This window comes from Borostomias antarcticus, assembly GCF_949987555.1.
Source record: "Borostomias antarcticus genome assembly, chromosome: 16".
NCBI classification, from domain to species: Eukaryota; Metazoa; Chordata; class Actinopteri; order Stomiiformes; family Stomiidae; genus Borostomias; species Borostomias antarcticus.
In genome coordinates, this window is record NC_140249.1 from 21,013,755 (window position 1) to 21,084,816 (window position 71,062).

The 71,062-nt window shown below is 44.6% G+C and overlaps 7 protein-coding genes across 9 annotated transcripts in view; 5 read left to right on the forward strand and 2 right to left on the reverse strand.

The window, feature by feature from the left end:
- Positions 1–4,676: 4,676 nt before the first annotated feature.
- On the forward strand, positions 4,677–12,393 carry LOC311319303 (creatine kinase U-type, mitochondrial-like; the record flags this gene model as incomplete). The annotated part of the gene is made up of 9 exons (XM_084450821.1): positions 4,677–4,825; positions 7,986–8,184; positions 8,851–8,946; positions 9,089–9,310; positions 9,449–9,534; positions 10,335–10,458; positions 10,653–10,787; positions 11,237–11,362; positions 12,280–12,393. The coding sequence occupies 9 exons, from the start codon at positions 4,677–4,679 to the stop codon at positions 12,391–12,393; spliced, it is 1,251 nt and encodes a 416-aa protein (XP_084306947.1).
- Positions 12,394–15,884: 3,491 nt separating this feature from the next.
- Positions 15,885–20,053, reverse strand: LOC311319770 (cation channel sperm-associated protein 2-like; the record flags this gene model as incomplete). Its single annotated transcript, XM_084451374.1, has 13 exons — positions 15,885–15,916; positions 16,237–16,395; positions 16,968–17,038; positions 17,171–17,197; positions 17,321–17,420; positions 17,567–17,745; positions 18,011–18,135; positions 18,503–18,664; positions 18,780–18,952; positions 19,233–19,301; positions 19,467–19,646; positions 19,768–19,927; positions 20,042–20,053. 13 exons carry the CDS (start codon positions 20,051–20,053, stop codon positions 15,885–15,887), a joined length of 1,449 nt encoding a protein of 482 aa, XP_084307500.1.
- Positions 20,054–20,637: 584 nt separating this feature from the next.
- On the forward strand, positions 20,638–27,191 carry pdia3 (protein disulfide isomerase family A, member 3). Its single transcript, XM_084451163.1, has 13 exons — positions 20,638–20,941; positions 21,929–22,007; positions 22,156–22,273; positions 22,427–22,534; positions 22,715–22,844; positions 23,057–23,173; positions 23,280–23,405; positions 24,244–24,429; positions 24,759–24,867; positions 25,088–25,216; positions 25,312–25,391; positions 26,526–26,583; positions 26,690–27,191. Exons 1-13 carry the CDS (start codon positions 20,808–20,810, stop codon positions 26,798–26,800), a joined length of 1,485 nt encoding a protein of 494 aa, XP_084307289.1. The 5' UTR covers positions 20,638–20,807; the 3' UTR covers positions 26,801–27,191.
- A 5,039-nt stretch (positions 27,192–32,230) lies between these two features.
- On the forward strand, positions 32,231–37,684 carry isg20 (interferon stimulated exonuclease gene). The gene is made up of 4 exons (XM_084450977.1): positions 32,231–32,286; positions 32,904–33,677; positions 34,788–34,988; positions 36,294–37,684. Exons 2-4 carry the CDS (start codon positions 32,934–32,936, stop codon positions 36,492–36,494), a joined length of 1,146 nt encoding a protein of 381 aa, XP_084307103.1. The 5' UTR covers positions 32,231–32,286; positions 32,904–32,933; the 3' UTR covers positions 36,495–37,684.
- Positions 37,685–41,860: 4,176 nt separating this feature from the next.
- Positions 41,861–44,201, forward strand: rlbp1b (retinaldehyde binding protein 1b; the record flags this gene model as incomplete). Its single annotated transcript, XM_084450746.1, has 6 exons — positions 41,861–41,989; positions 42,278–42,482; positions 42,999–43,177; positions 43,429–43,587; positions 43,845–43,955; positions 44,073–44,201. The coding sequence occupies exons 1-6, from the start codon at positions 41,876–41,878 to the stop codon at positions 44,199–44,201; spliced, it is 897 nt and encodes a 298-aa protein (XP_084306872.1). The 5' UTR covers positions 41,861–41,875.
- A 1,138-nt stretch (positions 44,202–45,339) lies between these two features.
- LOC311319216 (monoacylglycerol lipase ABHD2-like) lies at positions 45,340–58,013 on the reverse strand. Of its 2 annotated transcripts, XM_084450704.1 has the most exons (11): positions 57,879–58,013; positions 57,164–57,245; positions 56,749–56,978; positions 54,898–55,073; positions 53,822–53,989; positions 53,296–53,479; positions 51,769–51,861; positions 51,248–51,349; positions 51,090–51,159; positions 50,803–50,887; positions 45,340–47,557 (listed from the first exon to the last, which is right to left on the reverse strand). In XM_084450704.1, the coding sequence occupies exons 3-11, from the start codon at positions 56,967–56,969 to the stop codon at positions 47,322–47,324; spliced, it is 1,335 nt and encodes a 444-aa protein (XP_084306830.1). In that variant the 5' UTR covers positions 56,970–56,978; positions 57,164–57,245; positions 57,879–58,013; the 3' UTR covers positions 45,340–47,321. The 2 variants fall into 2 exon arrangements, with proteins under 2 accessions (XP_084306830.1, XP_084306831.1); XM_084450705.1 differs by lacking the exon at positions 51,248–51,349.
- Positions 58,014–63,419: 5,406 nt separating this feature from the next.
- The window catches only part of mfge8b (milk fat globule EGF and factor V/VIII domain containing b), a 22,805-nt gene continuing 15,162 nt past the window's right edge, over positions 63,420–71,062 (forward strand). For both annotated transcript variants that reach the window (XM_084450847.1, XM_084450848.1), the window contains exon 1: positions 63,420–63,598. In XM_084450847.1, the coding sequence (XP_084306973.1) occupies positions 63,517–63,598 (82 nt within the window). In that variant the 5' untranslated portion in view covers positions 63,420–63,516. The remainder of the gene's footprint in view (positions 63,599–71,062) is intronic.

Consider the following 71,062-nt stretch of genomic DNA (forward strand, 5'->3'; position numbering starts at 1 on the left):
ACCTCTGACCACGAATGCATTTCGTAGTATTGCTGCATTCGTTAGGTCGAGAGCTTTATGCCAGTCCAAACCCTGCGTCTCTGTGACCTTCCCATGTCCAGATATGGCCGTTTCTGTATTGATCAGGCTGATGTGGTTAACGGTGGACGGTGAAGATCAAGTGTCTATCCCATGGATGTCTATCCATAAGGAGTCTGATGGCCAGTGATGTTGATGTATAAGGTCATATTTGGAGGACTCTAGCTTGGACTGAAACTATGTAGCCTATAGATACGGGCTACTGCCTATAGAGAGGCACTGAAGGCCGTGTTGTCTGAGCAGGTAACGCTAAATGTCGTAGTGTTTCATTGTGACTGACCCAGATCTGTATGCTTTTTTACGAAATGTTGAATCAGATCTACAATTCAGCTTCCGCCAAACTGCTTTCCTCTCCACAGAAAGAGAAAGTCAGACAGACAACAAAAACAGACCACAACAAAAACAACACTGAGACTAACTGTTCAGGCCCAGCTGTGGGGGGGAGCCAAGAACGTGCTGAGCTAAACCAGTTTTTCAACAGGTCTGACGCTGCCCCCATCCCCACCCCTGTGAGTCTAGAATGCAGCCCAATGCCTCTGTCCCTGCTCCCACCATGGGGGGGGGGGGGCTTCTTTCTCACGGCCATCAGACTCATCAACAAGGCTCGTCCAAATATGGTGAACAAGGCGCTCAAAAACCTTCATTGCTACAGGGGTCAGGATGACAGGTCTGTAGTCGTTGAGGCCAGTGATCCTTGCTTTCTTGTGGACGGGGATGATGGTGGAGGTCTTGGAAGCAGGCTGGAACATGGCACGTCTCTAGTGAGATGTTGGAGATGTCAGTGAACACCGGGGACAGCTGATCAGCTCAGTACTTCAGCATGGAGGGGGAGACAGAGTCCGGTCCGGTCGCTTTCCGAAGTTCTGTCTCTTGAACAGACGGTTCACATCCTTCTCTAGGATGGTGAGAGGCAGTATTGCCGTGGGGGGGGGGGGGGGCTGTGTTGATGCAACTGTTGAGGGCGGGGGGGGGGGGGGTGCCTTTTGTTTTTCAAACCTGCAGTAGAACTCGTTCAGGTCATTGGCTAGGCGTGAGTCGTCAGTTGAATCGGTTCTTATCCCCACTCCTATATACTTCCTCATTCCCTTGACTCCCCGAGTCTGGCTGTGAACCAGGGCTTGCCGTTGTTGTATTTGATCTTGGTGCGGATTGGAACACATTCGCTCTCAATGTAGCTGATGTGTGATGACACAGTGTCTGAGTACTCATCCTGGTTGTCACCAGCTTTCGTTCCTGCCCAGTCAAGATAACCCTAGTCTGGCTCAACGGATGTAGGTTTTGGCAATAAAAACGTCATTCGTTGTCACACTGCCCAATCAGTGGCAATCTGGCGACACAAATTAATCTGATTCGGCCGAGAGATTCTCTCGGCACCAATCAGATTCGATCCAGACTATTTTGTGGACTGTGATTGGTTTAAAGAAATACTGTGTTTTTTCCCCCCTATTGCAGAATGGTAATATGTCCAGCCAGACCTGTCTCCGGCGCTGGCATAAACGATGTGTGGAGATAGGTCTGGCTATGCGAGACTAAGATAGCCCTGATCGATGGCCTGCCCGTTCTAGCCACGCATGTGATTCATTCTTACTTTCATTGGTCCAGCTCTTGTATGTCCTGACGACAGGCTAAGGAGTTTCAGTTTCTGCCTGTATTCAGGGATGAATGGACGATGGCGTGGTCAGAGTGGCCAAGCGCAGCATGGGAGTCGGCGTGGTTAGTGTGGTCTAACAGTGATTCAGTGTTTTCCCTGATTGGGCATTTTGTCTGCTGGCGGTATTTGGGAAGTTCATGACTGAGATTAGCTCTGTTGAAGTCACCTAGGACTATCACAAAGGCGTCCAGGAACTTTTGCTCCGCACCCCTGATCTGGTCAGCGAGCATGCATGTGCCTCTTGCACCACAGCTTGGGGTGGAATATACACGCTACAACACCAGATGGTCTCTGTGAACTTCCAGTGTGGAGGATCCAGTGTGCTGGGCAATTGGGAGAAGATGTAGTCCTTGATCAACCTCTCAAAGCACTTCAATACCACAGAAGAACTCTATCACAATGACTGTTATAATAAAAAAGGTATAATAAAAAAATAAAGGTATAATAAAAAAGAAAGTGAGTGCTACTGGTCGATGGTCATTAAGGCAGGTTGGTCTCGGGTTCTATATGGGGATAATGATGGACTCCTTGAAACGTGGATATGACAGTCTGGGCCAGAGACGGGGAATATCACAGATTTTTTTTTAACAAACAATATAGCTATATGCATGACTTTCATTAACGTCTGCTTTGTATCTCTTTAGGTGTACTTATTAAATATCTTGGAGGGCCCTCCCTGGAGCAGATGAAGACACACCACCGTCCCACCCACCCCCCACACAGGCATACATTTTCTACCTTTTGTGTCCAGTGTCTATTGAATATTTAAAAACTACATTGAGTGCACAATTTGTATTTATACAATATGTATTTGTTGTTTATTTACTTAAGTATGAAGAAAGCCACTGCACTTGCATATGCCAAGCAATTAAAAGTTTTTTTGTTTTTTAAATACTTTTTTGTTTGTTTGTTTGGGAGTTGGGGGGGCAGAAGGGGGTAAAGACTCACCTGGGACACCAAAACTGCTAGGGCTGGCCCTTCCCAGCTGTGTCTAATGGTGCGTTCCAGGCAACCCGTAACTCGTGTTTTTCCGACCTCCTACACGTGAAAATGCCCTGGAATGGCAGTCAAACCCGTAACTTCCCACCCGTGAACTCGTACAGATCGATGTACTCCCAGTTGCCGGGTGGGAAGTTATGGGTTTGACTGCCATTCCAGAGCATTTTCACGTGTAGGAGGTAGGAAAAACACGAGTTACGGGTTGCCTGGAACGCGCCATAAGTCTCCTGCAAAAGTTGGGTAGTGACTCTGCCACCCTGAGAGTAGAGGGGAGCTCATTACATCATTGTGGTGCTAAATCAGAGAGTAGTGTTTCAACTCAGCGTTTAGCTGAATTAGTTGCTAGAACTAATTGCTTTTGTCAGATCCTAGTAGTTGTAAGTCTGCAGCATGGATCAAGCTGTAGAGGTAGCTAGTCATGGTCCCTCATAGTTTCTAAACATTACCTCATCCATCCCCCTTCATGTCATGCAGCCATCACCTGATTGCCTTTCATGGTAGCCTCTCCTGTCCAAAGGTCAGCACCATGAAAGTATAGTTCCCATAGTTATGAAATAGATAGAAATCAAGTTTAATTACCTAAATACTATCCACAATTATGACCCAATTATTATGTTGTTTATGTGTAATCTATATTCATCTGGTTAGATTGTGTGTGTGTGTTTGTTAAATCTCAGTGTGCCATAGTACAGTACTGTATGTGTGCAGGTTGTCAGGTAGGCACAGTCACCTTTACTTTGAACAAAGCCACTCCCCTGCCAGATAAGCAGCCCCGCCCCTGCCAGAGCAGTCTGCCTGAATGGGCAAAGTCTGACACTGGCAGTGCCATCGTGCAACTGGGTACCGCAACAAGGTGAGGCAAAATACATTTATGACCTCATTAGCTTATTATAAGCCTAATTGAGTTAAAGACCTAGCGTATTATTGGCCTAATAAGTCACAAAATCTTACAAACCAGCATGAATTGGCTGGAGTTCTATAGGCTATTTGAAATTCTAAATAAATATGTTTTATGCAATAGCTTAACCTCATTATGCATATGACAGTATGTTTGTAACTTCTCTTCTTTTTTGGGCAAATTACTTTGCAGTTGTGATTTTTTATTTAACTTCATACTGGGGTAACCTAACTGTTATTTCCATGTTCTTTTCCTTGAATTAAACCCAACCTGGGGCCTTGCTCTTCCTTAAATTAAGTATAGGTTATTTTCTTGTCCGCGTGATTGAGTTAGGCCTATTGAAGCCAGCGAGGATTAAGCCTCGTAGGCTATAATATGGAGATGATCTCCCGTTATATAATCTTGCTGTGTCAATGGAAAATTAAGATGATTATAGGCCTAAGTCTAGATGGATTCTATGTTCCTGGTATGGTGTGTGACACGTTTCCTTATTGCACACACTGCAAGAGGAGCCTGGGCCTTAAAGCCTAAGTGCACGTGCTTGATGGGGTTAGGCTTGATAGGGACACTGATGGGAGAAGAAAGTAGGCTACTTGAGCCATTCGCTAGTTTCATTTTACAACAGTGAAACTGCTTGCTTCCCCTTTCTACAAATTCTCCACCCTTAGCCTACCTATATGCGTCAATATCAACGCATCGCTTGTATACATATATGCAATCAATTCATGCAATCACGTTGGTCTCCTCTGTGGGATTTCAAGGAAGGGAGGGGAGAATTATTGTAGGCTATAGCTTACGTGTGTGCTTGTGACCGACCTGATCGCCCGCTGTAGCCTATTCACTCCCTTCTGCATTCACACCGCGAACCTGTCTCCTGCCTATTCACATTCCTTCTGCATTCACGATTCGAACCTGATTCGAACCTGTCTCCTGTAGCCAATTCCAACAGCCTCCCCGTTCTCTTTGCCTTCACAGCAGAGGCGTGACATCACCTAGGCTACGCGTCTATTTCCCAACCATCCCTACCTCTCGGAGCTGTGGAAATAAGAAATGGCAAGCAGCTTCACTAGAATTTTGTCCTCCAAACGAAATGTTGGGATTCTGACATTAGTTGGAGCCGGGTCTTTGACAGCGAGCTTTTTGCTGAACCGGGACTATGTCACCGCAGGAGCGCCAGTCCGGAGAATGTACCCCGCCAGGTAACCAATTTTACGCACCATAATTCCAGCACAAGAAATGTCAATCTGGGCAAACAGCCTGTGGTAATTGTCGTGCAGTCTAACTGTAACTCTTATAGAATAACTCATTTTCTGATGCCAAAGCAGCCAGGTTGATTCCAAAAGCTGCTCCTTTATTTAAACTAGGCTGTGCAAGACTGGAAATGAATGCCTATCCGAGGCGTAAAATCAGGCTATGGTGCATATTTGCCATGCCGGTATCAGCCTAACTGACTGGTGGCTTTTATTTACCGATCAAAGAAAAATAGGTTACTTAATTACGGGCACTGCTTCTGCTTAATAAATGAATATATGTCTTCTGAGCATGATAACCTTGACAATTTGTCGTAGACCAGAACCCTCTAGAATGTCCTTATATGTGCCCCGGCCAGTGCCGATATGAACGCTATTTCAGAAAAAAAATCAATAGACTGCAGCTATTATTTGCTCGTTGAGCAAAGCAACCTGATCGTACGTGTCCCCTTCAGACGGTCCTGGTCTCATATCATGAGATTACCCTAGCTGTACATGAATAGGGCTACAATTCCCTAGTCTAACCTACACTTGTTTAGGCTACAGGGAATGGAAAGCATAGCCTATGTCGTCTGCCTTTAGGCAAGGACACCGAAGACGCCGTGTAAACACTAGTGCGAGCGCCTCATGCAGGACATGCTCCCCACCCATCTGGGTGGAAGAGACTGACCCGTGTTCGTTCGTCCATCACACATGAACCAGAGCCCACCACATGGGGGCGCTAGCCACAGTTCATAATTCCCATTGCCAAGTACATTTGCTTTGTACATAAAAAAACAACTGCACAGTGAACCTGTCGTCCTCCACCCATGATGCATGTCCTAAGCATGAAGTTGTTAAAAGCAAATTCTAAGCTAATGATCGTGGATCTCCAGAGCATCCAGGAGCTACGCAGAGCTGGGCTTCAGAAACGGACTATTCAGAGATCCTCATTGCTTGAAGTACAAGCCTCTAAGCGCTAGACAAATCAGTGATTGCGGAAGTAGAGAGCGCCTATCTGCATTCTACTGGTATGACCAAATCCCACACTCTCCACATGATGGCATGACTAACTTTGTCACGGTTGGACACATATGACCTATCCATACTATCTCTGATCTATCCAACATGACTGAACTGCCTAAATAACAGTCATCTGATCTATGTTGGGAAATATAACTATTATAAATATTCCAATTTGGGAGCGTATCTCACTCTATTTGGCGATCTAACGGTCAGGGAAATTGAGCAAACAACTAGAGGGGGACATTATCCCACAGAATCCAGTAAGCCCAAACAGAAGCTGTTTGGAGTTAGTTTTGTTATAGGCAAAGAGGATAACCGCCCCATTGACTCCCATTCAGTTGGTTATCCCACTTGCAACCTAGGTAGCTGTGTTTAGGCTATAAATGCCCATTGGTCATCTTCTCGTCAATCTAGTGGTCAGTAAAATCAACCAAATGTCAAGAAGTGGACATCATTCCCCTCGACCTACAGAATCTAGTTAGCCTGGTTTTGAGCAGTTTGGAGTCGATTAGTGTCACTATAAGCACGGAGAATAAGTGCCCACTGACCACGATTCAGTTGGGAATTCTAGTACATGTGTTATGGACAATGCACGCGCACACACACACACACACACACACACACACACACACACACACACACACACACACACACACACACACACACGAAGTACAGGGGTCAGTCTAGCAGCCCCCCTTGGATTTCATCGGGTGGGGGACAATGATATGGAACCAAAGTAGAAAGTATCATGTCATTAACAAAGTTTGAGTTAAGTGTCTTTTAAAATTATTCATTTAAGTTAACCAGAAAATCCAGGACCATGAGGGTGTCTTTTTATCGGCCACACGGTGACAATGATTACACACGCACACACATACGAGCAGCGAACACAGCACACACATGCTTTGTTCTGGTGTCGCTGCCGGAAATTGTTCCCTGCATTTCTCCCATCCCAGGCCGTCGTCCTCCAGGGGCAGCCATCGTTCTTGGCGCCCGGGGACCAAGTCCAGGTGCTCAGTCCGGGTCTTGGTCAGGGACCGGATTGAAGAGCAACTGTTCTTCTGCATGTTTTTTGTAGTGGGTTCTTTGGGAAGAAACCCTTACGAAAACGGGGAGAACATGCAAACTCTGCACAGAAAGGCCTGGAGACCTTCTCTCTGTAAGGCGACAGTACTAGGTACTGCGCCACCGTGCTGCACATGAGCGATTTTGGGGTTCGGTGTCTTGCTCAAGGACACATCGGCACAATGCCAGGAGCTGGGATCGAACCGCAGACCTTGAGATCCCCAGCTGCCTGCTCCACCTCCCAAGCTAGATGTCGATGTTAAAAGTGTGTGTTTTGTCAAACTGAAAATGAGACATTTATTATATGATTGTATCTATACTAAGATATTTTGGATTATTTTGCACATGAAGCACTTTGTGACCCTGCTATGCGAACGGTGCTATATAAAGTTTACTTACCTATCTGCCAAGATTAAATTTGAAAACATTGATGTTTTACTTGGTTTTGATAACGATTTGAATCATAACAAAATAGTATCATAATAAATCTATGATTAACTCTTGTTTGGCAAATATTACATACATAAATCCAAGTCAACAAAAGAAAAGCCAAGATTTATTGTGTTCAAATTTGAATTTTAATATTATATTAATATGTTACATAGGATAAAAAATAGTAAAGCAAAGCAAACCCTGAATGTGTGTGAATGTACGTATTTTCGTTTGAGAATGGTATGTGCCCCTGACTCGTGTGTACCACAACACTGAATGTTTTGTATGTTTTGTTAAAATGTTGCAATAAAAAATAAATGACACCGGTGTGCATGGAAGACACGTAGGGCTGTAGCTAAGAAATAGATGTTGAAATAATAGAGGCATCTTATGCCATGTTTGTGTAGACCTTTAAATGTAATATGTTTTATAAATAAAAATATTAATCATACAAATGTAATATTGTAATCAGACCTCTTTTTCATTACTAGCCTACAAAGGCCCACTCAAATGGATATAAGCCAATATCTAGCCAATATTGCAGTCGTTTCCCTGTGACATTGCCAATAACGACTCAGACTATAATAATGTTCTAATGTCCACACAGTGCAGAGTACCCTGACCTCCGCAAACACAACAACTGCATGGCCAGCCACCTGAGTCCGGCCATCTACGCCAAGCTGTGTGACAAAGCCACACCCAATGGCTACACTCTGGACCAGGCAATCCAGACAGGCGTGGACAACCCTGGACACCCCTTCATCAAGACCGTGGGCATGGTGGCTGGGGACGAGGAGACATATGAGGTTAGTTGGCATTGCTGGAAGTATCACAGAGGGCAATCCCTATCAGAGGAACAAAGCTGAAGTTATAGAGTAGGTAGCTACATTCTACTAAATAGCACCCGACTGTGAACCTCTATGGTGCGTTTTGTCACAGAAACAGAATAAGAACTTGAAGATCCTTGATGTTCCACGTTTGTCCAGGAAATATGTTCAATATTGACAGCTTTGACACCGGGTGTCAGATCTGGTTCACGGTCCATGGTTCTATTAAAACCCCAGCATCCACAGAAGGGCTACGGACTGCTGACTCACCCATTCTCCAGTTCGGTTTCATTTTGGACTGAGGCCAGCCATAGCGCCAGAGTTTTAGGTTAGACTCGCACTTTATTTGGGAAAATATTGAGAATATGAATGATAGAGAATGAAGAGATTATCTGTTCTCTTTTGTTACGATGATGAAGTGCCCTAACATAGAACCCTTTGAGCCAACAAGAATCCTCACTGAGATGTAATAATGTTACTTGTAATAATGTTATATCACACACACACACATATTTACAATGCACATATATATAGTATATACACATACATGCATACATTATATACAGTTATAACCTTCCTGCAAGCAGCATATTCAATATGTGCAACGTGCATATCCACCAACATATCTTGTTTGGCTGGTTTCAGGTGTTTGCTGACCTCTTGGATCCTATTATCAGGGAGCGGCACAACGGCTACGACCCCAAAACTATGACCCACCCAACTGACCTGGACGCTAGCAAGGTAGATAGCTAGGTAAACGTGGAGAGTCAACTCTTTTAGACCGCCAAGCATATATATATATATATATATATATGCTTATATATACACTACAACGTATACCACAGGTTAGCATGTACTCAGAAACCAATACCGTCTCCATCAGATCCAGTCAGGCGTCTTCGACGATCGCTATGTGCTGTCGTCACGGGTGAGGACAGGGCGGAGCATCCGGGGTCTGAGCTTGCCCCCCGCCTGTACGAGGGCAGAGCGCCGGGAGGTGGAGAGGGTGGTGGTCGACGCCCTCAGCGGCCTGCAGGGGGACCTGACGGGCAAATACTACGGCCTGGGCCAGATGACCGACCAGGAGCAGCAGCAGCTGATCGATGTGAGTGGCAGCAGGGTCCGATACTGTGCTGTAAATGTTATGTACTGTAGCAGACGCATGCGGAGCCGAGTGATTAGGCCTGAGACCTACTGACTTGTCAGCGGTTGTTCATTTCTTGTCACTGCTGCGTTCATGCAGGACCACTTCCTGTTTGACAAGCCCGTGTCCCCACTCCTGACCTGCGCCGGTATGGCTCGCGATTGGCCAGATGCCCGCGGTATCTGGTAAGCACTGCCCTGACTGGCACTGTGTTGATTGTACTTTTATCTCAGTGCACACAAGTCGTTTTTAGAAAATGTTTCTGCTAAATTAAAAAAGCCTCTAGCTTGTGGCTGTTCCATCCGCGCAGAGCCATAGAGGTGCATTAGTGATGCGGACGATGCCCTCTCAGCATTAAGTTTCAGCTGGAGCCCAGAAATAGCCAGATGCTAACTCCACCCAGTCACGACTCTCACCAGGATCAATTTTCCGACCTGCTGCATTCCCATCACATGCCAACCTCTCCTCAGCACCCTTTCTCTCTCCCTCTGTCTCTCTCTCTCCCTCTCTCTCTCTCTCTCTCTCTCTCTCTCTCTCTCTCTATCTCTCTCTCCCTCTTGCTCTTTATCACTCATCCTGACAGCTCCTTCCATCTCTTGCGCCAGACTCATCCATTACCTCATTAAACCTCTAACAGTTTTTCGGGAAGTCACTGGCCAAATGCCACTACAGTGCTTTATTGGGAAGTGTTGAGTATTTTGCTGCCTAAGTTCACAAGCCATGAAGGGAACTTGGAACATAATGATTTAACTGATGTAATAACATTGGAACTCGAGTGTAACTAAGATTGATACAACACTGTAAGTATACCAGGTAGTCCATATCCTTTTAGAAAACTCAAACCAACAGGATTATTGACATCAGGCACTCGCAGTGACGCGCAGTAAGTGCACACATGCACCAGCTTCTCAGAAGTATTATGTAAATATTGATTGGAGGGGCGGTTGGTGATTTTAACCCGTTCCTCTCTTGTGACGGCATGCAGGCACAACAACGACAAGACCTTCCTGATCTGGGTCAACGAGGAGGACCACACCAGGGTCATCTCCATGGAGAAGGGCGGCAACATGAAGAGAGTGTTTGAGAGGTTCTGCAAGGGTTTGAAAGAGGCATGTGAACACACACACAAACTCACATTTTTTACCGTATTTACCAAAGCATTCCAAGTTCTCCATTAGAGATTTCAAACAAGATTATTGAACAGTAGTGATTCATGGCCAAATAGCAGATATGAAGGCTATGTGCAAACAAGGGATGGTATCACCTAGTCCTAAACGGAAGTGAACCGTGTGTGTGTCCTAAGGTGGAGAGACTGATCCAGGAGAAGGGCTGGGAGTTCATGTGGAACGAGAGACTGGGCTACATCCTCACCTGCCCCTCCAACCTGGGCACTGGGCTGCGCGCCGGAGTACACGTCAAACTGCCCCGCCTCAGCAAGGTATGGCCCTGAGACACACACACACACACACACACACACACACACACACACAGAAACATACACTACTGTACAGCATGTCTACACAGCACACACACACATATAGAAACATACACACACTACGGCATGTCTACACACACACACACACACACACAGAAACATACACTACTGTACAGCAAGTCTACACAGTACACACACACACACACATATAGAAACATACACACACTACAGCATGTCTACACACACACACACACACACACACACACACACACACACACATAGAAACATACACACACTATAGCATGTCTACACACACACACACACACACACACACACACTAAAGTATCTCCACACACCATCAGCAGCAAACACACAACCTTACACGACACGGCCGATAGCTGCACTCCACGGTAGCCAAGTCCCCCAGACCGCATCTGTCCCTCCTTCGCCAGGACTCTCGCTTCCCCAAGATCCTGGACAACCTGCGTCTGCAGAAGAGAGGCACGGGGGGCGTGGACAGCGCCGCCGTGGGCAGCACCTTCGACATCTCCAACCTGGACCGTCTCGGCCAATCAGAGGTAAGGTCATTCGGTCCGCTGTGCCTTATTCACCTCAGCTGCCATATTGGTCAGTGTGACGTAATTAGGGGTGCGGATGCGGAAGTGCCCGTTGACTTCAATGTTAAAAGTTCGCTGTAAAAACACCACTTCAAGAAACAAAATAGTCAAAATAACAGGCTGAATACACTATCGGGGTTACAAACTCATCATTACCAGACTCTGTTTTTCACTGCCGTTGTTTTCGCGTTTGGAAATACATGGGATTGAATGCAACTATGACTCATTCACCTCCATGTATTTCCAAACGCGAAAACAACGGCAGTGAAAAACAATCAGAGTCTGGTAATGATGAGTTTGTAACCCCGATAGTGTATTCAGCCTGTTATTTTGACTATTTCAGTTCTTGAAGTGGTATTTTTATAGCAAACATTTAACATTGAAGTCAACGGGCACTTCCGCATCCGCACCCCAGACTGACCAATATGGCTGCCAGGTGAATAAGGCAAATTGGGACACAGCTGTGGAAATGTACAAATGCACAATGTACATTTACATGGTTAGTGGACTGGCTGGCATGTTGTGCGTTGAGTGTGCTGGCTGGCGTGTTGTGTGTACTCTGTTGTGTGCCTACTTATGGATGAGTGGGTCTGTATGGATGGCAGAGTGACATAGATGGTGACACACAAAGACACTATTCAGTATTGTTGTGCCATCTGTGCAGGGTACCACAATGTTTTTCACTCTGTGTCCTGAGAGAGAGAAACAGATGGAAAACACAGAGACTGAAAGAGAAAGACTACAGGAGAGAAATGACCAGAGGAAATGAGATAAGATGAGAGACAGGTGAAGGAAAAGCTAGCCTATTTTAGCTCATCACCCACTGTGTGTGTGTGTGTGTTTGTGTATGTGTGTTTCTGTGTGTGTGTGTGTGTCAGGTCCAACTGGTGCAGACTGTGGTTGACGGCGTCAACTACCTGATCGAGTGTGAGAAGAAACTGGAGAAGGGCCAGGACATCAGGGTGCCCCCACCCATCAGCCAGTTCAAGTAGTCTGACCCCACCCCTTTCCTCCACTGGCTCCTCCCCTTCTCAAACCCTCCCCACACCCAAACAGTCCTACCTGCACACCCTGCTCTGCCTCATGCCATATTATTCTATCAGAGCCATATATTTAGAACCTTGCAAACTCATTCTGGGGTATAGAACTGGATTTGGCATCATGTTCACAGTGGCGCCATAGATTTCCTATACGGTCTTAAGTAGCTTTGCTGGGATCCAAAGCTCCAAGACAACAATATTCCCCCAGAAATGGAACAATAGAACATTTTTGAGTGTCTTAAGACAAATGGCCGCCAGTTTGCAGAACACTGTACATCTATGTCTCTGAAATGCACTTCTAATATGGCACAACAGCTATTCAATAAAAACCCCAGCTCTGCCATCTCTGCTACAGCATGTTCTATACTCAGTATATCTGACACTATTCCCTGTTCCTCTCCTGTGTATTGGATGTGGTTGAACATGGCTATTATTGTATACTATCTCTAGCATATTTCCATTCATTTGTTTGTAGTCTACATCCCTAGTGGATTGTGCACAATACATGGCATTTAGCTGTCTGAATGTAGCAAGACCTTGTATGTCTCAAAGACTCAGGCTCCTTGTATGCAGTTGTTCTGAAAAACGGGTGAAACAAAGTCATAAAATCACTACAGTATGTTCAGGTGCCTGACTACTGTAAGTACTGTGGGCACGACGCAATATAATTTCAACATACAACTGAATGTTATTCTCTAATATCTTTTAATAAAGAAATCATCCATATAACACAGCCGTCTTCTCTGTTCGTCATTGAATCGTACGTTCCTTTTCTTCGCTGCAACCGCTGTTGTGACTGGATTCCCCCTCGATGTGAAAGTAAAAGCTTTGAGTGACTTACAGTAGGTGGGCACCATGGTAACCAGGCTCTGGGAGCGTGACCAGCTTTGGTGTCACGTGACAATGTATTGAGCATCTGGCATGCATGACAAAGGTGTATCAGGCTAACAAATCCCTCTGCTATTATACCAAGAGCAACGCTGTGTCGATTGTCTGTACTTTTGTATCGAGTTATCGGAAAATACTGATTAGTGTGTGAACCCATTCCATTGCATGGGGTGTAATTGTTCACTTGTCATTTCTGTCAATGAGGGAAACCTCAGAAATCCTCGAGTCAAAATAAAGGTTTAAATAAAATAAAAAAATGTACACACAACGGAGGCTGAATTGTATTACCGCGGCCTACACAAAGCACCATATAGCACAATATTAACCAATTCACACTTCAGTCACTCAGCTGCTGGGCTCATTCAAGCCAACTTAGTTATGAGTCATGAACAACAAATGCTCTGAGCTTCACCACTGACTTCATCTTCCAGACAATCAATGGACAAAGACATTCAAGGAGCATTAAGATTCCAGGGGAGCATGTTGTCCTGTGGCGTCCCAGACAATGCCCCTGTGTTATGAAGACAGATACACAGTCGAGGACAAAAGCCCCTGTGTTAAGACAGATACACAGTTGAGATGCGAAGTGTTGGAGTTACCAGGCTATAGAAGACTGAGGAATCCCTCTCGCTGTCCAAGAACTATGTCTGTTTGAAAGGCCTTGGAGTGGTCTGGAGACACACGCACGCACACACAAATACATACACACACACACTCACTGTAGACCATCTTCATAAAGATTTGCAAGTATTGTGCTGTAGACTTTGGTCTTGGCTCCAAATCTGGAAGGGAACTGGATGGCCTGTTGCCATGGAAACCATTTTAGGGAGGAATGGGGGCTCCTGTGTGTGTGTGTGTGGGGGGGGGGGGGGGGTTTCTGTGCAGCCAACATACCCAGCTGTTGAGCAGAGACACACTAGTGGGAGCAGAATACGATGAGCTGTAGCAAACACACACACACACACACACACACACACATACACACACACACACACACACACATACAGGTACAGAGAGAGAGATACATGTTACCGTTTACATGTTACTGTTTCCTTATAACTGAACAGCAAGCCCATGTTCAGCAATCCTATGTTGTGAGGTGGTGAGACACCTGTATACCTGTTGGATTGAGAAATTACTGTTACCACCTAAAAAAGAGGAGTGTATGTATATGCTTCTTTCATATAAGGAATAAAATACAGTAAGCCATAGATGTACTGTTCTGTACCAAATTCCAGGCTTTGCAGACCTACTGTTCTGAACTAGCCTATTGTATATTGACTGGATAACAACACCACAGAACACTCTGAATATCTCTGAATGCCCCCTCCCTCCAACAGAACAGGGCTGAGTTTCCCAGAGGCATCGTAGCGCTACGTTCATCGTAAGCTACGGCGTTCAACGTAGCGCTACGATGAAAGTAGCGCTACGATGCCTCTGGGAAACTCAGCCCAGATAGATTAGATAGATGGATGGATGGATGGATGGGTGGATCAGTGAGTGGATGGATGATTGATTGATTGATTGATTGATTGATTGATTGATTGATTGATTGATTGATTGATCTGGTAGGAAATTTTGGGATTTAGGGAAATTAATTATCCTCTTCATTAATGAGCTGAGTAGTAGGCAGCCAGTGACTCTGTCAGAATTAAAGAGATTCCGATGGGTCGTCTGCCAGGGGCTGAAAGTAGAGCAGAGATGAGGCTGAACCAAGAGGCCCTGAGTTGGAGGGAGAGAAAGGAATGTGTGAGAGACGGACGAATGACAGAGAGAGACGAATGAGAGAGAGAGAGAGAGAGAGAGAGGGAGAGAGAGAGAGAGAAAACAGGGCTATATTTCAACGGACTCCTCTTTCATTTCCATTGTGTCTCTTGGGTCAGTAAGGAATGACATTGAACATTGTTAGATATGTATTTCAGTCAGTACTTTCATGGTCATAATATGTTACCCTAAAGTTGATAGTTCTCTTTAGCTCATGTAAAGGGTGGTGTAGTCTAGCGGTCCACTGCGGACTTGTCACATTTGCCAAATGATAACAGTAGTGATTTATGGTCTCCTCCAATGACATCATGACAGAGCTATATTTAGGTATGTTTGCTGTCAATTAATAGCATTTCATGTTACCCTGCAGACCTTCCATGTACAGGTTACACAAACATTAATAACTTAGCTATAGCTTAGTTATTTCATCTACAAATGTCTAATTTCTCAAATACCAAAGTCATTCTACTGCAATACACCCTGTGGCCTGTGGGTAAAGCATCCAGGAACAGTGAACTTAACATTGGAGTATGGTACCTCCCAAAGGACAAAGTAATAGTGTTTTAGCGCCCCTTACTGGACAAGTGCTAGAACTACCATTTCTGCAACTACAGAGATGTCTTTCTTGTTTGACCTCACATATCCTAGTTCCCATGGGTGAACTAGGCTATTGAATGAATAGTTGATACAAAAACACTGGCAAGGAAACACCGGGCTTTATTTTCTTTAAAATATGGCGAGTCTTGTGGAGAGATGGTGATGTGGGGACGAAGAGCCGGAGCTGGTAGATTCTATGTGTCGTGCAGGTTTAGCAGAGCCTGAACTGCGATGGAGCAAGAAAAAGTAAGATTTTTGAAGGGAATCACACTGTAACAGCTCTGCTGCATCTACTATGCTGTTAGCACAGGTCACACACAACCTTCACTCTAACACCCTGAGGGTGAAAGTACATTAAGGTGTGCTGAATACTTACGGTAGTACACCCATTCAAACACCTGAGCAGAGCAAGATCAAAAGTATTATCCCATTTCACCCCCTTCTGACACATCTTACCCTCTTTTCTACCACCATGACCGTACATAGGTTTGAATGGTTGTATTTATAGCACAGGCTCCAACACTTTCTGTTTGTGTCCCTCCTCACCTGCCACATTCTGCAGCCTCTGGCGCTCATCCAGGTTGTGCTGCAGCAGCTCCAGCAGCTCAAAGTATCTGAACAGAGAGTCCCTGGGCCAGGTGACCTTCTCGTCCTCCTCCTGCTCCTGCATCACCATCATGTTCTCCTCCACATACGCGTCCCAGTCTGGAGGAGGGAGGACACACACACATCCATCAATATACATATAACGCACACGCACACCATATACATATGCACACACACACACGCACGAGCACACACACACACGGGTTATGTTTTTTCTTTTTTCACTCGTTTTTATTTTTATTTTTTATTAATCGTTTTAACTTTTTGTTTTCAATTTCAGTTTAGTTTTAATTAGTTTATAAAGCAGGTTTGCTAGTTTCGTTTTTATTTTTTGAAAATGCTTATTTTTAGTTTAGTTTTCACTCTATGTGAAACAAACCATCTGGCGTATGTCAGGTTACTTCTACGCAGGGGCACAGCTAAAAAAATTGGAGGATGGATTTCAGTTTAGTTTCAGTTACAGTTGGATTTCAGTTTCAGTTACTGCAGTTATTGTTTTTTTTTGTAAAGCCTAGTTTGTATTTTTATTTCAGTTAACTAAAATGTTTTTTCACACCTAGTTTTATTTTTTTTTGTTAGTTTTCGTTGACTATAATAACGTTGACACGCACATGTAGAGGTAAAGGTAAGGTAGAAAGGAACCCCAGGGTAAGTTGTCAACAAGAACCCACCTTTTTCATGAAGGTCAGATCTCACAAACTCCTGAATGGTGGCAGGGACCTCAGCATCCTCTGTGTTATGCCTACATTTCAGATGACGTGTTTATCTTCCTCTGATGATAGTGTGGGACTATATTTCATTTACATTAAAGGAACAAGCTACACAAGCCTAACGGACAACACTCCAAATACATAATATTGACAGGTAATCTCACCCAACTAGTTTGGAATGACTTATCCTCCTACAAGAAAAAGAGAAAACAGTTTCATATTTGTTTCATAAACTCCATCAAAATGCAACGAGGATGAAGGCAGATAAATAGGAGACTTGAAACCTCTTCCATCTTTCACACAATTGCCCTCACCTGTTGATAATCTCAGCTTTGAACATATCTGCCTTGGCCTGCATCTCAATCTGCTGGACCTCTTTAGACAGATCACTCCGTATGGCCTGGAAGTTGTTTACTAGAAGGGGAGAAAAAAGGAAATAGGGTTGTTTGGTCAGAGAGATATGTCTCAAACAATGTTGTTTTGCCGTCACACATTCACACAGACACACACACATACACACACAAATATTGAAACAAAGCATGACAAGTTTAACGGCATACCCATAATTCCCACAAAGATGTTACGGAATATGAAGGAGCCGATGAGCAGCCAGAGGATGATGTAGAGGCCGGAGACGGCTTGATTCAGTTCCGGAACTTTCCGTGTGTCAGCGAGCAGAGCGTACCAGTGGTCCATGGTGAAGAGGATGAAGAGGGTGATGAAGGAGTTGGTGGAAAGACTCTAAGAGAAATGGAAAGACAGACTGCCAAGTTTTTCCCCGGACAAAACGTTCCTTCAATAAAACATTCTAGAAGATACATGCTAGAGCAGCTACCCTACTAGTGAAATCGAATTTCAAGAATTTCTGATGTATTCAAATATATTAGATGAATTACAACAGATTTTTCTCACATTCCTTCGACATTGTCATTAGAATGTGACAGCCTCTCCCAAATCTTCTTCATTTATATTGCACAGTACTACAAGCCCTAAATCACACTCACTTGAAGTTCTCCTTGTAGACCAGGCCTTCGACGTCTGAGCGGGTGTAACTCTGGAACAGAATGACTCCAGCCACCGCGAAGATGTAGGCAAACACCAGCAGGAGTAGGAAAATGAATGTCATGGCCTGTGAACACACACACACACAAATTCATTCAAACTCTTTATCGCAATGTTTACAAAAACGCTTAGCAGAAACATTAATATGATGGGAGTTCATCTGGTAGTAATATTGGGGGGAAGGTTTACACACACTGTGCATCTCAGTATCTCAATGCAGGTCTGATTGAGTTGAGCCTTGGGGCTGTCCATCTATTTATCCTGTAGCACGATTCATGGGTACTGATGGAATTGTATTCCTTGTAGGAGTAGTGATCCCATAGCACTACTCAGAAGCACAGTATTCTGTATATTGCTAGACTATATAATTATGGATCTGGTACTGTACAACTCACTCAGTAGACAGCAGGCCTATATGTTGGCCTGTTCCCTACCTTGAAAGCCTTGGAGATGGCCAACACAATTAGGCGGATCTGACGGAACTTGGAGACCATTTTAAGAGAGCGGAGGATACGGAATGTCCTCAGGAGTTCCACAAACTCCATTTCAGCAGCGTTCACCCCTCTGAAGGCCTTCCAGATCTCCGGTAGAACTGACTAGGAGGAGAAAAGAAACACAAATGAAACATTTCCAGGTACTTTCTGGTTTTGTGAATATCAATTTTAAGTAGAATGGATGCCATATCAAAGGTCTTGTTTGATTGACTCTTACAATTATGGTGACTGCAAAATCAAAGATATTCCACGTGCTTCCCCAAAACTGCCAGAAGTTGTCCACCCACTTAAGGAGGATCTCCAGGAAGAAGATGGCCAGAATGCTCCAGTCCAACATGTCCAGAACCAGCTTCAGGATCTCCAGATTGGGGTCCATGTTGTCAAAAACCTCTGAGCAGAAAGACTTGGTTGTCAATTCGTCCCTATTGTTGTCAACAACACTAAAGGAATTGGGTAGACAAATATTATATTGAAACATGGGAATGTCGTCTCCTAGTGACAAATGTACTGAAATGCACTGAAGTGTTTTGTGGCAGTCTGAGTCAGCATTTCTGTCAACACTGCTCTGTCATGGCCTTGCCATGGAAATATGAGGGCTAAAAGTATTCTGCACAATTATTTGATATTAAAATTATATGAGGTCAAAGTAACTGAATACTGTTTTTCTAACCTGCTTGGATCTCCAGTATAATGGTGTTCAGAATGATGAGAAAGACAATGATATTCGAAAACAAACGACCTGGAAACATTATGTCAAGCATAAACATTTCTGAATGGAAAAAGGCAATATTCATCACATGCGATAAAAATCAACCCAATTTGCAAATGACCCTGGTAGGGATGTGAGGATTAAGTGTTCTAAATGGCCAAAGACTGAATTTCCCATTCAAGGCTGAAAGGATACTCTCTATAATCCAGTGGGCGAACATGTTCAAGGGTGGATAGTTTGCGTGACGGTTCTTCAGTCGCCCCTGGCGACGGTGTTCCATGGTGATAGTGCCACCGCCGCCTCTCTGGGGACAGATCTCAAAGCGGACGAGCTGGTGTGTGTCCTTCCCCATCAGGCTGTTGTAATTATCCTGATCTGTCACACACACGCACGTACACACACACACACGCATGCACGCACGCACACACGCACACACAGATATTGTTTAATCATCTGAAATGGCCAGGTCAGACAAGGGACTGCACTAGTGACCTACCAAGCACATCCTTTGTACAGTACTTAGGACTCCCTCTCTGTTCCTCCTGAAGCTGGTCCAGTAGGTAGAAGCTCTGGATGAGTTTGGACCTGACAACCTCTGCCCTGGGAAGGGTGGCCTTGCTGTTCTCATTGTGGCTGTTGTAGGAGGTCTGGGGCTCCTGTGGAAAAACAATTCAACTATTAAACCACAATCGTCTAATTACTACAAAATTGTGACAACCAACCTATAGGAAGCTCAATTCAAGGTATTTGGAAATCATGACAAATCTAACCTGTGTCCCCATTTTATGTGAGTTTATGCCAGGGGCCGCAGGGCCAAGTTTAGCCTACTTCAAACAATAACTTTCGCAAAAGTCCCGCGTCCTTAGTTACTGGTGCTATGTCCGTCAAGCTGCTTCTTGACTTTGTCGGACGTCCGACTCGGGCTGTCAACAGCCATGGCGGGGAGTAGCCTAGCCTACAAATATTCTTTTGTAATAATACCTCCGCAATATCTTCCAGATCAAGGCAAAAAAGGATTGAAATATATAGTGGAGGGATAGTCTACTTCAAACACTTTCAATTGATAAGGCAAACCCGTCACTGATGACTGAAGACAAGTTTTTTTTTTTTTTTTTTTTTTTTTTTTTAAATAGTAGGCAGTTTGGCTGGAATAAAGTTTGGTCGCTGCATCTTTCTCATTTCATCATTGCAATTATGTTTCCGATCAAAATGACAAGGGAGGGGGTTTTAATGTGGATTGGCGGTGAAACAAGGAAACCATGTGTTTCCAACTCTCATTGGCTGATCGCCTCAGAATGACGCTGTTCCAAACCCAATGGTGAGATGCCACACTTTGGTTAGTTAGAGCCCCGGTAAGGCTCACAATATAACACCACCGCTGCTAACGCTGTCTCTCTTTCTCTATCTCATAGTGATACCAGCCCATCTCGGGGAAGTCAGCCTTCAATGTTGGTCATTTGAAAGGGGTCTTCCAAAATCGTATTTCGTAAATAGCGGTTTTGTTTGACTGCATTGAAGACATTGGCGCGATTTAAGATGTGTAAATTGCTATTCCTTGCCTTTCTCTGCGGGGCTGCCTGGGCCAGCGATGTGCTCGAACTCACGGATGACGATTTTGACAGCCGTATTGGAGACCACCCGCTTGTTCTCGTAGAATTCTTCGCACCATGGTAAGTTAAATTTATATATATATATTGCACAAAAAGTGAAGCTAATTAGCATACTGACTGGTAAGGCAGTGTATGGCAAACCTGTAACATTATGCGCCATGCTAACTTCCAATTTCAGTTTCAGTTCTGCAGCTAGAGAATTGTAAGTTGTTGCTTGGTCTGGTTGGGGCTCATTTGACTTCATGTAACGGAACAATAGCAAGTAGTGAATGATCAATTGTAACAGTAAATACGAGCTTCAGAGTTGAACCATTTCACAGTTAAGTGACCAGATAGAAAGCTACTAGATAAACGATGTAGCTAGCTAATTTGCTAGCTGACGATGGTGAAACGCCCACAATTAGCTTGATAGTGAACTGCAAAATGCAGCATTTGTTTAATTTCCTTTCTGTTCGTGTTCCTCTCTGTTGGCCTTTTTAAATTGTTTGGGCTAACTTGGCATGACCATGTCATTGATTTCCTTGGGAGGTCGAGGGCCGTGTAACCATCTAACGTAACCGAATCCATTAGCTGCCTGGGCGTGACCCTGACTGAGGCTGCTGTTGAATCTATGATCCCGGATTCTGGGAGTTGATGATTAAACTGTTCAGCAGATAGTTTACTTAGCAAACCTTTTTAGTTTGACTAAAACTAACCTGGGATTCTACGTGAGATGCTATCCAGGAAGTTGGGGGTTGGTCTGTCGCTGTTGTAATGTTTTGATTCGTCGGTGAAGTTTGGGTGGCCACTTCTGATTGGTCACTAGGACTGTGTAATAGTTCCAACAATGCTCTAACTAGTAAGTTAGCAGTGACTCACTGCTTCATCTCACTTCATTCTGATTCAGAAACAAAACCATTTGATACGTCACGGTGGTATCAAATTCCACACTTACTGCCAGCACTTCTCTAGAGTTCCTGAAACCTGAATAGTCACTGACAGAGAACACTAAGCTTTTGTGTCGTGACAGATAATCCATATCCTCTCTCCTCTCTCTGAATGTCATAGGTGTGGCCATTGTAAACGATTGGCTCCCGAATATGAGGTGGCCGCCACTCGTCTGAAAGGCACTGCTTCATTGGCCAAGGTATTTCTGCCACTCCGTTCACCTTAGTTGGTATAATGTTTCAACATTCTAAAAATGTTCGTAAGAAAACGTGCACGTTGCTGCTGCTGTCACTAATATGACCCACCTATGGCTTTAACCCTAATGTTAACAACCACCTATGTTTCAGGTTGACTGCACAGTCCAGACCAACGTATGCGGCAAGTACAAGGTCAGCGGCTACCCAACACTGAAGATCTTCAGAGGTGGAGAGGACACTGGTGGCTATGAGGGCCCTAGAAACGCAAGTATGGACCCAAAGATAGCTAAATAAACAGTAGCCTACCTCTGAGTCTGCACTGTAAAGAAACACCTCAGAAGAATTCCATGATATAGTGTATTGGATTGTCTCTCACTTTTCTCTCATTTTTCTATCTTTCACTCTTTTCTCTCTCTCTCAGATGGGATTGTCAAATACCTGGAGAAGCAGGCTGCCCCTGCCTCTGTGGAGATCACAACTGCAGCTGAGTTCGACAAGTATGTCGGAGAAAACAGCCCAAGTGTTGTTGGTGAGTATCCTCTGGTACCGTACCTTCTAAATTGCCATTTATATGCTGTATACAGACAAGTATGCTTTGGGTTCGGATGGAACTGATGTTTGGGAGGGGAAAAAACGCATAGTGAAATGTTAGCATGATAAGTAATTCTGACTTTTTTTTTTTTACCTTTGCCCTGTCGGTCCTCTCCAGGTTTCTTTGCTGACAGTGGAAACACAGCCCAGGAAGACTTCCTCAAGTCAGCCAACGCTCTGAGAGAATCCTGCCGCTTTGCACACACCAACTCTGAGGAGCTCCTTCAGAAAAATGCCATTGAGGGAGAGTGAGTAGCCTCTACATTGCCCGTCTCTCAACTTATCCCCAGTGGAAACTGGTTATGCTGCCTCAGTGGGGATTATAAACAGTAGTATTGGTCTGGGTAGCATGCAAGGTTGTTGGTCTCAGACCAGGTTACTCATCAAATGAGACTGGTTTAGTGAACTTCTAGACTGGATGGTGGAGCACCCCGGTGACACCTGTGTTGCTGGTTTGCAGGGGTGTCATTCTCTTCCGCCCACCACGGATGAGTAACAAATTTGAAGACAGCACCGTGAAATTCGCCGAGGAGAAATTCAGCTTTGCCAATATGAAGCCGTTCATCGAAGACAACATGTGAGTTTGTTTTTTCACCTTATACTTCATGTATGTCAACCACAGCTGAAATAGCATGATGGTGTTTGGTGAGATTTGTGGTTAACCAATCGCATTCCTCCTCCAGGTTTGGCATGTGCCCAGTAATGACTGCTGATAACAGGGACCAGCTGAAGACCGAAGACCTGCTGGTAGCCTACTATGATTTGGACTACGAGAAGAACCCCAAGGGCTCCAACTACTGGAGGAACAGGTAGGACCTCCGCTCCACTCACCCACAGGTGCGAGGGGGACCTTCTCGCCAGTGTCGCTGCTCCACATATAATACCAAGGGTGTATTTTTACTCAGAGTTGTTTAAGCCTCACGGTCGCCAGCGCGGAGGCAACAGGATGGAGAATAGATATAGAAATTAAGGATAGAATTCAGTCATACATACATTATTCATGTTTTAAATTACATTCTCTCTGGCCTCAGGATCACCTCCAGAGAGCAGGGGATGGAGTTGTATTTTCAGCTGTATTTAAAATTTCAGTCAATTATGTTGAGTATCACAATGTGTCATATTGCAATGTATCGTGATTAGGGATGAGACAGTATGGATTTTTGCATTATGATACAGTATCTAGTTACACGGTATGGTTTATGGTATTTCACGGTATACAGCATTTCACCTCCCCAACACATAAAAAAACAAGTATTTTACTTTGAAGGAACTACAGTGCAACACATGATGGGAAATGCACACTATTGTAATTAAGCTCAGTTTATTAATAGCAAGCTTATATTAAATTACAAAATTAACTGTTGCAAGCAACTTGAAATGTGAAGTTTCAGCATCGCATTATTGTGTAATACTGTAAACGTAATACCATAAACACAGGGAATGTCACGGTTCTAATACCGTGGACATTTTATACCGCGGTTCACGGTTTTAGGGTATACCGTCTCATCCCTAATCGTGATACATATCGTATCGTGAGGTCCTTGCCAATACCCAGCCTTATCCCATAGCCCATAAAGATCAATGTCGTTATTGTCATCTTAGCGTTCTTACAGTGGATAAATGGATTTTGACTCCATGTCTTTACAGAGTGATGAAGGTGGCCAAGAGCTTCGTGGACCAGGGGAAGAAGATGAGCTATGCTGTGGCCGACAAGGGCACCTTCGGCCCAGACCTTGGCCAGATGAACATTGATATCAGCAAAGAGCTGCCTGTGGTTGTTATCCACAAATCAGGATTTGCCGGGAACAGCTATATCATGGCTGAGGAGTTCTCGTAAGTGTCTTGTGATGACTAGTTTTTAATGTGCATAATAATAATATTATTATTAATAATAATTATTATTATTATTATAATGGTCACCATCAGCACTCCAAGCATCCATTTGAAAATGTCAGTGTCTAGAGCCAAAATGTTGACATTTACCAGAAAGGCCCACTGCCAAAATGTGGTCTAAGATTGAGATCAGTACCTTTAGGACTAACAGAGGGACAACGTCTGATTGGTTAACATGCTAACCGCTTGTGATTGGCTGAGGCCAGTTTAGTTTTTCCCAAACATTCAATTTCCCCCCCTGATTTAGTTTCATGTGATTTTCCACCCAGACGTGACGGAAAAGCCCTGGAGCGTTTCCTCAACGACTACCTCGACGGCAAGCTGAAGCGCTTCATCAAGTCTGAGCCCATTCCTGCGAGTAATGACGGACCAGTTAAGGTGAGTGGGCAGCGCTTGAAGTCAGACTGACGCCGAATTCCTATTATCAACAGCTAGCACCTACCAAAGCACTTGAATACATTTGGGTGGGGTGTAAACAATATAGGTATGGACTTGGTCAGGGTGTAAGTGCAAGCAGGCTATTACCCTTGGGTTCATCTTAGGTCTCAAGTATTCTAACCAAGCTTTTCTCTCTCTTTCCTCCAATGTATCTGACCAGGTGGTGGTGGGGGAGACTTTTGATGAACTTGTCGATGACGAGAGCAAGGATGTGCTGATTGAGTTCTATGCTCCCTGGTGCGGACACTGCAAGACCCTGGAGCCCATATACAAAGACCTAGGAGAGAGGGTGAGGGTTTGATACAAAACATGACCGCCTGGAGTAATGGTGTACGGAAGTTTATATTTGCTGTGAGGATGACTCCTCTTCCTCTCCACACATAGCTCTCCGGTGATCCCAACGTTGTCATCGCCAAAATGGATGCTACAGCCAATAGCGTGCCACCCCATTTCGAAGTCAAGGGGTAAGTCCAGTAATGAGGTGTTCAACAGATGTTTTTGAGAATATTCATAACATTCATATCAGGCTGTAATGAAAATAATAAAAACTAGACCGCTTGGGTGAGGTGCCAACTTACGCTTTATAGATCAAGAAATTAATTTCGCCTACCTGTACATTCACTCCACTTTCTGAAAACCCTTCTATAAAGAGTTTTAAACCTGGAACCAAGCTACGGGTGTGAAATCTGCTGAATGTGTTGGTCGATTGCACACTCTGTGCACTTGACAAAGATACTGCAGTCAAAAACCAACTTTTCCAAAATGTTGGAAAGGAGCTCTACAGCAAATCAACCAATGGAGAGAGGTAGTCATTGCTGCCCTCTAGTGGTCAGTTGGAAGTATTAATAACTCCTCTACATTCATAACGAAAGAGAAAAATAATACATTTACTCAGCCCGAGCCCGAAGCAAGTGTTACAACACACAGCTACATTTGCCTACAACTAAATATGCACATTGCAATAACAGAAAATTACATTCTCTCGGAGAATGAATCGGGCGCAACAGGAACGATGAGGTTGAAAATGTAATGAGCTGATACAAATACCGTGTGCACGGAGGTAATGACAAAATAAGAAATGTCTTTCTTCCTAGCCAACAATTAGTCTACATGCCCACAAACTGAAACATTGTCAGGCTCACCAGTTTGCTGTTAGATTAGGAACAAAACTGCTTGCGTTGAATAGCCTTAACATTCCTCACAAATCTTCGCCAACCGGTTAAATCCAAAGACAATCACGGGCAAAACTAAAGTTAATTCCATTCATTGTTCATTTGCGTGCGCTGTGCAGGAAAAGGATGGCAGCCACATTAAGGTACAGTAACGTTGGCTAACTAGCTATCTAACACAGCCAGCTCAGCTGTGTACTTTCGGTCTAGCCTATTTTCACATCTCTGTAGCTGGAACGCTACATCATGTGTGTGTCACAGAGCCCGAGCCCGACCCGAACCCTAACTGCATTAAAAAATCGTCCAGAGCCCGGCCCTGGTACCCACACACTCCTTGCGGTGGTGCAAGTAAAGTTTTGTCTGTGTAAAACATTTTGGAAATATTGTCACTGTTCTCCATTGCTAATGTCTTTTTCTCTTTTCTTTCAGATTCCCTACCATCTATTTCTCTCCAATAGGACAGAAGCAGAACCCAAAGAAATATGAGGTAGGTCTCTACCCACGATGCACTGCTTTTACATTTATTTCTGACGGGGGCTTTGTAACCCTCCAGAGTCGTGCAGCACACTAACCTTGCGCTGCTCTCATTTCAGGGAGGGCGCGAGGTCAGCGACTTCCTTGCCTACCTGAAGAAGGAGGCCACCAACCCCCTGGTGGCCCAGGAGGAGCCCAAGAAGAAGAAGAAGAAGAAGTCGGAGCTATAAATAATGCTCAGACGTTGAGCCAACATCCTGTGGAGGGAAAATCCTGACAGAACTAAATTATATTCCAATCTTTTAGTGAAGAACAGAATGCTCTGACCCCAGTCGCAGTGACGGGGCCCTCCCTTGAGCCCTGGCGCTGTGGGAACACTGGAAGGTGAGGTGGTGGCCAGGGCCTGACTGATTTAAATATATGGAAGAGGGACAGCTTTGAAATCAAGATTATTTCCCCTGGTCTGTACCTCGGACAGATGCACTTTGGTTTGTGACCAATCCCAGTCATCTTTTGCTCTGTTGTTTGTTTTCTGGACAAAGGGTGGTTATGGTGATTCCTTTTTGGTTGTTTTGTAACACATCTTTGTTTTTGTACATTTGGAAGGATCGTTAAATAAAAGGCCCAAAAAACAACTATTATTTGATATATGTAGTTTTTTTATTTATACATGATCGGATCTTTCGCAAGCTGTTTTATAATATAATATCCATTAATTGGGTATTGGCCTCGTAGGTTTTGGTAAACGCCTGTATCTATTTGTCAGTCACCCCAGATTTCCTTATCCTTAGTGCTGTCCTCAGACATGAACTTGAACCAATCAGTTCTACATGCCTTTTTCTCGCATTTTAGCTGGCTCAAATGTTTGTAGTTTGCTGTGAGTTCTTGGAAAAAGGAAATTGTCCATCTGTATGTTTGACTTCACAATGTTTCACTTTAGCACTTTTAGATGCATCTGTTGAGGATAATTGCTAGAGAAATGATATTTTGTGTAGACCTGTTGAACCCAAGAGGGCTAGGCTATGCGTAGCAGGCTACAGAGGGCAGGAACTTTTATGACCGCAAGATACATTTTTTCACATTTTGACAAAAATAAATTGTAGGTCTAACTCTGGAATCACTGGATGAAAACGGTGAGATTGAAAGATTAAAAACACTGGCAAATGTAGATTAGATCTTCTCACTGCAGATAAAACATACCGGCCACCCAGCTGCATAAGTTATGACTGTAAGAATCAAACCATTCTTCTTTGAAATATCTGCAATTGCCCGTCCCATCCGCCTCCAAAACTGTCATCAGGTACTGATGTTTTGTGTCAGGCTCCATCCATTTTGCTGCTACGAGATCAAATAAAACATGGACGTACCAAACGAAGTGCTTTTAGTGGCAAACTGGATGCAACCTGATACAAAACCAGATGATCAGTAGCGGTCTTGCATCAGAAATTTAATTAAGTTTTTTGGAGCACCGGCGGATACCACCTCGCCTTGGACCCGCCTTAGACCGGATCTAAAACGTAAAGTGAACGGCCCAGACTACCAAACTGGGGGAGAACAAATGACACTAGCTAGGCAGGTAGTTTGACAGGCAGGTATGCCATCCAATCATTTCATGTTGGCAACTCAAAATGATTGGACGTACTTATTACAGTGCTGCGACTTCCACAGATTATGGGTTTATTTCATTTTAGTGTCAGAGAACTTAATTTATTGATTGCTGTCGGAATGTAATGACAATTGCAAAAAATATGAAAAAGAAAGTAAATTGCAAAAAATATAACAAGTGCTGCTGAGTCAAATTATACTGGTGCAGTATGCGGTTTGGCTCAGAAGCCCTTTTTCACATTACATCCCGACAGCAATCAATAGATAAAGTGTCTCACACTAAAATAAAATAAATCCATAATCTGTAGAAGTTGCAGGACTCTAATAAGTAAGTCTGATCATTTCGAGTTGCCAACTTGAAATGATTGGACCTGTCTGTCAACCTACCTACCTACCTGTCTGCCTGCCTAGCTACCTGTCTGCCTGCCTAGCTACCTGTCTGCCTGCCTACCTACCTGTCTGCCTGCCTAGCTACCTGTCTGCCTGCCTCGCTAGCCAGTAGTTTTTTCCCAGTTTGGAGGCAGGCCTGAAGGGAGGGGTGGGGATTTAGTCAGTTGCATTTTTCAAAATATTTCAACATTTTCCTAAATCTAACAAGGAAGCGTATACTGCCCCTTTAAGGTGAGGGTTAGGCCGCCTTTTAATATATCCATGATTCTTACAGCCCCAGTAAGATCTCTCTAGGTCATCCTCAGACAAGCCCACCATCAGCGCTTCCAGTCCTCCCGATCTTCCATACATCTGGCTAGCTCGCCAGTACTTTCCCCTCCTGTATCTTTCTTAAGTACGTCCATGTGACCGATGCCCGTGTGTCGGCTCCCACAGCACCAGTTTGCTGGCTGGCAGCTCCTGGTGTCTCTGGCAGTGACCAGCCAGCCTCATTCTCCTGGCTGCTATGTTCTCACTCCCCCTTGGTGACCCCCCATACTGATGCTTGTTGGTAACATGCTCGCTCTTGTTGATGGGACTTCTGCAGAGTGGGCTTCAGGGTCCAGCATTCACACCCATATAGAAGAACGGACTCTTGCATAGAAGAAGCTGAATTTGATTTGTCGCTGCCGTTTAGGGCCCTCCATGCAAGCGCCTTTCTCACTTTATTATTTTATCACAAGGATTTGTGATAAAATAATGCTATAAGACAATTCAATGCAACTGCACCTCATAAAATACATAAGATATGTACATGACAATGCAAGACCTCTTTGTTCCTCTTGCTCTCCCTCTCTCGTCTCCCCTCTCTTGTTCCTCACCCTTATCTTAGCTTGCCCCTCTGTCTTACCCTGCACCTACAGTATAAACACTTGGTAACAGTGTAAGACATTTCTCTTTAATATACATTAACGTGCAATGGCTTAGAAGGTCTGCGGAGAGGAGAGGAAAGGAGAAGACCGGTTAGATGGGGTGAAGGGGAGGAGAATCTCCCCACTCTCTCTCCTCCTTTCCTAGCTCTCCTCTCCTTGCTGACCTCTCTCTCATCTCCTCTCTCCTGTTTCTCTCCTCTTTCTTAGCTTGCCCCTCTCTCTTAAATAACACCATAAACAAAAGGACCAAAGACCTACGCCACCAAAGGTGTGCTCCACTCCCATGTCTTCGATACCTGTTAGTCTTTTTAAACATGGACAAGATAGGATTGCCTGAGAACTCATACATGGCCACGTTATTTTCTCAGATGGAGAACCTTATGGCTGTCTGAACTTTGTCAGTACAGCGACAAAGCATCTTAAGTACTGTCCTATCCCAATGAAGCTGAAATGACCTAAAATATCTTCTTTAAAAAAAATATATATATATATTGAGCATTGATAACTGCACAATAATGTACTGGTCTTCTCTGGTCCTTCAATGCACTCCGGTCCTTGAATAAAATTCAACATTTAAATTATATGATTCACTATTCACAAAAACAACATCCACCCTAGTTGTAAAATGCAGTAAATCAGGAACCGGATGTTGGATGTGCTGAAAGAGTCAAGCTGAAATAGAAGCTCACTTTTACACCCCCAACCCTGTCTGATAACTTCACATGAATCACATGACATCTTCTTAGTATATGCACTTTTATCACTTTTTTCATCAGAAGTATATTTAGGTGACATGGCCTTAAAGAGTTGTTAATATTCATTAATTTGGAATTAAATACATTGTACACGAACTACTTTATCAATAAACATTGGAAAAAGCAAATTTGATGCATTTGATTTTGAGTATTTTGCATGAAATCTCCTAAATCACAAAATATTTTAAATATTTTTTTCTTGGATTTTGCCACTTCAGGCATAAATATCTGAAAATGCTCAAATAATATCACCGGCCAGCCTCATGTAGCTATTTTGAAGAGGTACCCCCAAGCTACAAGAATCAGCAGAGGAAAAAACTTTACCAGACAAAACCAGGTCCCTGACTGTGGGCTGCAATCTAATGGGCTGGAGCCATGGATGTATTAATGGTGCGTTCGTTTATAACTGGGAGGTGGCAAATTGCGACTTGCTACTAGGAATTATTAAATAAAACACCGCATGAACTCGCACTTCCTCGTCGCAAATTCGGATATGTTTCTCAGCCCCCAGTTGCTCGAATGCACTAGATATAACTTATGGAGTCAAAATGAGGCCAGAAAGCATTGTAAACGTAAGTGAAGTATTGTAAACGTAAGTGAGGTATTGTAAACAAAAATATATGAATTGTAAATGTAAGTGAAGTATTGGAAACGTAAGTGAAGTATTGTAAACAAAAAATATATAAATTATTACTTAATTATTAAAAAATAAAATAAAAATTGCATTAACAATACTTTTTTGCGTTTACAAAACCTTTTCTGCATTTACAAAACTTTTCTGCCTTTACAATACTTTTTCTGCGTTTACAAAACTTTCTTGCGCTGCAAAACTATGGAGTCAAAATGAGGCCAGAAAGCATTGTAAACGTAAGTGAAGTATTGTAAACAAAAACATATGAATTGTAAACGTAAGTGAAGTATTGTAAACGTAAGTGAAGTATTGTAAACGTAAGTGAAGTATTGTAAACAAAAAATATATAAATTATTACTTAATTATTAAAAAATAAAATAAAAATTGCATTTACAATACTTTTTTGCGTTTACAAAACCTTTTCTGCATTTACAAAACTTTTCTGCCTTTACAATACTTTTTCTGCGTTTACAAAACATTTCTTGCGCTACAAAACATTCTGGCCTCTCTTTGACGGGGGGGCGGGGTTAGATGAGTGGCGTGTCCAGAGAGGAAGAGGCGGGGTTTCGGGATGCCCACCACCATATATAAATCAAAACCATAGAAGAAGTCCAAAAAACGTTGAGCAGCGCTCATATGGTGGTGGGCATCCCGAAACTCCGCCTCTTCCTCTCTGGACACGCCACTCATCTAACCCCGCCCCCACGTCAAAGAGAGGCCAGAATGTTTTGTAGCGCAAGAAATGTTTTGTAAATGCAGAAAAAGTATTGTAAAGGCAGAAAAGTTTTGTAAATGCAGAAAAGGTTTTGTAAACGCAAAAAAGTATTGTAAATGCAATTTTTATTTTATTTTTTAATAATTAAGTAATAATTTATATATTTTTTGTTTACAATACTTCACTTACGTTTACAATACTTCACTTACGTTTACAATACTTCACTTACGTTTACAATTCATATGTTTTTGTTTACAATACTTCACTTACGTTTACAATGCTTTCTGGCCTCCGTTTACAATTCATATGTTTTTGTTTACAATACTTCACTTACGTTTACAATGCTTTCTGGCCTCATTTTGACTCCATAATAACTAGGTAACTGTGATATAATGGTATATAGCTCGAATGTACACAGGTCGGAGGTAGGTATTTTGCCACTTGCGACTTGCCACCTCCGACCACAAACGAACACACCATAATAGAACTAGGTTGGAGCCTAGGGCCACGGGTTCCTGACCGTTTTGACTGTTGTAGTAGCATACTCCAACCTGTGGATGGCAGCAATGCGTGTAGTGGCGTCTAGACCGCATGAAATATGCAAGCAAAGAACGGAAAGACCCAATGATCACGAAGGCAGTCGAATCCTGCGTGGGCATGTTCCGTTCCACGACACGCGGTTCTACTGGTGCTCGTGTCGATAAAGCCGGTAAACATTTCAGTATTTATGATCCATTAAACCGTGGCATATTTGCCGCTAGCGTCTTTTGGATAACGGGTAGATGAACAACTGAGCTGAATGTATGTAACTTTCTTCATTTGAAACGACCTCGTTGGTGTCAGTGGGTGAGCTAGCTACTAGTGTTAGCATTCTTAGCATTAGCAGCAGGCTAACATCTTTCAAAGCATGCCAGGAACTGTTAACGTCAAACGGTACTATTCCTTCTTTCGAACCGTTGTAACGGTAATGCACACATGCAACAGGGTACCTCCCCAGTACTGTTCTACCCCTCTACAAAACATCCAGGTATTTGGTTTTAGCATTAGCTGTGTTATATAGTCGTAACAACGTTAGCTAACGAGCTCATTCGTGTCAGCTAACATGACGCGAGCATTTCGAGCCATACAGGAACTTAGCACGTGTTCTTCTTACACAACATCAATATGATTTGGACGTTTCCTGAAATGTTGTCAGTGTAGCCTGCGTGTCATGTTTGTGATCATGTGGAATGGCATCCCTAACAGGGATGTGTACAACACTTCAATGTTATTATCTACAGCTGTTTATAATGGCCTGTAATCAGTTTTTGTCCTATGCTTTTGCAGATGTGATGCCAAGGTTACACATGCGGAGCAATGTCTGAAGCAGCGATTTCTAATGGGAGAAAGCCCCATCACAGCTCTTCATGGGGGCTCATCAACAACTACAGATATCTGGCCAGGAAGACTATGGTGCTACGTGCCGTGGAGAACGCTAAAGCAAGGAAAAAACGGCAAAGGAAAAATACAACTGCTAACTTAAAGAGAAAGCGGATAGAACACGACAATGAAAAACTGGACACTACTAAAACAGTGAAAAAGAGGAAATTGTGTTCAGGGCAAGCAGGTAGAGATATAGAAATAAGCACTCTGAACTCTTCAGACGCGTGGGCTCATGTTTCTAAATTTGAACTGCAGTTGTCTTGTCCTGTAGAGGCCTCCCTGACTTCTGGTGGAAAGGAAACTAAAGTAGCCACCAACCATCTGAACTTTGTTAGTAAAGAACGTGTCCCAGCAGCAGCAGCCACTCTTGTGGAGGGTTGGGAGGTTGACAGTGGTTTCTCGTCCGAGACGAGCCCCCCGGCGAGCGGGCGCTGCTCGCCCTGCCCCGGCCCGCGCCCGGGCATGGTGGTGGCCATGGACTGTGAGATGGTGGGCACCGGGCCTGGCGGTCGCTGTAGCGAACTGGCACGCTGCAGCCTCCTGGATTACCACGGCAACGTCATTTACGATAAGTATATCCGCCCTTGCCAGCCCGTGACTGACTACAGGACCCGCTGGAGTGGCATCCAGAAGCACCACCTGCAGAACGCTCTGCCCTTTTACCAGGCCAGGAGAGAGGTGAGCGAACAGGCCGACTTGGGTTAAAGAACCAACATTATTATTGTTAGGCCTATTTATTTTAGCTGGTAGCAAATATTATTAATGCACTGAAAGTTGTATCATAACGTATACAGCCAACACCAGAAATAAACTGCAGATAATGGACTGGATTTTTTTTTTTTTTTTTAACTTTTACCTCGATGCTCCACAGTTGACCTCTTGCTTAAAAATACTGTCATTTTACTATTCTTCATGGTCAAACTGCAAGTAAAAATAAATTATTTTTATATTACTTATATATACTGCTTAAAAAAATAAGGGAACACTTACTCACACTTAATCACATCCAGCCCTCAATGGGTTAATCATTTTGGTTTCCATTGACCGTCATTTTGTTCTTGGCAAATTGCACAATGTAATCAATAAAGATTTTCAACTTGGTTATTTCGTTCATGGAGATCCACGATGATGATTGATGACTGGTGTTCCCTTAATTTCTTTGAGCAGTGTATAAACGACTCTTATAATTTGTGGGGATTCTATTAACTGATATGTAGGTGTAACCAGCCATGCACTGCTTCTGCCCACGTGTTCATAGCATAGAGCTCCACAATGGTGACGTGTTGGAATGTTAATTACAAAAAAAGGAAGGTTGTGCCAACAAGTTGGGTGGAAACCATCTGTCTCCCCATAGGCTAATGCAAAATAGTGTCTGATTTCTTCTGACATTTGCTTTGATTGCTTTTTGAGGGATTGCGTCATCTTTCTGATACGTTTGAGGTATCATTGACAACATTTCGCTGTCCCTATTATCAAACGACAGCATGATCATATACGATGTCCTGCAAAAACTGGATGTTAGCCAGCTAAAAACTAGCCGTTTGTATTCCTATTCAGCTAGCATTGAGTGGTGCTGACATGAAGTGTTTTAAAATTAACACATTTTACTAGAAAATCTGCAAGGCTGCTTGGAAAAACACAACCACCTTACAAATGTAACTGGTGGAAAAACCCTGCATGTTAAGGAAAGGGTATCGGCCAGCAGAATGGTCCTGTGTGCACTTACATACCAGCTATCTTAAAGTGCCCCCATGCGGTATAATGACACATCTGCTCTCCCTTCTCCAGATACTAGAGATACTGAAGGGGAAGGTGGTCGTGGGCCACGCCCTCTTCAACGACTTCCGGGCCTTGGACTTCAACCACCCGGGTCACATGGTCAGGGACACCAGCAGCACGCGTCTGCTGAGGCGATTGGCCGGCTTCCCCGTCAGACGCTGCATTTCACTCAAGATCCTGGCCAATAAGCTACTGGACAGGAAGATACAGGTGAGGGCCCCTCCATGTTATCATACTCATACATATCATATACGTAACCATGACTGGTGTGGTGCTGGGAGTTTAAAGACATACAGAAAGTGATCAGCCTCTGAGTGTTCCTCTATTCGCTCGGTAGGTTGGTATTCGGAACTCAGTTCACTATTCAGAGCTTTGTTTTTGTTTTTGTTTTTTGCAACAAAGCTTTGCAATAGTAGCTCAAACTACACAAGTCTTGGTATCAGGGCGGATACTGTGCTCATGTACTCGTACTCATACTCATAAGAATGTTGTGATACTATAAACCGATACCAACGTCGTAATACCATTACACTGAGTGACTTGTGAAAGCACAACTGAACAGAAGATGATTTTAGCAATGGAATCGGCATGACTGAGAAGATTGCTTGTGTTTCCTCCCTGATGCAAAAGACTTCTCATTCTCTTCATTTCTCTCCATCTCAGAGCAGCTCCTTGTGTGTGTGTGTGTGTGTGTGTGTGTGTGTGTGTGTGGCAGGCAGAGCACCTGCTTTGAGGCAGAGACATATCTCTTCTAATAATTAGGAATACTGAAAATGCTTCTTGGACGAATATCTTATTACAAGTTAGAAATGGCCTTAAAGGCGACACAAGTGTGTTGGTGGGGCTGGAGCGAGAGTTGGAGCGAGCAGTAGGCTATTGGCTTGTTATGCTGGACTATGCTAGCAAACAACAAAAACATTTTTTTTAAGCCATTTCGAGTTTTTGTTTTTGGTAGGCTGCTATCAGCCTCTAGTTCGTCGTGGTACAAAATATATATTTATAAAACCAAATTGGAAGTGGTTTTCAAGAGTTTATGGATGTAGCCTACATTAGAACACAAAGTGAAACCTAACTTGTCGGCAGCTTGACACAAGCACATGATCAAATAAACCCACATATGATTAAATCATGAATAAGTACTCAGCTAGCAAGCTAAACAATCTAGCAAGCTTACAATCTACAAGTAGCAGGAGGCAAAAATAAATATGACTGTCTACTATGCAATCCGATGGCATGGTGTTGAAACCTTTTGGCCATGACTAGTCTTAGTGTACACCACTGTTATAAAGCCTACTTTACATTACATTAAATTAGTCATTTAGCAGACGCTTTCATCCAAAGCGAATAATTATATTTAACATAGGTAGTCAGTCTACTGCTACTTGCTTTGAAGAGCTTTGATCATACAGCTGTTTGCACCGTATTCCTGGTGCGCAGTGATGTTAGGCTGTGGGTCAATTCAAGCCGATGTTGGATGTGAGTTTTGAATTTCCTAACGAGCTCTGTTGCGTGCAGGTGGGCAGGAGGGGCCACTGCTCCGTGGAGGACGCGCGGGCAGCGCTGGACCTGTACAAGCTGGTGGAGGGGGAGTGGGAGCAGGACTTCCGGGAGATGATGGGGGACGTGGACCCCCCGGCCCACCCCGACCCCTCAGCCTCCAGCCACTACATGCAGGACCGGTACTGGCCAGAGAGCCTGGCCGAGGACAGCCAATGAGACGGGAGAGGCGGGCCTCTGACGGGGAAGACGTGGGAGATGATTTGGCGGGGATTGGATGGAGAATCTTTTCTCACTATGATGGACGTGTAGCTAGGCCAGTGTGGATGATGTCAGATCTGACTGTCAGATGTATGTTAAGTCACACAAGAGATGTCATGTGTGACTTAACATACAGGCGACTGGTGTATTTTATCTAATGAACAAATGGCAACATATTTTAGCTTTCCAAAATGATATTTTTTATTAACATGGAACATAAAGAAGAGTTCAAAACAGCAAATTGTGTTGCTGTCTTATAACTGGACTTTTTTTTTTAGAAGTTGATATTTGGTGGGGATTGGATGGGTAGCCTTTTCATACTGTGGTGGATGTGTAGCTAGGCCGAGGTGGCTTGAGTTGGTCTCTGTCCAGGAGGTCAGAAAAGTGGCAGTCCTGATGGAGGTATTATGCTGCCTGTAATGAAGTTATTTATAAAAACTAGTTTCAGTGTGAAATGAGAGGGTTGTTGAGTACGACACAACAAAAGGCAAAAGTGAGACGTCGTGTGTGACTATACATACAGGTGACTGGTGCATTTTACCTAATGAACACATGGCAACATATTTTCAGAGGTTTTTTTTTTTTTTTTGCTTTCCAAAAGGACATGTTTATTACTGGGGCAGCTGTGGCTCAGGAGGTAGAGCAGATTGTCCGATGATCATAGGAAGTAGAGCGGTCATCCACGTGTCAAAGTGTCCTTGGGCAAGACTGAAGCCCAAATCACACCCTATGAGCAGGCGAGCACCTTGCATGGCAGCTGCTGTCATTGGTGTGTGAATGTGTGTGTGAATGAGAGGCCACTGTAAAGTGCTTTGGATAAAAGCCCTATATAAGTGCAGTCCATTTACCATTTTATTAACATGAACATAGGAGAAAGAAGACATGCAAATGTTTTTGCGGTGTTGTAACTGGTATTTGCATTGACTTTCACTTAGTGGTTGATTTCTGTGAAAATAATAGATGGCGTTGAATTTTGGTGTTGTGGTGCTCTTAAAAGTGAGCGTTAAAAACGTGACCTCCAGTAAAAAAGATGCAAGATGAGAGGCTCCAAACGGTGAAGATGATGGTCGACAAAATGTTACCTCCCCTCTTAAGGGTTAATTAACTTTTTGAGGTTTTGATTTGAGGTTGTCCTAAGTCTTCATGTTTCACGCAGTGTTAAAGCTGACAGATTGTTAACCTTACTGCCATTCAAACATTTTATGCTGCTCCTCTAAAGACGGCCTGGAGGTGCCTAAAAATCTCAATAAATTATAAACATAACATTTGTCTGGTCTAATTTTTCATCACAATTCAAACACTTTCTCTATCTTTGCAAACATGGTGCTTCAGGATCCTGGCTGCTGAGTGTTGCATGACCCCTGGTGGCCACGAGGCCCACTGGTAAATCCCATGTCTCCTGTGACCCACAACTTGTGTTTATATAACATGCTTTTCACGTTCTACATCAACACTACCTGAAAGTTGTGGATGTTTATTGAATGATGGTGTTTTCCTGAATCTTTAGTATATAAGGAAAGTAGTTCCTAGACACGCGTCATGGGGATACACCCAGCCATACACACTGCATTGTATCTGTATTTATTGGCTCTGCGACATTCAAGTCCCCCTCTTTTCTGGACTTCGATAATGTAACTGCCAGGTTCATGTCACAGAGAGTTGGACCTCTATAGCTTTTCCTGGATCAGCAGCAGCATTACAGTGTGGACAAACAGCAGTTCTGTTAAGAAATACCCTTTTAAAGATCATCCGGGGTGAGATATAGGCTCTGGTTGTTACTGCATGTTTGTGAAATCTGTTCAATTCAAACGGAGGGGAGCTGATTATGGACCTGTTTCCAAACCTGGGCTTGACCCAGTACTCTCATTTGAGACACTGCCAAGGGTTCCAAACAAGACGAGGGTCACTTCAAACTGAATCTAGATCCACCTCATTGTACAGTATTACAAAGGAGAAGAAATATGTTAATAATCCTTAAATGCTTTTAATTGATTTCCATGTGCTCTTAATTAATCCAGCCCTACTTTGATTTGCATAAATCCATGAACAATGTTCATGTTCCAATTAATATCAAGTGAATCTCTCTCTCTCTCTCTCTCTCGCCCGTTCTCACCACACGCATCCACATGCCCCCAGAGCTTTAAGTTGGGCCCAGAGCTCTGGCTGACTATAGGAGTACAGAGCCCGGCATTGTGTTGCCAATCCGGCTACTTTAGTCTGACGGACCCCCCTCCCAGTGAGCGGATCAGGGCTGCTTTAGCAGATTATTCTGCTCTGTTCGCCATTGCATCAGTGGGGAAACGTGCGTGGATGACGCTAGAGCTCCTGGAGTCTTGGAGAGAAAATGGCTCCCTCTACCTAGGCTCTCATTCACATATACAGCACCCATATACACAGTGCTTGGTTATTTAGTTCCTCAATTACTCACTAGGCGAATCTTGAAGGTCTTTCCTCAATGCCTCCTCAAATTGTATTGGAGGAGGGGTTCTGAGGGTGGGAATGTTCTCCTCCAGGAAAATCAATGTTCCTCATTGTTACACTTTTAAATTATGCTTCTAGATTGATCTGTCATTGATATTGATATTATATTTAAATGACACCTTCACTGGGTCTCCTTCTGAAACTGGGCACACGTGCCCTATGTGTGACTAAGCATTGTAAACACAGAGAACATTATATAAATGCACCTCTCCTCACCTAATAATCTTTACACACTTCCTGTTTGCTCACACACGTAAACGCACGCAGGCTCACACTAACACACACACACACACACATACCCACACATTTACCACAACACTAGTGAAACCAAAGCATGTGGACGGCATACTTCAATTCTATATATAGGAATATAACGTGTATTTGAAAGCTAATCTAATCCCAGTTGGATAATGGGGACTGATTTAAGATCTAATTGGACTCACTTGAACTCTGTGTTTACTGATCTAATCAGACTTGAACGACTACTCCAAATCTTGATGAGGGGTGCTGGGAGAGAGAGGGGATCGGAGACACTGAGGGCGAGGTACCAGGATATTGTTGCAGCAAGACTACTGATAAACATGACTGGGCGCCACACACTCTTCTGATCTGACAGACTGGTATTTACAATGTTTGGATCTCAGAGGGTCTTACTCAGGTCTCAAATCATGTTGAGGATCAAGCGTTTGGTGGCCGCCAGCACATCATTTGTCATGAATGTGGTCTGTTTAAGTAGTAAGGCTTATTACTTCTTGCTTAAGTGGCCCCTCTTTTTCTCTCTCTCCTTCTCCCTCTCTCCAACGTACAGTATTCACGTTGCAGGCAAGGAGACTAACAATAGCTACTTTACACTTATTTTAAGAGGCCTTGGAATTCAATCAACACCCCCCCCGTTCCCTCAACCCACCCCTCACCTAAAGTTTACTCCCCCTCCATTAGAGCAGCCTCGCACCTCCCCTCACACACACAACCCGCCACCCTATTGGCCCTGCTCCTGCTCCCCTGTTATCTCCACCTCTCCCATTGGCTGAGCACCTCGCCCTCCCTCCCTCCCTCCCTCCCTTCTCACCTCTCGGCTCCTCCCTCTTCGTGTTGGTTGTCGGAGAGACGGGGAGCGGTGGAACCGTGACGGCTAATCCAGACCCTACAAATAAGCGGGCCCCCTCGTCCTGCCCCACACAGACCCCTGTGACTCCCGCCTGCGCCCCGGCCTCCTTCTCCAGGTAAGGGACCCGCTCCTCCTCCCCGCGCTGGGAGCTTCTGGTACTGGGCACCGGGTCGACCCATGTCCCCTCATACCCTGGAAGTTATACTGGGTTTTGTTTTTGGCAGCGTTGCTGTTCCTGAATCGGAATATCTCTTTACTCAAAGTGGGAGGAATAACTGGTTTATTGCACTTTATTGCTCTATTGCATCTTGCTTGGTTGTCCAGCAAAACACTGCCTAATATATCTGTCTAAAGAGTTCAGGATATTTGGGGCTCAATCTGTGAATAACAATACTGATACTGGAGTATTTTAATAGGCTTTTTTGTTTGATATTAGTGTCTTTGTGGATTGGTTGACCTGGGTATCTCACAGCTGGACAGAGGGAATGTCTCAGCTTCCTTGTTGTCTAGCACAGGATGATGATTGGCAGAATGCCAACCAATCCACTGCCTCCCGCAAGACTTCTGGGTCTAGGGTTAGGTGTTTTAAAGTTGGGGCTTGTGAAGGTCTTTGTTTCAACCCTTGTCTATTATCAGACTCCTTGCAATGATTGGTTGATATGTTTCAGTCATAGATTTGGGCCTCTGCACTGTACCTGGTTTAGACCCTCCCTATTGAGGCTTGAGTTTTGGTGTGTTTTTTTGGCATAGAATGCAGACATAATAATGGACTCAGTGATAATATCCCAGAATAGATAAGCAGTGCTTAAGCATATAATATAGTTTAAAATATTGTATGTACAATCTCCTCATTCAAGGTCCAGGGATAAATCTTTCTTCTTTATAGTTTAAAAAAAATAAATATATATTATATATAATTTCCAGGAATCGAAAAGTCCCTCCACATGAATAATCCAATCACCCTTATTTCCCCCCAGCGTTTTCCAAAACTGCTCTGAAGACTTGAAGAAATGGCGGTTGTTGTAAGTACATGTCAGACTACTCTGTTGTATGTATTATACTGCAGTTATTCTTCACAACAGAAGTATTTTTGAGACTATAGATTCATATGAAAAGTATCATGAGATAATTCTGAAGACGTAGATGTTTTGGAGGCTGGGGGGGTGAGGGGGGGTGGGGGGGGGGGGGGTACTAACTCAGAGAGACGACTGAGGGCCAGTGGTGATGCAGAGAAGACTGAGTCATGGTCATTAATGTCCCCACGCCATGGACAGCAGATGACCGCCAGACCCACCCTCCACACACGTCTCAAGTTTCCCTAACTTCCTGTGACGTGGCACAATGGCGTCTCTCAGCGTTTCACGGTCCCCCGCGCGCCGCGGCATCATCGGGACTGGATGGCGTCAACAGACCCGGCCCTTCAGCCCGCTAATCTGAGCTGGCAGCCACAGCTTCATGCCAGGCTTTTCTTCTGTGTCCATGTGAGGGAGATTAGCCACTAATACTAACACTGAGACCCCATTGATTTACAGCCAGTCCTCCCGGGCGATAGGCATTTATTGGGAGGCGTACTTTGTGGATTAGACCAGGTCGGGGAGTGTGATTATGTCATCCCCCCCCCCCCCCCCTCTCACTTCTTTCTGTGAAGCGCATTGTGTGGTCTTTGTGTATGAAATGGGCTTTACTGTAAATAAAGTTTGATTTGATTTGGACCCCCTGCCGGCCGTCTTTTCAGAGTGGAACATTCCGGATGGTGTCGGAGGAGGAGCAGGCCCTCAGGGCCAAGCTGGAGCACCTCACGGTCAAGGATCACGGTCCAGTGTATGAGCCGTGCGCCAAGCTGCCCGACCACACCAAGCAGAAGGTACGCGGTCGGTCACTCTCTCTCTCTCTCTCTCTCTCTTTCTCTCTCTCTCTCTCTCTCTCTCACTCTCTCTTTCTCTCTCTCTCTCTCTTTCTCTCTCTCTCTCTCTCTATAAATATCTGAGCTGCACCCACACAGTGTCACAGCACGGTCACTAGGACAACGCCTCAGAATCTGTCTGGGTTGATGTCTATCATCGTGGGCGGGCACGCACACACACACACACACACGCACACACACACACGCACACACACACGCGGCTCCACACTCCTCATCTCACCCCTACAGGCCAAGGACGAGCTGAACGAGACGGAGGAGAACCGCTTGTCGGCCGCGAAGGAGCTGCGGTCCATGATCAAGGAGAAGGCGGAGGCCGGAGACGACCTGGCCAAGGGGGTGCAGGACACCTTCGGGGACAAGCCGGACGCCACGCTGGTGCGCTTCATCCGCGCCAGGAAGTACGACGTGCCCAGAGCCTTTGAGCTCATGAAGGGTGGGTCTCTCTGACCCATAACGTGTCCATGGTTTCAACCGTAATAGGTGCATTAGTACATGTTGATGCTCCGTGAGCAATGGGTCTAACTCTGTATGAGGCTTAGGAATACCTGGCAAGTATGTGAGCAACACGCTCAAATCGAGCTCCTGTCCTATCTATCTATCTATCTATCTATCTATCTATCTATCTATCTATCTATCTGTCTATCTGGTTTCAACTGTCCATGGTTTCAACTGTAATAGGTGCATTAGTACATGTTGATGCTCCGTGAGCAATGGGTCTAACTCTGTATGAGGCTTAGGAATACCTAGCAAGTATGTGAGCAACACGCTCAAATCGAGCTCCTGTCCTATCTGTCCGTCCGTCCGTCCGTCCGTCCGTCCGTCCGTCCGTCCGTCTGTCCGTCTGTCCGTCCGTCTGTCTATCCATCTTTCTGTCTGTCTGTCTATCTATCCATCTATCCATCCATCCTTCCATCCATCCATCCATCCCTCCCTCCCTCCCTGTGTGCAGGTTATGTGCGTTTCAGGAAGGACTACCCCGAGCTGTTTGAGAACCTGACCCCCGAGGCCGTGCGCAGCACCATCGAGGCCGGCTACCCCGGCATCCTGTCCAGCAGAGACAAGTACGGCCGCGTCGTGCTGCTCTTCAACATCGAGAACTGGGACTACGAGGAGATCACCTTCGACGAGGTGACGGACCTCCAGGGGAACCGCAGATCCCACAATGCACCTCCTTACAGACAGACAGTCTTATAGGTTACTGATTAATGTCAAGTGATGTTGTTGATGTAGTGACCCAACTAACATCATTCACGTACAATGTGACTTCAAGAGAATTCCACTCATGTATTGCATGTCTCTTCCTGTGTGTGCGCGCGTGTGTGCGTGCGCGCGTGTGTGTGTGCGCGCATGCGTGTGTGTGTGCGCTCTCCCTCCATCAGATCCTGCGTGCCTACTGTGTGATCCTGGAGAAGCTGCTGGAGAATGAGGAGACTCAGATCAACGGCTTCTGCATCATTGAGAATTTCAAGGGCTTCACAATGCAGCAAGCAGCCGGCATCAAACCCACTGAGCTCAAGAAGATGGTGGACATGCTGCAGGTGAGACAGCAAGACGGCGTGTCATTGTAAATCCTCAAAAGGTCCCAGATGTTTCACAACTCTATAAGTAAACTTAAAGGGCCAGTACACAAGTCCTCACATCTACAGTAGCTTTGATAAACAAGTTATTAACGTTTTTGACCTTTTTCTGGTGCATTGCATTTGGAACCGCCTATTCATTACTGTACGTACCGTACATGCATGTCCACCATGACGTCAGCCTGACTGTCTTCTGTTTCCTCCGTCGGGGACTCCAGGACTCGTTCCCCGCCCGTTTCAAGGCGGTGCACTTCATCCACCAGCCCTGGTACTTCACCACCACCTACAACGTGGTCAAGCCCCTTATGAAGGGCAAGCTGCTGGAGAGAGTGAGTGTGAAAGGAGGGGACAAACAAAATGGCTGCTTGGACCCGGGGGATGTGTACCGTGAGGCTCCACCGGGCCACGCGTGCGATATCTGACCCTGTGGCCGTCTCCCTCTCCAGGTGTTCGTCCACGGGGACGAGCTGGACAACTACTACAAGGAGTTCGACGCCGACATCCTGCCCTCCGAGTTCGACGGCAAGGGCTCCAAATACGACGGCAAGGCCACGGCGGCGAAGCTGTTTGACTGAACGCCGACCTGGCGTCAAACAACCGCTTCAAACCTCACCTTCAAACATCACCGGGCTGGGACCTACACACACACACACACACACATCCCATAGACTATGGAGCAAGATTCTCGGCTCAAATCTACTGTAGCAGTGTGGGTTTAGATTGAAGTAATGTATAAAAGAGAACGAAATGATGTATAAAAGATAACAAGATGAGCGTGAGGTTGCACCACTGTTGTCCTCCAGGGGTTTTGTAAAAGTCGAGGCCAACAAAACGTTTTTGACGGCACAGGGACCGTTGTTGAACTAGCTTAGGCCGTATCCCGGTTGACACCTTTACCATTAGGAAGAATTAAACCAAGTCTATTTTAAAGTTGCTGGTTTAGAACCTTGCCTTTAAACCAATGCGAGGCCTAACCTGTTTTTTTTTTTTAACTACCGGGGGCCTATGACCCTCAAATGCAGAGTACAGTATAATGTTGATCCAGGTACAGTTGCCTGGCCGGCCCTCAGCATTCACAATACCCCTTCCCTCTACTACGTCACAACTCCAACAAGTGCCTGCCTATTTTCTTCTTCGTTTGTTTTTGACTGTGCTTGGAAATGAGTTTGACCCCCCAAGTTGGTGCAGGGGCATGAATGTCAGCACTGAGAATCACTGTGTACATTAAAGTGTATTTAAAGATGGGGCACTACTGTGTGTGCTACTTTTGGAAGAAAGATGGAAGAAATGCATTTTTACAGATGGAAGAAATGCATGTGTGGTACATCATGGTTTCCTGAAATGGTAAACTCAAATTAATACAAGTTCATAAGTAAATACACAAAGGGGTTCAAGACCATAGTCCAGGTTGGAAGGCTGCTGGCTCTCTAACACACAGGTTTGAATCCCTGTTGAAAAGCTGCTGGCTCTCTTACACACGGGTTTGAATCCCTGTTGAAAAGCTGCTGGCTCTCTAACACACGGGTTTGAATCCCTATTGAAAAGCTGCTGGCTCTCTAACACACAGGTTTGAATCCCTGCTGCTGGCATTTGTGAATCACAGCTTTCTGACCTCCCTCTGTCCCTGCTTTCATTCAGGAGAAAGAGACACAACTAAAAAGGCAGGTGCACTGTCCACTATTCTCTACAAGAGAAATACAAAGACGGAAGACAAATCATGAAAATAATTTATTAAAGGACACAAGTTCAAACAGTGTTTTAGTTTAGTATTACCCATGAATGCATTGCATTACAATTTTTTTTCTCCATCAGAACCATACGGTATAACACACAGTATCAGACTTTAGTACGTCACACCAATGTTCTGATTCTACATTGTCATGACAGCATTAAACAGTAAAAAGAGACTGTAAAGACCATGGAAAAGTAAGGCCGAACCAGAGGAGTTCCTCAGGGAGGAGGTGGAAGCCACCTTGGTGCAGTTAGTAAGCCTCAGCTGATCATTCATCCATAACATTGGAGCTTATGGTCCACAGTACACCATGGAATATGACAAAGACTAGAGTTCGATAGAGGACAGTGTCTACAACTCTAAAAGCAAAAGAAAACATATCCACAGTGGTTATTTTACATAAATATTAAATTCACGACAGTTTCAACAAAACCTCTTAACAAAAAGAAGAGGCAAACCACGAGTAAACGAATAAAGGAAAACGATTACGATGCTGCTAAGATCGTTTGACACAGAAGCCAAGATACAGTATACCTACAACCTCTGTGAAAAAGGCAGGGAGACTTTAACCATATGGAAGAACACCAACTCTCACGTTATTATGGGTCTGGAGTCTACATCTGTACATCATTTGATAACTGAACCTCAACACCATAGACCTGAACGTCATGGCCCAAACACGGTGTCTGACAGTTCAGTTCGAAGCCTCAATAGTCCCCCATGGGAGATATTATATATATGAAGATACTAGGAATGATACAGACAGAGACAGACAGACGGGGGTCGGGGGGGTCCTATATCAATAAAACCTGTAGATTGTAACAATCTTCAAGGAAAGAATCCAAAGCTAGGTTATCAAACAGGACCTTTGGGCAGGCAGTAGAGGGCGCACTTGCTACATAGTAGAACTGAATAGGACTGATGTCATTCCCCAGTAGAGCATCACTGCTATCATAACAGTGAGAGTGAGCTCAACTATGAGGACACACACTTGTCTGGCTGTCTCCAGCTCTAGTCATTTGGGCGCACGTAAGTTCAATAATCAAAATGTGAGCTCCTTGATCTTTTAAAGACCACTGTGATATGAAATGTTGGTGTAAAACGACATACAGTAAGCCTGTGAAATATTAGCCTTAAAGGGGCGTGCCAATTAAATTCTCTTGTTCCTTACAGTCAAATCCTCCCCGACAAGCGGGGGCACCGATGGAAAGGAAGACCAGCAGAGGAAGCCCCCTTTAAAAGAGTCTGTCCTCCCTATTAAAAAAAAACCCACAGGGCAACACAGCACACCCCTAACTGGTAGCCATGGCCCCGTACAGACAACAGCAGTAAACAACCATTAAAAAGGAAGATGGTCGCATACGTACGAAAGAACAGGCGAGAAATGGAACATTGCACACGGAAACGCTACTCCGCTACTCGGCACCGCACATGACGCTCAGTATCTGAGGGCTCTCCGTAGACTAGGCTGTAGTGGGGTCCGACAGCTGCTCACCAGGATTGGTGGAGGAGAGGAGTCCATTCAGCGTGGTCGTGGTCGGGTCATAGCCCCCTGGCAAGCCACCGAAAGTAGAAGCGTTCTAGTCATAGTTTCTCTATGATTCACACAGGCAAAGTCAAAGGCCGAGTGCCACAGGACATTCCTTGTCCTCAAGAGCTTCGTGTTGAGTCTCCCTTCCCGTCCCGTGGGCGGGCACACTTGTGTTTGTTTGACATGGGACGAGTGTGAGAGGGTTACTTATCCCAGATAGCAAGCGGATCTGGGCCATATACGGGCCAGATCTGGCCCTTTGTGGCTTAGTTCCGGCCCATATATGGCCCAGATCCGCTTGTTATCTGGGTTGGTGAAAAGCGGTTTGATAGATGGGGGATGTGGTTATGGGAGCACAAGAGAGGAGGAGGGAGACGAGGTAGTGAGTAACGTGTACGTGTGTGTTAGTGCGCGGGTGTGCGAATGCTTGCGTTAGGCGGTCTCCGTGCCCGGCGGCAGTGGCGGCGGCGGCGAGCAGGAGGGCGCGGGTTTGCCGCGCGGCGTCCTCTGGCAGGGCGGCTGGTTCCTCTCCCACTGGCAGATGGCGTTGGCGTAGGCCACGATGACCTTGTCCATCCAGGTGAGGGGCTGGGGGAGCAGCGCCCCCTCGAAGAAGCCCAGGTGACCCCCGTGCTGCGTCAGGGCAAAGATCACGTTCTCCTTCTTCTCTGAGGGGAGAGAAGGAGGTGGGGGGGTCATCTTTAATTCTTTGGGATTCCATGCGTTTAGTTTCTCACCGAGATTCACCTGTGATATACTTTGTGTTGCTTCTAGACAAGCAAACGTTGTTTCCAGTTCCAAGCCGCATACAGTTTACATGAGTGCAAACTTAATTTAGAATTGTGACTAATAGCCTGTACTTCAATAGACTCACGAGTCAGTCTCTAAACGCTGCGCTCAACTAGGGACTGAAGACATCCAGATTTCATTGCTAAAATTGGGTGGAAACAATTTGAGAGATTGTGGGGGGGGGGGGAAAGCATTGCAGAACCAATCCAAAGTCTTTGGGGCGGTCATTTGAAAAATGTTTCGAGTTGATTTGAAATGTTTGTTTCACTAGGGACGAAGATAAGGAGAGGACATTATTTCCGATCGGTAGCGTTGGTTTTCGCTGCTGTTCTAGCAACCATTTTCAAAGTAGATGTCTCCGGACATTCTGAGGAGGTCTCCAAAGTCTGGTATCGGGGGAGACTAATACATTAACCACCATTTGTTCTCTACCAGTACAGTAAGTTTTTCTTCAAGGATAAGTAACTGTTTTTCCTTGATGTTGAGGTAATTAATGAGTATATTTCCCTACAGTGAGAGCAGAGGTAACCTTGGTACAAAGACCTACCTTGGGTTTCCTCCCAGAAATAAAACCCTCCTTTCTCTTTCTGACACCCTACACTGCTCATCCTCTCTCTCTCTTGCTCTAGCGCACAACCAGGGGTGAAAGAGTGCAAAGTGGATAGTAAACACGCGCACACACACACACGCGCACACACACACACACACACACACACACACACACACACACACACACACACACACACACACACACACACACACACACACACACACACACACACACACACACACACACACACACACACACACTAACTCACGGTTCTATTCAACAAGTGTTTGCTGGGACAGCAGCTCTCAACACCGTTTGTACTGTGTAGACTTGGGTCAAATGAGAGGAAATTGTGAACCGATTTCCGACATATTTCGTAATCCTCTGGAAATCACGCTGTACCATTGAGAGAGCATACTCACGAACTGCGTCCCAGTGTGGTTCAGGGCAACTGCTCTGCATTGGGCCGTAAACCACTCCAGCGGTCGGTGAAAACTGCCCAACGGATCACCGGTACCCAGTGACCCGCCATCGAGAACATTTATCGCAAGCGCTGCCTGGGCAGGGCAAAAAACATCATGAAGGATGCCTCCCACCCTAACCATGACCTTTCACCTTTCACCCTCCTCCCCTCCGGCAGCTCTGCTCACGCACCAGGCTGAACCTACACTGTTCAAATGATGTTACTGTACATATAACCGACTGTACATGTTGTTTATGCTCTGCATACTTACCAAATGTACATAAAGCTGTTCATACTGTATATACAACCGTACATTTGCACTCTATTCTTTAACTCTGTCCACTTCTCCTGATATACCTGTACGTATTTAGAAATATTTACATATATAATATTTGTATATTGTAACTCTCCACTCTCCATCACTAACTATTAAGCTACAGTATAGCATTACTTGCTGTGGTACTTACTTTTCCTGCACTTACCTGTAAATAATACTATAATACTATACTGGTTAGACGCTATCTGCGTTTCATTGGCTTTGTACCCGTACTCTGCACAATGACAACGTTTAATCTAATCTAATCTCTTTCTACTGATTAGAAATCCACTCAAAATCCCTTCTTCCCACTAAAAACCACAGCCGCCCCTGAGCAATGTCTCAATTCTACCACACGACCGCAGCACTGCGCAGACGAGGCACGCACAGAGACAGCTGGCTGCTACACAGACACAGCTGGCAGTGCCGTGCTGAACAGAGGTCGCCTAGCTAGCTTCCTGTGACCTCCCGGTCGGTTAGCTTAGTGAGGTTTGGCAGGTTAGCTCCTGTCAGGGGGGGAGGGGTGCTTGTGTATGTGTGGGACAGTTTGTCACTCTGGCCTTTGGTGTGAGAACATCCTGGCTTCTCTCCTATGGGGCACAACACCACATTCCTCCCTCTAAGTTTAGTCTCAGTCCTGGTGATCTTGGTCTCTATGGTCTAGTTTAGTTAAGGCTCAGTCCTGGTGATCTTGGTCTCTATGGTCTAGTTTAGTTTAGTCTCAGTCCTGGTGATCTTGGTCTCTATGGTCTAGTTTAGTTAAGTCTCAGTCCTGGTGATCTTGGTCTCTATGGTCTAGTTTAGTTAAGTCTCAGTCCTGGTGATCTTGGTCTCTATGGTCTAGTTTAGTTTAGTCTCAGTCCTGGTGATCTTGGTCTCTATGGTCTAGTTTAGTTTAGTCTCAGTCCTGGTGATCTTGGTCTCTATGGTCTAGTTTAGTTTAGTCTCAGTCCTGGTGATCTTGGTCTCTATGGTCTAGTTTAGTCTCAGTCCTGGTGATCTTGGTCTCTATGGTCTAGTTTAGTTTAGTCTCAGTCCTGGTGATCTTGGTCTCTATGGTCTAGTTTAGTTAAGTCTCAGTCCTGGTGATCTTGGTCTCTATGGTTTAGTTAAGTCTCAGTCCTGGTGATCTTGGTCTCTACCATCATTCCTCTACTATTTTTGTTGTTGATTTCCCACTGGCTGGTGACCAGGGACACAGACAGGAAGAGACAGGGCTGAATTAAGAATAGGCCGCACACACACACACACACACACACACACACACACACATGCACACGCACACACACCAACAACACTCACATAGAACACATACACACACAAAGTTACACAAGCTCAGAGAGTTTGTTGTAGAAACAGTCCAAAACAACACATACAGTACACTAAACACACACACAAACACACACACACACACCTATAAATAACACTAAAGCAGAGGGGATCGCATGGCTCTGAAAAATTCAACAAGACTGTCTGGGTAGAGAGGCCCAGGGGAGAGACCTTAGACAAGCCTGTATCCATACTGAGAGAGAGAGTGTCTGGGAGGAAGGAACAGAGAACCAGATCTCCTGACGAGCGCTAGCGTTTACTAGACACTAGTCACTTATCCCTACTGCTACTAATGGAGTTGAAACCGCAGTGCAGTAAACCAGCATCTTGCCAATGAAGTAGGTGTATAAGACTGACTTTTGTCTACTGTAAAACCAGTCAGTACTAACCCTTCAACTATGACCACCATGGTCATCGATACCAGAGGGCAATAATTGTGAATATTTATTTATTGATGAAAATGTACCTGCGAGTGTGCGGGGGATGGTCAACAGTGATTGGTGGACCAGAGGGTCATCTGAGGAGTTGACCAGTAGGAGAGGGACGTTGACCTGGAATAAGTTCATCATCATCGTTAACAACATCATCAACAGCAGCAACAAAAGTACAACAGTAAAAAAATGTGCCTTGGCTAATACTGACGCATTTACAGCAATGTTCATGAATGTGTACTGTCCATGTAAAAATACAATTGGAAAAAACAACAACATTGTCTAATAGCGGTTGGAAGTGCAGTGAGCGGGTCAGACTCACATTGTGAATGAAATGCACACAGCTCTCCTTCTCGTAGTACTCTTTCAACGAGCCGTGGCCATGGAACTTCCTGTGGAACACAATGGAAAAACACCATCTCAGACAGGACGTCGCCACAGTTGCCGCCACCGCCACGTCGATAAGACTGTCACCATTACCTCATGATGTTGTCGTCGATCTGCATCAGAGAGGTGGCTGTGTACAGTCTGCTCAGGTCGGCGTCCTCCATCTTGGTGGAGCTCATCCCAAACAGACTTCCCCTGTCCCCATGACGATTAAATCAATTTGAACATTCATCTTCATGAACAAAAACATTTTGGGACAATTTATTTGGGATTTATTTTATTCTAAAAGGCCGGTAGTAAATAATAATGTAATAAAATAATCCTACTAATTGGTAACTGCTGAAAAGCCCCATCAGGTTAGCTGCAGTGATATGATGATACAGCCAATTGTAATTGGCCGCCAAACAGGAAGTGAGGTCACAGCTTTGTTAAACCCAGTCTTTGCTCAATTCACATAAAACTGCTATCAGTGTTTACAACTGGGCTTTGAACATGATCACATCAAGGTGCCATGGTCTGCTTGGCACCCTCATCCCTGATTGCAGGTATATTGTTGTTTGTGTCATTTAAAAAAAAAGAAAAAAGTATTATATATTGTTGTTGTTGTCATGTACCTGTGTGAGAGGATGATCTTCTTCATGTTATCGGCCATGAGGAAGTTGTAGAGCCTCCGGCACTGGTCCCATTGTAGGAACGTCTCCTGGGCCCTGGACACACACACACACACACACACACAAACACACACACACACACAAACACACACACGCACACAAAACCCAGAAACGAAAGCAACCGATCAGTTCAGCTGACTACAGTAAGTGCTTTAGTGGGAAGTCACAAGCCCTGGTTTGTATGAGCAACTAATGGGCGTTGGTGATGACAGCTTTTAAAGCTGAGTGTGTACACTTATTTTAATTTATTTGTACAGTGTACTGCGTGAACAGTGTGTGTGTGTGTGTGTGTGTGTGTGTAGGCGTGCCGCTAAACAAACAGCCGTGTATTGAGGTGTGTGAGCCCATCTGGCGCAGCGCTAGCATCGTATTCCAGCAGCGCTCTGAGGGAGATTAAAGACATGCTGCTGCTGCTACAGGCAGAGCTCACAACAATAGCAGCCCCACCAGGGTAAACTAGGACAGCCTTGGCCGTGGCCTACATACTGCTGGGGATGAACAATGAGAGGAGACACTGCTGTTGAGACTACACTGCCTGGCTGGTTCACTGACTGGCTGGCTGGCTGGTTGACTGGCTGGTTGACTGGCTGGTTGACTGGCTGGTTTACTGACTGGCTGGTTTACTGGCTGGTTGACTGGCTGGCTGGTTGACTGGCTGACTCACTCACTGGCTGGTTGACTGGCTGGCTGACTCATTGGTTGGTTGGCTGGTTGACTGGCTGGCTGACTCATTGGTTGGTTGGCTGGTTGACTGGCTGACTGGCTGACTCACTCACTGGCTGGTTGACTGGCTGGCTGACTCATTGGTTGGTTGGCTGGTTGACTGGCTGGCTGACTGACTGGCTGGCTGGTTGACTGGTTGTCTGACTGACTAGCCGGCTGACTGGCCAACTGGCCGGTAGAATGACAGACTGGCTGGCTGACTGGCTGGTTGGTTGTCTGACTGGCCAACTGACTGGCTGGCTGACTGGATGGCCGGTAGAATGACAGACTGGCTGACTGACTGGCTGGCTGACTGGATGGCCGGTAGAATGACAGACCGGCTGGTTCGCTGACCGACTGGCTGAATGGTTGACTGACCGACTGGCTGGCTGACTTGAGCACACACGTACAAAAAACCCATGCAGATATACAGTATCTGAATATGCAAGACCTCAAAGAGGTCGACTGACAGTGAGGGTACTTCAACTATGTTAAAAACATACTGCAGTTACAAACCTACCATAGATTAAACAGTTACAAACCATGAAGGCAATCTAATCTAACCACATATTTGTAAACTAAACAAGCAAACCACAAGGCTATAATGCAAAAAAAGTATTTGCATTTTTGTCATTGAGGCATCAGTACACAACAGTTCCCAGCACATTCTTTCACCATAGACCAAGACGAGAATAAACCTGGCGGTTATTCCAAGTCTCAGATCTCCGTTATCGGGGGAGACCTCGGGAGTTGGTCCGTCGTACTGACCTGAGAGCGCTGTACCCCTGACAGACGCTAACGCAGCACAGCACTCTGTCCTGATTGGCCCGGCTCTCCCCCAGGAACTTGCACACGATGTTGCCCCCCAGGCTGAAGCCCACCACAATCAGCAGGCTCTGGGGGAAGGCCTTGCGGATGTAGCCCACCATGGCGGCGAACTCCCACGTGCAGCCTGGCGGAGGGAGACAACTTCAGCTTTGGACTTTTCTCGAGCCCGACACCACCGGGGCACTTTACTTTAGAATTGTAATTTCTTGAAAATAGAGGAGGTGATTGGGCTGTCCAACCCTCGTTTTGTGTACTTTTTTGGTTTGTATTTTTGTGACTGTATTAGCAGAGAGGGGCACAGGGTCAGGGGGGGAAGACGGTGCGGAACTTATTGGAACCTCCTCTCCCTACCGAGCGATATTTCCACACACGTTTGCTGTTGCGTTTGTCTTTTGGGAGTGGTCACCAGCGTGGTCACCAGCGTGAACAGAGTGCAGTAGAGGCAGCAGTGAGCGGACGTTCTCACCGTAGGTGAACATGCGCGGGGAGGTGAGCTCGATGTTGGGCAGCGCCCCCAGGTGGTTGAGCACGGCGCAGCGGTAGCCCTGCCTCTGGGAGTGGTCCACAAATGTCCGGATGTAGTGCTTCTCGCTATGGTTACCGATCCCCGGGCAGATCACCATGGTAATGTCATCTACACAGTCGCACACAAACAAGCGCACACACACACACATACACACACAGAAAGTCATTGTGGAGATAGGGGGGATGGTTGTGTGTGTGTGTGTGTGTGTGTGTGTTGGGTTAAGAGGGAGCTGGACTTCATGGCATTCTCTCCCCCAGGAGTGAGCTAATGGTGTTTGTATCCCATCGTGATATAATGTGCTCTCTGGGAGTTGAGCGCTACGTGAGGCTGAGTGGTAACTAGGTTATAAACAGCCCTTGTTAGCTCTGGTGGGTGGAGGAGTCTTGGGTTTTACTGCACTGCACTGAAAACAAAATGTGACCCATGAGCACACTGTGGTTGTTGATGGAGTCCAAAGTGAGCGGAGTACTACTCCTGATTGGAATTGGCATTTTCAAATATCTTGCACTTTCAAATCTCACTGGATGTGAAAAAGGGACAGGGATATCTCGGCAAGACTAATCACTGGATACACGCAATGTTATCCTGGAACCTCGGCTTTCAAAATATGTTGTGAAAGAAATGCCTTATATTCAGGTAATGCATCGTTTTGACAGCAGTTTTTTGGCAAGACACTTGTTGCTCTTGATCAAATACAGTCAGCGAATGTTAAATGGTAAATGGACTGCACTTATATAGTGCCTTTCTACCTTAATGGACAAAGCGCTTTACAATGGCCTCTCATTCACCCATTCACACACACACACACACACACACACACACCAATGGCGGCAGCTGCCATGCAAGGCACCAGCCTGCTCATTGGGAGCAATTTGGGGGTTCAGTGTATTGCTCAAGGACACTTTCACACGTGGACAGGAGAAGGCGGGATTCGAACCGCCGACCCTGTGGTCAGTGAACGGCCCGCTCTACCTCCTGAGCCACAGCCGCCCACAAAGGCGAAGGCTTTATCTCACCTCCGGTTGAGTGGTCCCCTAGCGGTTCGAAGAGGTCAAAGGTGGCTGTGGCCCCGTCCTGCATGGGGAGGTACTTGCGGACCCCGGAGGGCGTGGGGGAGTTGACGCGCCCCATCTTGCCGTACAAGGCCGTCTGGAGGTGCCCACTTTTCCCCCACAGCAACGGAGGAATGTATCTGGGTGCATAACACAACACACACAGGCTGGTGAGTGCGAGCGCAGGCAAACAGCTGCATGCATGTTAACATACTGTACACGCATACAAACATATGCACACACACACGCGCACTCTCAACAAACACCCTCCTCCCTATCACCAACATCCTGATAGGGTTCCAACCCTATCCCTGAGAGAGCTGTCCTCAGGGCACCATGCGACTAGCTAAGGGAGCTGTTCTGTGTACACTACCATACTAAGCTCTGGATGAGGGTCTACTCCCACAAGGACTGCATCGTCTCCCTGCCACTTCTCTGGATGACATGACAATGACTGTGGAATACCAGAGTCATGACATAACAGTGACTGTGGAATAGCAGAGTCACAGGAGCTGTGTTCGAAACCGTTCACGAAATCATAGTGCACTATATAGTGTCCGTCATTTTTTTCTAGTGTCCGAATTCATAATGGTTAATTTCACTATACATTACATTAGTCATTTAGCAGACGCTTTTATCCAAAGCGACTAACAATAATTGCATTTAATGTAGGAAGAGCCAATGTACTACTACTTGCCAGAAATCACAAGTGCATCTTCTTTCTAAAACAAGTGACTAAGAGCATAATCTAGTGCTGAAGGCAAAGTGCAAGAATCACAATCTAAAGTACAGTGCAATATAATATAATAAGTGCTTACCATAAACTATACTGTACTATACTGTACTATAAAACACCCACAATTCACTGCGATTTCCAGTGAACAGAGAATGTACACTACAATTTCTCCCATATACTACAATGCAATACAGTCATGTCGAGACTGATATCAGCTACAGGAACCATTGCTGTAATGTTAACTGCTTGTGAGTTTAACGTCTAACGTTTAACTTGCCATTAGCAGACAGCACCATAGTGGACGAAATCACATTTGCACAAAATTAGAATTTCAACAATTTGGGATTTAACATTCAAAAATGAACAGGCAAAAGCTAAACCGATACTACCCGAGTGAGTTTCAATTTCAATCAACCTGCTGCCATGAATGCTCAGTTCCTTTATGTGATACTGGGTGCGTCCACTTGCATCACACGAATATCCATTAAATCGTTCCCTATATAGTTCGCTATATGACAAACATTACATAGGGAATAGTGAGTGAACGAGTGAACGGTTTTGAACACAGCTAGGGAGTGTTCAGTCTAGCCCTACATGACTTAACATGGCTTTCAGTGAATACACGTTCAATCGTGAACAGGGAACATTCTCAATAAAGGACACGCTCTGCTATTCAGCTACACTTTGCCTAGGATATTATTCACAGAGGCATCATAGCTTTGAAACGAGAGCAGTGGTAGGTCACGGCAGTTAGCATGCTAATGTCTAGCTAGTAGTGATGTATTACACTTGATTGATCCTAAAGCCCAGGGCACATAATCAGTGAGTGATGAACAGAGAGTTACATAACGCAACTGGGTGTGTTTCTCTCTGCGGGAGAGGAGCAGATATTGCTAGAGGCGCAGCGTGGATTGACAGTTCTGAGCAGATGGCATGTGTGTGTGTGGTGTGTGTGAGTATATGTGCCTTTTTCTACTTGTGTGTGTGCGTGTGTGTGTATCTGTATGTGTGTGTGTGTGTGTGTGTGTGTGTGTGTGTGTGTGTGTGTGTGTGTGTATCTGTGTGTGCGCATCACTCACTCTTTGGTCAGTATGGGGCAGGACTTCATCAGGTAGCGGTTGAGGGGTGTGTCCTGGTGTGTGATGTCTGGGGGCGCAGTGGGGCTCTTCAGGTTCAGGCAACGCACGATGATATAGAGCACCGTGGCCACGGCCGCCAGCTTCATGCCATCAAACATGGCCGGCATCTCGGGGGCGATGGTCTGGACCTCGCCCTCCCCAAGTGTGCTCATGGTTGACATGGAGAAGACCTATGTTTAGACACAATAAGCATAGCTTACAGCAACTTGTCATATTGGTGCGACAGTAGGTTGTTGAGAGGCAGTAAAATAATTTCAGTAGCACGAAACATTATCACAAAGTCAGTAAAATTGCATTGTGATGACAAGATGTAACAGTGACAAGTCTATTTCAAAATGCCAAAGTGTTTCCCCACCTTGCCTTGTCGCTGCTCAGAAAAGGCTGTTGCTCAGCTCAGTCCCTCCCTGGACAGATTAGGAACTTCAGTCGGGTCAGTGCTTCACAAAAGGACAAAACATGTCACAATTAACCCATAAGAAGTGACTGTCAGCATATACGAAGAGAAGGCCTACTCTACATCTAATTCACATGTAGGCCTACACAAACTGTGTAAAGAGACAGTTTACATGATCATCCTTAAAAGTAATAGCCTAGGCCTACCTAGGCCAGAAGGCCTACTCTCTGTCAGACAAGACAACAATCTTCTACTCACCTGCGAGCTTCAAATGATGTATAGAAACGCACAGAACTCAACCTACCCGATATAGTCTATTTGCAGATTTCACAATGCCAGGGAGGGGACCCGTGGACTAGTTCATACCGCCCGACTACAACATGTCATCCAGCTGCGACAGCGACACCCCAGTGATAGAACCATGGATGTAGGATAGAACGCAGCAAATAAGATCCTCGTCGGCTACAATGTATCAAGTGGAAAAGTAGAACGTAACCATGTCTATAGCCTCCGACTAGCCTACTCGAATAGAGGGAGTGACAAATCCATCCGCCCACAAGACCACACTGAGAAAGTCGCCCGCCCGCGAGTCACTCATTTTAGCACGCAGTTACAATTCATTCTGTGAAAACGGGGGAAAAGACAGTCAGCTGGTTAGCAACCGTGAACAACGTACCATTTTAGCCTGGGAAGGTGTTTGACTCGGTCTGCTTGAGCTGTCAGAACGTGGCATACGAACCGTGCGTATGGACTTGCTGTGCAATGTTCCAACTGTTTACTACTCACTGCCTTTACTGCAGCTCAGGCTGGGAGACATGTAAGCGCCTAGCAACTGCAGCTCCACTTCCTACTGTGGAGGAGCTCATTTACATATACCTCTTTTCATTGGTGCTCAGCTGCCTCTACGTCACATATACGACCAAGGTTAATTAGACATGATCGTAACAGCCTACCATCGCATATTCACAAATGTAAGTTCACTGGAAGAACTCCACTTTTTCTTGTGTTTATAAAAGAAGTGTCCTTGTACTTTGATTCGATTGAATTCTCCATGAACAAAAAGGCTTCCAAGTCCTTGTATCTCCGTAATGCTTTTGAGGTCAGTATGTAATGAGCTTTTCCCCTGGTGTATTGTGTTTTGTTCATGTGTATGTATGTATGTATATGTATATGTATATGTATATGTATATGTATGTGTATGTATATGTATATATATATATATTGTTATATTTTGTATACATTGCTTTGTATATTTCTGCATCTTTGAATAAAAATAAATAAAAAAAACTGCCTACCATCGCAGGAGAGACTCCAGTGTTGACAACTTGGCGACTTTCCAGACCCCCTTGGCGACTTAATTAGTCATAAGCGACTAGCGACAAATCTAGCGATTTTGGGGGTCATTTGGGGAATTATTGTGTTGACAGAGCATCTAACATCCCGTTCCGCGGTTCACGTTACAACCGAGCTCACTACCTGATCGGCCTTTTCTATTTATTTTGCCTCTTTCAGAATTGCATATTATGCAAATTAGTTAATAATGTAATCTAGCTGCTTCTACCTGCTTTTGGGAGAACCAACAGCTACTTCCCTTACAGAGGAGTTGGCAACACTGTCCTGAGGTACAGTAGTTCGCTCCATACATTGCCCTTCCAAAAAAACGAGGTCCTAGTTGTTGATCTCCATTCTTCTAGTGGATGTTGTTCTATCTTGATGTTTTTACATTGGCAATTATTAGGCTAGCATCATGTGCATGTAATAGGCTACCTACTAGGCAAGTCTCTTGAATCTCAAAGTAAAAGATTTGATGAGTGCCTTGTTTCAGTACCCGCACCATCATGTAGCAGAATCTCAGAGGTGAAGTTAACATTTTGACCACCAGGAGGCGGTATCTATAAGACAATTTATCTCCCGTCAGTCCCTCATCTGCCGATAGTGGGAGGAAGGAAGGGCCACACTTTACCACATCTGATGTTATTCTTTCCTCTCTGCCCTCCTTCACTCCCTAGATTGTTACATGGTGCAGCCATTTAGGCTCCAGTCAGTCAGTTCCTTATTTGTGTGCCAACACTGTACTTATGTCAGCTATATCTCCAAAAGGTTTGTGTAAAGAAATACTCTTGACAGAAAGATACAACCTAATGCTGACATTGAAGTTGATCCAGATGATGGAATAGGCATGTAGCACTTGATACTAATCAACGGATTAGTAGAGAAACCCGTCCACTATTAAATCTTTCAACCAAATAATAGAAATTACGTACAAGTGGTGGCCACTTCGTAAGAAGTTGAAGGTTAGTAGTTATAAATTCACATGAAAAGCTACTACTGTATAGGTGTAGCCTACCAAACTCAATCTTCACAAAGCTGACTAGAAACACTCCCAATGCAAATGCCTCACAGTGTAGCCCTATGGTATTAGACTGTTTGATAAACATTTAGTTTTTATTGACCGCAAAAAAAAAAATCATGAAAATTGTATTCACATTTAAATCAAGACTTCCTCAAAACTATCCCATCCTATAGCCTACTACAACTGTAACAAAAAAGATTTACTTCTCATTAGATTCAGTCAAACAGCCATCATCACAGTAATAAGCTGAGGTCTTTGGAGAGGTCCTTTGGGAAGGTCAGTCACGAGGAACAGCTCTAGAACATGAGAGGAAATATATGTAATTACTCACTACTTCTGACTCTTTTATCTGAAATTGCCTGATTGGTCATGCCAACTGAGCACCGCTGACCATTGCTTCACCTTCTATGAGTTCAGTGTTGCCAGGTTCTCAAGGCACTATAAAGAGCATTATATCACAGCTTTGAAAAATACACTATGGGGGACATTAGGAATCTACTGTGTCTGTTCTGAGAACATGTACTGGAAGCAGAATGTTTCAGGAACGATACCCTGTTGTTGTAGTTGTGAGACAGCACCAGATCACGTGTCAGCTTGTTACTAGGTTACACATATTATGTGCTGTCAATCAAGTGATATTTATACTATAGATGTTACCTATGGGAATTCAGGCAATCGTAGCCTACAACTAGACTATAGTGAAAACATGGTGTTGGAAATTGTAGCACATCTCCTAGACCAATGAGGATCACTTGGAGTTGACTGCCGTCTTTTACATCTTTAAAAAATCTCTTTATTTCTTGTGATGGAATATGTCTATTTGAGCACAAAGGTTAATGCTATGCCCACACAAGTGCTGAATAGCCTTTCAAATCAAGACAATGCTCAAAGGAGCCAGTTACTTCCACTCAACATGTCAACACTCACAAGTCAATTTTGTGACTGACACCACAGATGGATCTCGGCTCAAGCAACACCCACTAAGCCCTTAAATGTACGCAGAATCTGAACTGCCATCTGAATGCCCCCCCCCCCCATTTTTTTTCTTCATAAGTAGAGCCAGTGAGTGAAACTTTTATTTACATTTCATATTTTCCTGACCTAGCTGACTAATATACAGTCAAATACTTTCAAATATTTTTTCTGTTTTTTTTGTACTTGGAAAAATAATGTTATCACATGAAATATCCCATAGGTTTCATAATGCAATTTTATGAAGTCAATGATTCCTACAAGAGTCTCAAATTGCCCCTCAAAAATATGACATGCATAATCATGGGCGACTTCCCAACTTTGCACTTTTCTTTTCGAAACAAAATTATGCATCATTTATTAAAAAAAACACAAAAAACACATAAAAAAAGTAGCTTGTCGCTAGAAATGTCTTCGATCCAGAAATTGTGTTTCTCATTAACTTTTATGATTGAAATCTATAGGCCTAATGGATGAAATTCAACTAATTCAGAGTTGCATGTTGAGCGATTTGTGTAGCACAATAGCTCTTATTATCAGGTAAAATAATGAAGAAAATTGAAAATTGTTACAGACTTCCCAGACTAAGTTTATTTTAATGATTCTCCATCCAGCCAGCCAGGCTTCCAGACATTTGGTGAAGGTCTTGCTCTAGGGGTGGACATCCAGGCCTCCAGACATCCAGATTTCTGCCCTGGAGGTGGACTTCCAGCCTGCCTGGTGCTCCATCGAAGCTTCCAGCCTGCCTTAGGCCTGGAAGCATGGTTCTCCGTGGTCCTCCATCAAGATATCCAGCCTTCTAGCCTGCCTGGTCCTCCATCCAGCTATCCAGGCTGGGAGCCTGCCTGGTCCTCCATCCAGCTATCCAGGCTGGGAGCCTGCCTGGTCCTCCATCCAGCCAGACATCCAGATGTCCAGCCTGCCTGCTCCTGCTTCCAGACCAACAGGGAGGGTCCTGCCCCGGCCGGAGGTGGACTCATCCCTGGAGGTGTGGATCTCGCCCATGGAGGCTATGTTTAGAATTTGTTAAACGGTTATGGTGTTTGGTAGCTAGCTAACAAGCAAAGGAGCAACCAAGGTTGAAGGATGCTAGCAGTCCTATTCATGTTAGCTTATAGTTAATTTGATTTATCCGGAACATTCTCTGCTGTGACGACACAGTGCTCTGTTTGCCTCTTGTCTTCAAAGACTCTCTGCCATCTGCAAACTCAGAGCATTCTCTGTTGCCACACACTGCTGCTCTACAAGAGCATTCTCCTCTACTGCTCCCCATGTTTCTTTAACACGTTAACGGCCTCCAACAAGAACAAACTCACACGCATCACACATAATGCCTCCAAGGTTATCTGCCTTCCCACCCCCAACCTCTCAGACCTCAACAGCATCCACTACACGCAGAGCACGTACCATCACACATGACTCCAAACACCCCCTCAACCCAATCTTCACGCTGCTTCCATCAGGCCACAGATTCAAATCCCTGGCCTGGAACGGCACGCTTTAGCAGGAGCTTCATCCCTCAGCAATAGAATCAATAAACAAAACACGTGTGCTGGAAAGGTGGCTGGTGATGGGATGTATATGTATGGTAGAGGGTATGGTGATACGTGGATGAATGTAAATCTGTGTATACTGTATGTTTGTGTTTCATGTGAGGCAATGTATCAGACGTGGCTACAGATTTCCAGAAAAGGGCAATAAAGTAATCAAATCTAATCTAATTAACCAACAGTTACAGATTCATAACAGTTACATACCTTTATATTAAATTAACTAACATAGCTACAGCTTGTTAACATAGCTACATATTCATAACAGTTCCATACCTTTATATGAAATTAACTAACATAGCTACAGCTTGTTAACATAGCTACAGATTCATAACAGTTCCATACCTTTATATTAAATGAACTAACATAGCTACAGCTTGTTAACATAGCTACAGATTCATAACAGTTACATACCTTTATATTAAATGAACTAACATAGCTACAGCTTGTTAACATAGCTACAGATTCATACAGTTACATATCCTGCACTCTTTTTTTTCCTCCTGTAATATTTTCCTTTTTACACCCGGCCCTTCCGTTCCAGATGGAAATTTCCTTTTGGAGGTAGCCTATTATAATCCATCGTGGGTGAGGGAGTCACGTGGTCAAGTGGTCAAGTGGCGAGTAGCAGGTGACGCCGGTGGGGAGGGGGGATTGTAATAGGATTGTAATAGTATTTACCATTTACTATTTAATAGTAGACTATAATTCGAAATAAAAACTAAACAATATCTAAACCCTGTCACTTTTAAATGGACGTGGATCAAGATCACCTTTCTAAATTGACTAAAAAACAGAATATATCAATTTCCTGGTTTCTGTACTAATGAGAAAAGGTTGCATGCTTTACTTATGGCAAGAGATTAATTTCTACTCTAAGATCGCCTTTCTATGTTCACTAAAAGTGAAAATATGGTAATGTCCTGTTTTTGACCTAATTCTTTACATACTGTTTGCAAATCATGATAATGAGGAAAGGTTGTATGACTGTACCATGGTAATAGATGAATGCCAAACAAACATGGACTTAGACTCTTAGATCACCTTTCTTAGTTAAGAAGCAAAATTATAGTCATTTCCAGTTTTTAATTAGCTTATTAGGCTAATCATTATTTGTTCAAATAAATTGCTCAACGTGCAACTCTTATGAACCAAGCTTCTCGTCTGCTAAGCCTATAGATTACATTTTAATCATTAAAGTTTATAAGAAACAACATTTCTGGTTTCAATATACAGTAGCTGCCCCCCCGGGGAGGGCTATAACGGATTGTAATTGGATGAGAGCTGAGATGCACGTGCTGCCGCTCAGACGCCTCCTATCTTTCAATCTGGACAACAACCACGACCAGAGCAACACACTCCGCTCAGAGCCGCGCTTCTGTCTGGGAACTCTTAAAACCCACATTTAAGAGTTTTACGAAGTACAGAAAGAGGCCAAAATGAAGACACACGCTTGTTTTTCGCTATCCTTGCCTCTTCTCGCAGCTTGCTTAGTGTTTGGTGCTATTTCCACAGTGAATGGTAAGTTGTTTTTTGTTTACATTGAGGGTATAATACAATGTGCTCCCGTGCAATGTGCAATGTGCTCCCCTCGCCGAAGCTTGATTTCGATAATTTGTCTTGTGAACTGTTTTCATCTGGGAAAGTTGTCTTCTCACAGCCCAGTGCATTCATTTTGAAGTGTGTGTGTGGGTAAGCACCGTTATAACATTCCAAACATTGTGTAAGTGGACTACTAATTAATTACCTAAGTAACAGCACGTTCCTGTTCAGATTTGGAGAGCTCCCTAAAACATGCGGACAGGAACGCGAGTCAGAGAGCGGATGGAACAGTTCCAATATTTTGTGTTGCACTGTAGCTTACTTGATATTGGTGGCCAGTTCATCTGTGGTTGTGTGACACTGTATTAGCCTATAAATCTTTTTAAATCAAAGAATTGACCGAGTGCAAATGGAAACTGCAGCCTTACGTTGCAGTTCCGGATATCTCATGGTTATTATCCCTACATAACAGCTGTCCATGAGCAAAGTGTTTTGGCAGAAATATATGGTTTTGTAAGACGTCCATAAAAGGACTGAGGGCTTTTCATAATAAGACCCACACATGACACATACAGACAGGCGGCTATTATGTTTGGCCAGGCTCTAGCCGCATGCCACTGGCACTTAGCTTTGTTTGGATCCAAGACTAGTATGAATGAATGGGCACCATATGCCCCGGTTTTTGCTTTCATCTCAACCTCATCCAAAGAGTGCACCGCAGAGCTTGTCAGTTGGTTACATTGTGTGACATGCCTCTGAAAATATGCAATTGTAACTGTAGGCTTTATTATTTTCTACCTTGGGGCATACGACTATGATTAATTTAGGTGTGGCTGACCAAAAACATTGAGTCACTTCTCCGGATGTGGCCAGCGAAATGCCATGCAACTGAATCCCAGCTGAAGTCCCTGGACATCCTGCCACTAATGATCACTCAAGCAGAATGTACCCCATACTTTTCCTCGCTGACGGTGCTCCGTGCTACAGTAGCTAGCTACCCTCCAGCCCTCTGCACTGGCCAGGGGAGCAGAGGGAGGCCAGTACAGTGAGTGGGACACTCATTTGGGCTGCATCCAGCTCTTGCTGTGTCATACAAAATGGTTACTTGACAGGGGGAGTGCAGAAAGGGCAGGTTTTAATTTTTTGTTGTTGTTGTTGCTGGGGGTAGCTTGAACCAAGAATGGTGAGGCTTGATACAGTGTTCAGTAACTCAGCATGGTTGGCGTTGAGGTGAGGGAAGTGCAAAGCCATGTTTTCTGCCACACAAGGCTCTCACAACAATACCACTCAGGTCAGCTTTGTGAGCTGGAGCTAAATATAGCTGAATGCGAGGCCAATTGCTTTAGTTGAGTGCCTTGTTCTGTTCACTTGGAGTTTGTAAAGTGTATGAGAAACATGCAGTGGGTGTAAAGCTTTATATTGGCCTGTGTGTGTTCGAGAGTGAGAGGGTGTGTTTTGGCTTCTGCCTGGCCCCAGGCCCTTGCCATCTGCCAGTTGGGTCATTCCTTCAGGAGCCTGTCTCATTGTGTCTCAGTGACTTCACTTTTAATGTCAAGCTTTGCTTGGACTCTATTTTTTCCAGATTAATTTTGAATAGAGCCTAATAAATGTTTAATTGCAGAATCCTCTAATCCAGTCCCTCGATCAGTGTCACTCGTTCTACTTCCCGATCTGCTGTGTTAAATATTTTACTCGCCCTCCCATGATTTTATACACGCTACATCCAGCCAAACGAGTGAATTAACTCATTTAGTAAGTATGGGCAACAGTTGATCCTCACTTTATTTAGCACGTTGAAAGTGGTGGATACTTAGGGTGAGAAATACAGGCCATCAGTACCTCTCACACATATTTACATGGCAAGCTGCGGCCTACATGAGTTACCTCAGAGAATAGCTTTTTGTCTATGACCAAACAAAAGTATTTTTAGCAGTAGTTAGTTGTTGGATAGCAGATGGTCTTTGGTGCTCTGGAGTAGTGTGAGATTAGTGAAATCACACCTGCAGCTGTAGCATAGGCTACTGTACCAGCCTAACTGTAAGTTTGGAGGAGGCACCCTAGCAACACACACACACACACACACACACATAGGGCTGTAACGATTATTACATAATTGTCAAACTGCGATTATTTTTTCTGACCACGATAAACTGCGGTTATGAAAAAAATGTTTAAAAAAAAAAAAAAAAAAAAATCTGTTGCTGAGTTAATATGGTAGCAACCCTAGTTCAATGGAATATTGTAATAATCGCAATTATTTTTCTGACAAATAATCGTTAAGCAAAATTCATAGTCGTTACAGCCCTACACACACACACACACACACACACACACACACTCCTCATCCTAGTTGGCGTCCATGATAGGTCATTGGACTGTGCCACATTGCTCAACAGGCCTGTGTGGCCTCTGTATGGTGTTCTGCCTCAGGGCTTTTTGAGCAGTGTGGACGAGGAGAGGCGTGTGACTCTGTGATGTGGCTTCGCTCTCCCAGCAGGGCTCTCTGGAACACGTTAGCTCACGTGCCTGTCGGTCTACATGCTCCGCCACCCCAGTCCTGGCGGTGCGTGATGGAGCAGAGGTGTGGAGCGAACTTTATCAGGCCGAAATAGATGCACACACACACACACACACACACATACACATGTTAATACACACGCACAGTTGCTCATGGATGGATTCACAAATTTGTACAGAAGTGCACACGCACGCACACACGCACACACACATACTGTACACACACACACACACACACACGCACACACAGGTACATACACATTCCATGCACATGTAACTGCCTTAACTGCCTCTGCGTTATGTTGTGAATATCCCTGATTACTGTTAGGTGATGCTGGATGCTTCAACTCAAAAATCCCTTAAGTGCCAATTTTAACGCGGAGAGATTTTGCCCTTGGTGGTTAAGTAGTACAGCGCTTACTAATGCACTGCGGCCACCTATCGTCATTCAGCAGCAAACACTGTAACACACCGTGTAGTTATTTTCACACTAGGGATGAGATAGTATCGATTTTTGCATTAAGGTGCTGTACGGTATCTAGTTACACGGTACGGTTTACGGTATTTCATGGTATACGGCATTTCACCTCTCCAACACACATAAAAAAACAAGTATTTTACTTTGAAGGAACTACAGTGCAACACATGATGGACAATACACACTATTGTAATAAAGCTCAGTTTATTAATAGCAAGCTTATATTAAATTACAAAATTAACTGTCGCAAGAAACTTGAAATGTGAAGTTTCAGCAGCGCATTATTGTGTAATACCGTAAATGTTATACCATAAACACAGGGAATGTCACTGTTCTAATACCATGGTTCATGGTTTTGCGGTATACTGTCTCATCCCTATTTTACACATCAATTTGATTATAAGGCAGCCCATTTATGTCTTGTGGCTAGTTTCCATTCACTGGATTCAAGCCGGCTTGGTTTTATTGCAACAGTGTGTCCAGTCTCCCTTTCTGCCACCCCCAAGGGTCCTCAAATGGCCCAGGGAGCCCCCCACTAAATGCCCTCAAATGGGCCAGTCCAGGGAGTACCTATGGCAACAGGCGTTTTTCCCGCACGCTAAGGTTAACACTCCCCAAGGTGGCTTGTCATTTTGTTGTTGTCCACCTGCCCTCTAATACCGTGCCTGAGCTGTGTGCCCAAGCCTGGCTGATCCTCTGAGCTGATTACTATGGGAATGAATCCTCATCCATGGAACTCCACCCAGAGCGCTGCTGGCTGGTCTCATGCTAAGGGGGCAGGGTGTGACGTCGGACAACAGTCTTTGTCAAGTGAAAGTGAGTTATAGGTCGTTTCATAAATTTGTATGATTTAATTTGTGCTCATTCAAAGATAGTGTGATGAAGGGCTGAAAGAAACAGTTCAGTTATTTTTTATATAATGAATATTGATTTGTTTCCCTGACACAAAATGTGGGAATAACTACATAACTTTCACTTCTCAATAAATGAAATTGAAAGTGTGAAATGAAAACCAGTTCTCCCTGAAATGTGTACATGGCTAAACCTTTATTCTGCTGATACTTAGACATATGGTATTTGATAATGAGGAAGGTCAGATTTCAATTCCCTCTTTGACTACCATGGCTATTCCCAGGACTTCTTGGGGAACTCTTGGTGGTTAGACCTCTATCTGCTGCAGGACAACCTTGACTGATGTCAGTAAATTGATTTCCCCCCTGAAACCTCAGCCTGCACCAAGATAAATTGCACTTCATAATATAACTAACAACAAAAAACATCGGTAACGGTCCAGAATTTCAGTCAGTACACACCTACCTTTACCTAATACCATGAACTGAGTCGCCTCAAATCCACCCTCGGCCTGCTTAGCTCCTCAGCAGGTGGTGACTCATCATATGGGCTGACTGCTGGGATCTCTGTCTGGCGTTTGGACCCGGGTTCGGACAGCATGGGAAACGCCTGGATTATGACTCATGAGGCCCCAGAAAAGCACAGTGCCCTGTGGAGTCTGGCCTGCTCAGTCCCAGATCAGGAGACCCGGCTACAATTACAAAGAAACCTTCCTGTTCATATTCCCAGCTCTCTGCAAGTGGTTGCGTATGGTATTTATGCAATGAATTCTCATTTTTCAATACACTTGCTAGAGAGCCTTTTATATTCTCTCACAGAGATGAAGATAATGGATGTGATGGTGTCCTCAGGGTGTATTCAGACCTGTAGTTGGTTTACTTTGTTCCGGGTATGTTAGTGTTGCACTTGGACCTTGGTCCCTGACACTAGGCTAATTTCAGCTGTGTAGCTGTAACATTATAGTTTGATGATCAAAACGTTGAGCTGATCCAACCTTCCCCGCTGCCTGTGAGTCAGTAATCCCTCTTGAACTCCACCCGACACATAGCCTCTCAACACTGGGGATGGAATGGGAGAATGTCGAGGTCTTTTATCTGAAAGTCACTCATCCATGGTCAGAAAGACCAAGGCACTCCAGTTAGGTCACTAAATGTGATTGCCTCAGTCTATGCTATTTTATGAATACAGTATCTCAAGAGAGTTTCACAAACTAAGTTTCCAAACAGAACACGAATGTATCTGTTCTGTCTTTAAGGGATGCCATGCCAGGGCCTCGTCCCCACACCCTGTCCAATGTTGTCTCTGTGTTACGCACCATTGACCGAAACAAATTCCTAGTATGTTGTAAACTACATGGCAATAAACCTTTCTGATTCTGACTCACTTCTTAATAAATTAAATTGAAAGTGTGAAATGAAAGCCAGTTCTCCCTGAAATGTGTACATGGCTAAACCATTATTCTGCTGATACTTAGTATCTTAGTATATGGTATTTGATAATGAGGAAGGTCAGATTTCAATTCCCTCTTTGACTACCATGGCTATTCCCAGGACGTCTTGGGGAACTCTTGGTGGTTAGACCTCTATCTGCTGCAGGACAACCTTGACTGATGTCAGTAAATTAATATTCCTCACTGAAACCTCAGCCTGCACCACGATAAATTGCACTTCAAATCCAGGCAGACCAAAGAAACGGTTTATTTTTTTAATAATTGAGCCTCAAGCAAGTTGGTTAAGAACAAATTCTCGTTTACAATAACGACCTGGCAAAAGGCTTCTTCTAGGAAGGAACAGGGTTTGGGATTAAAATAATGAATGTTTCTGGAATATGCCTGGAATGAATCTTCCAGAAGCAGAGGCGCACATTAAAGTAAGAATAAGAACTAGGCCTAGCTCATTTTGAAAGCTATTTGTGGAGCTTATTAATAGGCCGAATCAACAATAACCTCTATACCTTCACATCTGGGAAGCTAGCTCTATGAGGCAAAAATGAAAATGTTTCACATTGCACACAGTGCAGCTTTGTAACCTATTGAATAGAAATCAGCAAGGCCATTGTTGGTAAGATTGTTCTTTCAGCATATCTTCTTGGCAGTGGTTCCTCAGTGGGTGCTCTGCGTGGTTGGAGGAAGAGGGAGGTCGCATTCCTTCCCCAAGATAAACAAGCAGAAACATTGGAATAAGGATGTATCCTGGTGCCAGCCAAGGCTATGTGTCACAACCTCCTGAGATTAGAACTCAGAACACTGATAACACTACACCCCTGGGAAACTCATGTGGATATCTTAGCTTTGGGCCAAATGGCAAAACAGAATGTTGTTGGGACTTCTCTCACACTATCCCTCTTTTCTCTCTCCCACTCTCACACACACACGCACACACACACACACACACACACACACACACACACACACACACACACACACACACACACACACACACACACACACACACACCATGCATACATACAGTATCACCATCTTGATTCCTGCTATGCAGACCCACTGTGAAATGATGAGGATGGGTGGGTTTTTCCTTTGAACTGTTCATACAGTAACAGTAGTACACACACTCGTGTCTCACTGTGTCCACGTTGAGGAAGTTCAAAAGGTCTTCAGTCCTCAATTAACTTTACAGAGGCTAGTTGGCCAGCCACCTTTAAAACCTCTTCCCAAAACAATAGGCTTGTATGATTCGCTGTACTCCGATGCCATTTTGGGTACAGTTTCCTCAGGGTGAGCATCACCCAAGAGTCTCTAGTCCTGGTGTGGTGTGTGGGAAGAACAGGAGAGGATGAGAGAGAGGGAGTGAGGAGTCTCTCACCCAAGTGCCATTTTCCCCGGGGCGCCGAGGGCTCTGCGCCTCCGAGAAGTATAATCTCCGCCAGACGGATGGCCTCCCTTCTGCTCTGTGTTTGAGGTGGGAGTCGAGGCCCTTCGAGGACTTAAATAGGAGGTCAAAACTCGTAAGTGTACTATAGCCTATATGACCAAAGACTATTTTCTCCCTTTAAGTAGTGGGGGTTATTTCCATAATATATTATGTGTTTAAACCTCCAATTAGGAATCGGGTTAGACCTCGGCTTCCTTGACAATTATCCAAACGACGTGTCAGCTGGGGGAAACGTGCGAGTCGACAGGATCGTCTGCTTCCCAGCGTCTTTTTCCCTCCTTCACACAATCCAAAGTGTCGGAGCTCAGAGCTCCCTCAAAATGGTTGCCGTCAAATTGAAGACTGCACTTTTGCCACATATCGTATCTTCAATCATAGCATATTTTCCGAAACATAAATTAACCTTAATGCTTCCGTTTTCCACTTTTGACATTATGAGTTGAATTCTGATGTGACGATAGGCTAGCTAACATGCCACGTGTGGTAGTGCTGCTGTGCACTTGAGCTTTTAAAAAATTTGATGAGTGGTTTAGATGTATTTTTCCCCTGTCAAATAAACAAATGCCCTTGACAAGGCAAGCTCTAGGCTGACCGCACTAGCCAGCGGTGCTAGTGGAAGCATCCAGCATCCGTGTGTGTGTGTGGACGTGTGTGTGTGTGTGGGGGGGCGTGTGTGTGTGTACAGTAGAGAGCGCTGTGTCAGCA

Bases quoted from the DNA above. Each gene is read 5' to 3' on its own strand.
- pdia3 (XM_084451163.1), top strand. From the start codon at position 20,808: ATGTGTAAATTGCTATTCCTTGCCTTTCTCTGCGGGGCTGCCTGGGCC. The intron at 25,217-25,311 runs GTGAGGGTTTGA...CTCCACACATAG, and splicing joins ACAAAGACCTAGGAGAGAGG to CTCTCCGGTGATCCCAACGT. The intron at 26,584-26,689 runs GTAGGTCTCTAC...CTCTCATTTCAG, and splicing joins AGAACCCAAAGAAATATGAG to GGAGGGCGCGAGGTCAGCGA.
- isg20 (XM_084450977.1), top strand. From the start codon at position 32,934: ATGTCTGAAGCAGCGATTTCTAATGGGAGAAAGCCCCATCACAGCTCT. The intron at 33,678-34,787 runs GTGAGCGAACAG...TCCCTTCTCCAG, and splicing joins TTTACCAGGCCAGGAGAGAG to ATACTAGAGATACTGAAGGG. The intron at 34,989-36,293 runs GTGAGGGCCCCT...TGTTGCGTGCAG, and splicing joins TACTGGACAGGAAGATACAG to GTGGGCAGGAGGGGCCACTG.
- LOC311319216 (XM_084450704.1), bottom strand. From the start codon at position 56,969: ATGTCAACCATGAGCACACTTGGGGAGGGCGAGGTCCAGACCATCGCC. The intron at 51,160-51,247 runs GTAATGGTGACA...TGTGTTCCACAG, and splicing joins ATCGACGACAACATCATGAG to GAAGTTCCATGGCCACGGCT. The intron at 50,888-51,089 runs GTGAGTCTGACC...AACTTATTCCAG, and splicing joins GTGTGCATTTCATTCACAAT to GTCAACGTCCCTCTCCTACT.